General features: G+C 35.5%; 9 protein-coding genes, 1 non-coding gene and 1 pseudogene across 12 annotated transcripts; 4 read left to right on the top strand and 7 right to left on the bottom strand.

Moving 5' to 3' along the window:
• The first annotated feature begins 7,234 nt into the window (after window positions 1–7,234).
• LOC111778844 (AT-hook motif nuclear-localized protein 11) lies at window positions 7,235–11,197 on the top strand. Its single transcript, XM_023658825.2, has 5 exons — window positions 7,235–8,483; window positions 8,789–8,856; window positions 9,813–9,944; window positions 10,543–10,704; window positions 10,789–11,197. The coding sequence occupies exons 1-5, from the start codon at window positions 8,072–8,074 to the stop codon at window positions 11,029–11,031; spliced, it is 1,017 nt and encodes a 338-aa protein (XP_023514593.2). The 5' UTR covers window positions 7,235–8,071; the 3' UTR covers window positions 11,032–11,197.
• Window positions 11,198–12,402: 1,205 nt separating this feature from the next.
• On the bottom strand, window positions 12,403–12,474 carry TRNAE-UUC (transfer RNA glutamic acid (anticodon UUC)). The gene has a single exon. It is a non-coding gene; the product is annotated as a tRNA-Glu (tRNA).
• A 507-nt stretch (window positions 12,475–12,981) lies between these two features.
• Window positions 12,982–17,051, bottom strand: LOC111778330 (FT-interacting protein 3-like). 3 transcript variants are annotated; one of them, XM_023658083.2, is made up of 2 exons: window positions 16,984–17,051; window positions 12,982–16,256 (listed from the first exon to the last, which is right to left on the bottom strand). In XM_023658083.2, exon 2 carries the CDS (start codon window positions 16,190–16,192, stop codon window positions 13,142–13,144), a length of 3,051 nt encoding a protein of 1,016 aa, XP_023513851.2. In that variant the 5' UTR covers window positions 16,193–16,256; window positions 16,984–17,051; the 3' UTR covers window positions 12,982–13,141. The 3 variants fall into 3 exon arrangements, with proteins under 3 accessions (XP_023513851.2, XP_023513849.2, XP_023513850.2); XM_023658081.2 differs by having other exon boundaries at window positions 16,888–17,048; XM_023658082.2 differs by lacking the exon at window positions 16,984–17,051 and adding an exon at window positions 16,786–16,881.
• A 1,904-nt stretch (window positions 17,052–18,955) lies between these two features.
• Window positions 18,956–21,418, bottom strand: LOC111778238 (uncharacterized). Its single transcript, XM_023657942.2, has 5 exons — window positions 21,030–21,418; window positions 20,111–20,520; window positions 19,837–20,029; window positions 19,490–19,765; window positions 18,956–19,422 (listed from the first exon to the last, which is right to left on the bottom strand). Exons 1-5 carry the CDS (start codon window positions 21,213–21,215, stop codon window positions 19,063–19,065), a joined length of 1,425 nt encoding a protein of 474 aa, XP_023513710.2. The 5' UTR covers window positions 21,216–21,418; the 3' UTR covers window positions 18,956–19,062.
• Window positions 21,419–22,376: 958 nt separating this feature from the next.
• LOC111778254 (uncharacterized) lies at window positions 22,377–26,002 on the bottom strand. The gene is made up of 6 exons (XM_023657962.2): window positions 25,720–26,002; window positions 25,130–25,596; window positions 24,653–24,845; window positions 24,412–24,476; window positions 22,976–23,186; window positions 22,377–22,852 (listed from the first exon to the last, which is right to left on the bottom strand). Exons 1-6 carry the CDS (start codon window positions 25,900–25,902, stop codon window positions 22,481–22,483), a joined length of 1,491 nt encoding a protein of 496 aa, XP_023513730.2. The 5' UTR covers window positions 25,903–26,002; the 3' UTR covers window positions 22,377–22,480.
• A 2,232-nt stretch (window positions 26,003–28,234) lies between these two features.
• LOC111778320 (uncharacterized) lies at window positions 28,235–30,183 on the bottom strand. Its single transcript, XM_023658063.2, has 5 exons — window positions 30,017–30,183; window positions 29,400–29,845; window positions 29,087–29,279; window positions 28,740–29,015; window positions 28,235–28,672 (listed from the first exon to the last, which is right to left on the bottom strand). Exons 1-5 carry the CDS (start codon window positions 30,158–30,160, stop codon window positions 28,328–28,330), a joined length of 1,404 nt encoding a protein of 467 aa, XP_023513831.2. The 5' UTR covers window positions 30,161–30,183; the 3' UTR covers window positions 28,235–28,327.
• A 1,518-nt stretch (window positions 30,184–31,701) lies between these two features.
• LOC111778309 (uncharacterized) lies at window positions 31,702–34,303 on the top strand. The gene is made up of 4 exons (XM_023658044.2): window positions 31,702–32,076; window positions 32,364–32,513; window positions 32,605–32,675; window positions 33,928–34,303. The coding sequence occupies exons 1-4, from the start codon at window positions 31,746–31,748 to the stop codon at window positions 34,138–34,140; spliced, it is 765 nt and encodes a 254-aa protein (XP_023513812.1). The 5' UTR covers window positions 31,702–31,745; the 3' UTR covers window positions 34,141–34,303.
• Window positions 34,304–35,072: 769 nt separating this feature from the next.
• LOC111779246 (uncharacterized) lies at window positions 35,073–36,892 on the top strand. Its single transcript, XM_023659359.2, has 4 exons — window positions 35,073–35,422; window positions 35,819–35,968; window positions 36,041–36,129; window positions 36,461–36,892. The coding sequence occupies exons 1-4, from the start codon at window positions 35,104–35,106 to the stop codon at window positions 36,758–36,760; spliced, it is 858 nt and encodes a 285-aa protein (XP_023515127.1). The 5' UTR covers window positions 35,073–35,103; the 3' UTR covers window positions 36,761–36,892.
• A 1,830-nt stretch (window positions 36,893–38,722) lies between these two features.
• LOC111778745 (uncharacterized) lies at window positions 38,723–40,160 on the bottom strand. Its single transcript, XM_023658717.2, has 4 exons — window positions 39,794–40,160; window positions 39,541–39,681; window positions 39,380–39,450; window positions 38,723–38,926 (listed from the first exon to the last, which is right to left on the bottom strand). The coding sequence occupies exons 1-4, from the start codon at window positions 40,158–40,160 to the stop codon at window positions 38,723–38,725; spliced, it is 783 nt and encodes a 260-aa protein (XP_023514485.2).
• A 10,157-nt stretch (window positions 40,161–50,317) lies between these two features.
• LOC111778742 (aspartic proteinase CDR1 pseudogene) lies at window positions 50,318–51,833 on the bottom strand (annotated as a pseudogene).
• A 3,006-nt stretch (window positions 51,834–54,839) lies between these two features.
• LOC111778050 (uncharacterized) lies at window positions 54,840–55,954 on the top strand. The gene is made up of 4 exons (XM_023657661.2): window positions 54,840–55,205; window positions 55,286–55,432; window positions 55,512–55,582; window positions 55,663–55,954. Exons 1-4 carry the CDS (start codon window positions 54,881–54,883, stop codon window positions 55,864–55,866), a joined length of 747 nt encoding a protein of 248 aa, XP_023513429.2. The 5' UTR covers window positions 54,840–54,880; the 3' UTR covers window positions 55,867–55,954.
• The last annotated feature ends 3,253 nt before the right edge of the window (window positions 55,955–59,207 follow it).

The following is a 59,207-nucleotide window of genomic DNA, read 5'->3' as shown; positions in this document are numbered from 1 at the left end:
TATAAAAAAGACAGAGAATGTAGGAGACTTCCAGATCTGAGTTTGAATTTTGGATACCAAGGGTTACATTAAATTTATGAAATGTGAAAAAAAAAAAAAAAAAAAAATAGAAACCTAATTTGAAGTATGAGCAAAGTGTTGGTCAAATGTTTGAAACCTTATCTATAATTAGTTAATGTGTCCACTCATGTGGTTGAAATATAGGCCCAATATTCCGCCCTATAACTTTCATTATTTAAAAAACAATATTAAATTTATTTTTTTTTAAAATACAATAATTATGAAAATATCATCATATTAGCTAATATATATATATATATATATATATATATATATATATATATGAATAGATAGCTTCAAATTAAAATTAATTAAACTAATTTTAATATTTTCTTAAAAATTGATGATGTAAAGAAAAATGTGAATAAATATGTATATATATATATATTTTTAAATAGACAATAAATAAATAAATAAATAAAATAGGGTCAAAATGATCAACATTTGTAGGCGTAATTTAAAGACTTTGATGTTTAAAAGGACAAATGTTGCAATAAATGAGGAATTTGAATTATTGATTTTTGCTTTGTAATTTAATGCGACAGTTGAAGGGAAAAATATATATATATATTTAATTTTAGTAAACATCAAGTACATTATATAAATAACCACTTACCAACTAAAGGAACAAGATTAAGTACTATTGTAAAATTTCTATTCAATTATTTGCATTACAAAAAACGGTTTTTTTTTAATTATTTATTACAATGGGATAAACGAAATCGATTACAAACAGATAAAAGAGATCAATATTTGTTAGATATAAGTCCCAAGAGCATGATTGCATGTGTTTGCATTTGCATTGCTACCTATGGTGGGGTCACTTGCTAAGTATTCTTTGAATTATTAAAGTCGTGTGCCACATCATTTTTCAAGTAAAGGTAAGGCGCACATGAACGGAGGACGGCGGCATCGTGAGCAGAGACTGTAGCACGTGCATAGGGTAGACTCATATTTAAATTTTTAGTCTTCGGTTAGAATATGTTGTTTTGCATTTGATCGTTTTAAATTATTTTGTATTTGTTTTTATTTTCTCTAAATTTCAGTATTTCGTATTTAAACACATAAAACTATGACTGTGTTTTCAGAGATGATTATGTTTTAAATGTTTTCGACATTTATATTATAGATGATGTTTTATTTTAAGAGTTATATTTCCGCATTAGAGATGAGTATGAGACGTTAATAACAATTCTGAGTATGTAGAAATTTAGGGTCGTTACATGGAACACCTTCGAACTAGTTTTAGATGAATTGTATGATGTATGAATAACACATACTATGTGACTTACTTATTATTATTATTATTTTAACTTTTTCTGATGTATGCACTTCCAGTACGTTGATCCATGTATCTTATGGTATTATATTCACGTTATATACCCTATGAGACACTTGATGAGTCATGAAAAGTATGGGAGTATGATGTGCCTCATAACCATGTTCCATGATTAAAAAATGTAGGACCATGTTAAGAACAACGACAAAAAATTTGCAGAGTCATGAACTACTCACGATACAGAGAAACCTACTCACTAATTATCTCAAGAAATCGTTTCTGTTATGCTGGATTTGACAAAGTTGCAACCATAAAATATATTAAGAATTCTAAGAGATCAGACAACGTATACCAACCTCACTATGATACCTTGTACTACGACATATTTAAATCTCCAAATATAAATTTAGATTTTATACTTTTAAGTGATAAATCTTAAGTGTAAAGATCTCATAATTTTCTTCACAACTCATACTTCTCTCCTACCGTGTCTCTCCATTTCTTGAACAATGAAGTTTATACGATAGAATTAATCATAAATTGATTCTAAACTCTTCTGGTGGTAGAGCCTCAAATATGCTCAAACGATTTTCTTTATTCTATATCCACGCCCTTAAATGCTTTCTTCAATACCTCTCAAGCTTCTTGAGAAGACTTTACAAAGACGATCCACTCAAACGTGGCGTCGTCTATCCTCTATTCATAAGTAAGTTTGCGTGTGGTTCGGTGCTAATATATATATATATTAAAATAATAAAATTTAGAGGTGGAGAATGAGTTAGGTTAAAGAGGGCATCTTCTGTCCCTACCTCGAAAGAGAAGATGTCGGGTCCCTACCCTCATTTAAATTCATACTTTCTTGTCTCAATCGAGTTTGCCCCACAAATAAATTCACACTCTATTCTAAATTAATTATGGATATTTAAATTTTACAAGTAACAAACTCTTTAATTTTATTTTTTATTCACAAAAAATGTAAAATTTACATCATAGTAATTTTTTTTATTATTTTAAAAAATGTTGATCTAACATAATTCAAAGATAAATATAAATTAAAAGTTTTATTGTTATTTTTATAAATAAATAAATAAAAAGTGATTGAAAGTTTGAATAAGTGGAAAAAGAGAGAAGAGAAGTGGAAACACCTTTTTTGTTTGTGATCAAAGGACTAATAATAGTAACAGTAATAGTAAAAGTAAAATAGTTAACTTTTGGGTATTTCTTCAATGTGTTAATAATGTCTTTGAACCATTAATTTTTTCAAAATCATACCTTTCTTTTTGTTTTAACACTATCATTTTGTCATTAATGTCCGTCTTAATCACTCCCAAACTACGACCGTATTGTTCCCATATTATCATATTTTTTTCCAATCTATTTTTTAATCCTCATCATTTTCAATTACAAAATGTATTCGTTCGTGTTTATTTTCTGCTCAATGTTCACTCTTTTATTAAAAGCTATGTTTTTGTGTTTAATTTATTGTCATAATAATATACCTGATTGTAACAGTTCAATCATACCTATATCTAAATAGAACAACGTTTGGGATGAAAAATTTAATGGAGTGCAAAGATAGATATTACGTGCTTGGTCTTCTTTTAAGATTAAATAATTCTCTAAAATTCAAAGGACAAAATAGTAATTTCACTTAAAAGATATTTTTAAAGTTATTTTTTTTATATAGTGTCTGACCATCTAGAGACTTTAGGTCTTATTCAACTTTTTGGATTTGCATATGGAAATTCAAATTGTATGGCTGACCTTTCTCTTCATCTTATAACATCTTTTTCTTTTTATTGCCTAAAAATATTAAAATAAAAATAAATAAAATTGGACGTATCCGTAACACAAATAGAACGGTTAGTATCATGTTTAATGATGAATGTTTTTTCTAATTTTTTTTTTATAAAAGTCAACTCTAAAAAGTTTATAGATTTTATAGGTATTTTTATTAATTTAGTAACTAAGGAGTTTATAAAATCTAAAATATTTTTAGTAAAATTGTGTAACAAATATATATTTTGATATGATAAAAATTTATGTATTTATTTAAGAAATAAAATAATGTGTTTTAGAAAAACAGAATATGAAAACATAATAAATAAAATAAAAGAAAGGTGTGTGTTGGGAAAGGGAAGAGCAAGTAAATTAATTAAAAAGAAAAGCGGAGGTCAACGCTTTGACTTAATTTATTTAATGAATCTCTGTTGCTTTCCAAAAGCTTAAATATGTCGTGGATCCGCTCCTTTTTGGACAATTATTTATTATTCATAATACAACCAATCTCCTACTTTTTAATTAAATATTCATACCAAAATAAAACTAAACAATTTTTTTTAATTAAAAATTCTTCAATCTCAAATTTTCTAATTAATCCTCCGAATTCTAAAAATATTATAATTTTCTCCTTTAAATTATAATCATCGACCCAATTCCTAAATTTTAGATTAGGTTATTTAAAAAATACGATGATCTGAGAGATTGAATTAATCCAACCCAATTTCGTAAATTTTGGGTTAGGTTATGAAAATTTTGTATATTGAATCAACACGAATTTATGGTTAATTTTAAAATATATATTTTTATATATTATTTTAATTATTAGAAGGTAATTTTTTAAAATATATATTAAAATTAAGTTTGTATTAAATATTTGAAAGAGCGGGTGTGAGACGGGTGATGTAAGAAGGGGTGTGTGGTGAGTGCAACAGGGGGTGAGAATATCAGTGCTGATGTTAGATACTTGTTATTTTGAAATTGAATATTGTGAGTTTTAAATTCATAAAAAGCTGTCATATACGAACAAACTAAGTTTCTCACGGTGGCTGGGCCCCACCCTCCACCGCACACTATCTCTCACGCGCTTCGATGCCGCGTGTCTTCAGACACTGATGGGGCTCTCTTCCATACTCCCATTATAAAAATCTCATTTCCTTTTTTCCGATTTTTTTTCTTTCTCCCTTTCTAAAGTATATATTTTCTTTTTTTAAAAAAAAAATTATTATTTTTCATGTTTTAATTCCATATATTTTAATATTTTTTCTTTTCTAATTTCTATTTAATGGTTGTTTTAAAAAAAATATTATTATTTTTATCCGTAAAATTAATAGAGGATCAAGATATAATATTTTACAAGTCGAAAAAATTAAGTTAGAAAAATAATTTTTAATTGCTCTTTTTTTTTTTTTTTTTTAAATGCCTATATCACATTGTGGCACGTGCATAGGGTAGATACATATTTAAATTTCTAGTCTTAAAATTAAAATAGATTCTCTTGCCTTTCATCATTTTAAATTATTTTGTATTTGTTATTTTTGAATTCCAGTATTTCATCTGAAATACGTAAAACCATGACTATGTTTCTAGAGATAGAAGATGGTTAAATGTTTTCGACATTTATAATATAAATGATATTTTCTTTTAAGAGTTATATTCTGCATTTTAGCAAAGCATGAGACATTAGTAGCAGCGCTGAGTAAGTAGAAATTTAGAGTCATTACACCCTAATAGCTCAAATCCTTGGTGTTTGGTGTATCGAAGAACCAAGTCTTGCTCTTTAAAATGTTGCATTCACACCCTTAAATGTTTTTCATTCCAAGCTTACAAAGTTTACAGAGATCGAGGCAAGGAATGGTTGGAGTGAGACCATGATCATGTCTCACTTATAAAAGCTAAAATTGTACGTTTAGACGAAAACTTTCTATTCCAAAACTTGTAAAGATCAAAGCTATGAGCGATCAAGGTTGAGACCATGATCATGCCTTACCCATAAGACGTAAGATCTTATGCTTAAATAAATAAATAAATAAATAAAATCATTCCAAAGCTTGTCGAGATCGGGACTAGAAATAACTAAGGTGGAGGTTAGGGTCATGTCGTATCCATATAAGTTAAAATCGAATGCTTAGACAAAGACTTTTCGTTGAGAGAATAAATAAGAAACTAAATAAAAAAAAGCATTGAGATGTAGAATCAATCGAAGACTCCACAAGGTCTCAGATGAAGAAGAGAATTGGGTCTGACCTAATTCCTTGTCTCGACCTATCTTTATATCATAGATGCATGCTTCTTGCATGTCCTGACCCCATAGATTCTCGATTGAGCTAATTTTCCAATTTAATGTTCAAATCGAAGAAGTAAACTAAAAACATCGATAGAAATTTCATATAAACACATTTTGAGCTAAAAAAGAGGAGAAAATAATGAAGAAACTAAGACGAATTTAAGCAATAAAGTGAATTTGAGTCAAGAAGTAACCTACGATCCCATTAGGTCTCGAGGAAGAGAGGAATTAGACCAAACCTAATTCCCACCTTGGCCCCGACACGAGGTCCAGGTCAAGGCTACTTCTTCAACTTAAGGGACATTCATCTCATGTGCCCCGGCTCATGATCCCCTCGATAACTATATTATGATCATCAAGTTAAAAGTAACAAAGAAATACCATTAGATGGTCAAATTAACTTCAAGAAATTCGTAATAATCTTTTTAAAGGAGATTCTTAAACTGATGGAAACTTAGAGTCATACCAACGGAGTTTGACTTTCGATCCTAAGGATGGTCCAAGGCCTACTTTGAAGAACTTAAGCCTAAAGAAGCCTACAACTTTGTCCAAACGTGAGATATTGTAATGTCCCACACTGGTTGGGGAGGAGAACAAAACAATGTTTATAAGGGTGATGAAACATTCCTCTAGCAGACGCGTTTTAAAGCTTTGAGGGGAAACCCAAAAAGAAAAGCCCAAAGAGAACAATATCTGCTAGCGATGGATCTAGGTCGTTACAGATATTACTAACAATCTAGAAACACCTTGGAGCAATTAAATCTAAGAAGGCTCAAAAGCCATTTTATAGGATATCTAAGGCCTATCAATTTCATTCCCGACAGATAATCCAAAATCCTCTTGGAGCATTAAATCTTAAGGAACCTCACAACTTTACTCGAATGCGAGTTACAATGAGTCATTGTAAGTTAAATTTTAAATCTTTTCCAAAATACTTAAGCCTCAAGCGAATCAACCTAATAGGAACAATGGACGACAAGTTCAAACTTAAAAAACTAATGCTCCTAAATTGGGTTCCTAAATTGACCAAACAGTGAATATCAGTGACCGGAGGTTAGTGTTAGGAGTAAATTTTGATAAAAATGGTATACTCAAGATATTAGAAAAGAAAAAAAAAAAAACAAGAAACTAGGTCGTAAGAAAAGCTCCAATGTGGAAAAAATAAAATAAAACACAGAAGACCCGAACCCCTAAACAAAGGAAAGAACAGAGAATTGAGCTTAAGCCCATATAACCCTTCCTCGACCTCAAGAGGGGGTCGAAGCTAAGACTAAGATTGGCTTCTAAATGGAACATGCACCATGCATTTCCCTAACTCTCGTTGAATCTAAGTTTAGTTCACTTTTAACTTAATTCGTAAAGGAAATAAGAAAAACCCTAAACGATATCTGAAGTTTATTTCTCTTTTAATTTAATTTATTATTTTTTTATTTTTTATAAATGAACTAAAATTTGTTGACTAAATTAACAATAAGGTGAAAATAATTAAATTTAAAAATTCAGAAAGAAAATTTGAGAAAGTGAGTCTGTTGTTTGCTCATGCGAATCTCATAATTAGCAATTCAAATACATCCCACTCGCGAGCCCACTAGCGCGTGTCTCTCAACGGCAAGAATTATTTAACAAAATTATTATTAACAAAAAAAAAAAGAAAAAAGAAAAAAAAAAAAAGAGTGTTATCCAAAAACAAAAGGCGCTTTCTCTACTCTGTTTAAGAGATTTTGTTTGCTTTCCTCAAATCTCTCTTTTCATTTTATCTCTTCAAACTCAGTCCTCTTCCTAAACCAAACCAAACCCAAACCCAAACCCAAACCCAAACCCTGTCTCTGGTAAAATTAACACACAGAAGAGAGAGAAAGAAGAGAGAGAGAAAGAAGAGAGAGAGAAAGAAGAGAGAGAGAAAGAAGAGAGAGAAGGAGGTTGTTCTTGCCCTAGAAATTTGTATTCTGATAAGGACTTTTGCTCTGTGATTCCGTATTGAATTATTACCTTCTGGGTTCTCTTACTAATTGCTCTTCTTCAATGGGCATCCACCAAAAACCCCTCTTCTGCATTTCCCCTTCTCCTTCCTTTTGAATTTCATTTCATTTCCTTTTTCCCCTGTTCTCTTGTTTCTTGCCTTTCATTTGGCTCCATGTGTTTGATTTCCCCTTCTCCTTCATCTTCTTGTTTTGCATGTTCTTGATTCAGTAATGGAAACTGGAAACTGGATTCTCTTCTTTTCTTCTCTATCCTCTTTTTACTCTTTTTCTGGGATTTGAGCGTTTTTTGTTTCTGGGTTTTTCACTTTCACCCTTTTCCCCTTTTCCTCTCACGATTTCAAGTTTGTTCCTGAAAAGATGCTTGGTGTTCAAGGTTTTTGATAACGTGCTGTTGGTCGTGGACCGGTTTACTTCCCTCTCTTCTCTTATCTTGACCCTCAAGCTTTTCTTTCTCTCTCTCTCTCTCTCTCTCTCTTTTGTTATGATTATTCCCTTTCCCTTCAATTTTTTAGCCTTTTTTTCTCTGTTTCTTTTCCCTTTGGTCTTCCCAGCTTCATTTCCAAGAAATGCATGTTAGTTTCAAACATATTCTAACCTTGTAGAACCTGTCCTTCCTGTCTATTGTCGTTGTTGTTCTTAGAACCCTGAGGCTATTTTGTTGAGATTTCAAGTCTAAGCATCTGAATGGATCGAAGGGATCCAATGGCGTTATCGGGGTCGCAATCGTTCTATATTCAGAGGGGAATGAGCAATTCTGGCTCTGGAGCACAGGGCATGCGTTGCTCTACTAACCCAAATATGTCTTTTCAGACCAACGCTGGAGGCAACAATGTTGGATCAGGCATGCCAATGGACCCTAACCCTGCTATTTCACCTTATGGTGCCAATGTAGGGGCTCAATCTGGTGGAATGGTTGCGAGCGAACCGGTGAAACGGAAGCGAGGTCGGCCTCGCAAATATGGAACTGAAGGAACTGTGTCTTTGGCACTGTCCCCCTCTCCATCTGCCCCTAATCCAGCCAGTGTTGGCTCCTCGCCGAAGCGGGGTAGGGGACGGCCTCCCGGGTCTGGAAAGAAGCAACAGTTAGCTTCTCTTGGTGAGTTTTTTAATACCCTGTTGAGAACTGATGATAGATTTCTTGTAGTCAAGTAATTGCTTGGTTTCATTAGTATTCTTGGAATGTTCTTAGTTGTTCAAAACAATATTAGAAAATTATGTTTCATGAATGATTTCCTAATCTGTTGCTGCCTTTTTAAGATCACTAAACCTCTATACTTATATTATAAGGATCTATTTTAGTTCTTCAATGCTCAAATATTTTATTTTGAGGCCCCAAACTTTGAATAAAAAATGATTGTGGCAATGGACACTAACTTCAATTAATTTTTGTGCTTTTTGTAGGTGAACCACTCTCTGGTTCAGCTGGCATGGGTTTTACTCCACATGTTATAACCATTGGAGTAGGAGAAGTATGTTGTTTCCTCATCTCTCTGTTTCATTTTTTTTTGCATAATTTTAGCCATTCATTAATCTCATGTCCAATTTATGAGTAAATTCTCCGAAAGTGTGTATTGTTTTTGTTTAAAAGCACGGTCTCATAATGTATTAAAAAGGGTCATTAGTGTACATGTGAGATCCCACATCGGTTGGAGAGGAGAATGAAGCATTGCGTGGCAACCTCTCTCCACCAGATGCGTTTTAAAACTTTGAGGGGAAAGTCTGGAATGGAAAGCTCAATGAGGACAACATCCGCTAGCGGTGGGCTTGGGCTGTTACAAATGATATTAGAGCCGGACACTGGGCGGTGTGCTAGCGAGGACGTTGGGCTCCTAAGGGGGGTGGATTGTGAGATCTCACATTGGTTGGAGAGGAAAACGAAGCATTGCTTATAAGGATGCGGAAACCTTTGCCTACCAGATGCATTTTAAAACTGGAGAGGAAGCCTAGAAGGGAAAGCCCGAAAGGGAAAGCCCAAAGAGGACAATATTTGCTAGCGGTGGGCTGGTATCAAAAGCTAGACACTGGGTGGTGTGCTAGCGAGGACGTTGGGCCCCCAAGGGGAGTGGATTGTGAGATCCCACGTTGGTTAGGGAGGAAAATAAAACATTGCTTATAAGGGTGTGGAAACCGAGAAAGCTTGAGGAGGACAATATCTGCTAGCGGTGGGCTTGAGTTGTTACAACATACACTTGTTTAATTTAGTTAATGCTTTTTGATGTTGCTTGGTAGAGAATTATATCATATGAGGCTGAACAGAACTTAAATTGTTACGAAATATTACAATGAAAATGAAGAAAATTGAAGAACTCAATTACTAAAATCTTCACCATTTTGTTGAATTAGTACTTTCATCCAATGCCATTGATTTCAAAATCTGACAAGAGTTTACCATATTGAAACTGATATGTATTCAACTTTTATGCAGGATGTCGCTGCCAAAATTATGTCATTTTCACAACAGGGACCAAGAATTGTATGCATCTTGTCAGCAAATGGTGCTGTCTCCACTGTAACTCTTCGTCAGCCTTCGACTTCAGGAGGCACAGTCACGTACGAGGTTTGTTTATTTCTGTTGTTTCGATCACCTTCGGATGTGGTTAAGGTAGTTCGTTAAGAACTGTATAGTATTTGATTCTTTATGAAGGAGATATGATGTTTTACTTCATCACCTCACAGGCATGTTATAAAAAATATGCAACTATCGGTGTTCAGGCACCTCGACATATCTATAAGTTTCTTGGTATAGTATTATCCCCCACGTGTTATCCATGATTGTTTGTGTGAGATCCCACATCGATCGGAGAAGGGAACGAGTGCGAGTGAGGACGTTGGGCCCCAAAGGAGGGTGGATTGTGAGATCCCACAACGGTTGGAGAGGAGAACGAAGCATTCTTTATAAGGGTGTGGAAACCTCTCCCTAGCATACGAGTTTTAAAAACCTTGAGGGAAAGCCTGAAATGGAAAGTCTAGACAGGACAATATCTGCTAGCGGGTGGCTTGGGTTGTTACCGTTCAGGCTATAGTTTATGCACGCATTAACTAATCCGACCTAAAGAAACTTGTAAGATTTTAATGTCTTAGATAGGTGACCTTCAATACGTTACTTTGAACTTTCCGTTCTGAAATTGAAATTTAATTCTGAATTTGTTGTGTAGGGTCGTTTTGAGATAATATGTCTGTCGGGCTCGTACTCGCTTGGGGATATATCTGGTTCGAGGAACCGCACCGGTGGTCTGAGTGTCTCCCTTGCGAGCCCTGATGGTCGTGTTATCGGTGGTGGTGTAGGAGGAGCACTTATCGCAGCAACCCCGGTTCAGGTAGCTTCTTCGTTCAAACGAAAACTGTTAGATGCTATATAACCAAACTGCTGCATATTGAAACATAAATGTGTGATTAATTAGGTGATAGTAGGGAGCTTCATGTGGGGAAGTTCAAAGTCGAAGTACAAGAAAAGAGAAGCTGTCGAAGGCGTGATAGACACGGATCATCAGGCGGTAGATCACGCAGTGGCGATTGCGAACGTGCAGCAGAATCAGAATCAGAATCAGAATATGACTCCGACCTCCCCAGTTAGTATGTGGCCATCGTCGCAGTCCCTGGACATGCGCAACGCACACATGGACATCGATCTGATGCGCGGGTGAGGTCCGGGGAGTTTAGTTGTTAATTTTCAGAGAGGAATGGATAGAGTACTTGTGAAATGTGTAGGTTGTGGGATTGAGTTTTGGATTATTTACATTATTCCTTGTTTGTAGTTTATGTTTTTATGTTAACCATTGAACAACACCAATCCAAGTCTGGCTTTCTCAACCATCGATGTTTTTTATATTACAAATCTATTTGATTTTATTAACAATTAAAAAAAATATTTAATATGAAATCGAATCACGTACCATTAATTTTCATTCATTAACTATTGGTCACTTTATTATGAACTCTTATGGACGGTTAAGATAAGATAAGCTGATGTAATCATTATAAATTAGACCATTTTTTCATAAGTTATTCATAATTATGTTACGAACATGTTTGATGTTTGTTTTATCATATGATTACATTTTTTATCTTAAGTAAAAACTAAATTCCTATGGGTTATTGGGAGGGTAGACTCTATTCAAGTTCCAAAGTCCAAGTCAACACTTAAAAAGAAGTTAATCTTATACTTTTTCCATATGGAAAAGAGAAGTGAATTTAATTTTATCTTGCAAGATTATATTCCGAGCAACCCCAGAATGATAAGCCTATTAAATTGGCTATATAAGTCATTCTCGTTAAGGAACAAATCTTCCAGAGTTCATAAGTGACTCATGATTGAGATAGTGGCATGTGATCATCTTATGGAATATTAATCTTCTTAATTAACAGATTAACAAAGAGAAATTAAATATTATTTGATATAATCTTATAGGAAAACTTGACTCATATATGTTAGATCAACTTTAGAACTTGAGACTTGATGAGAGCACCCTTGTTCTTCTACACAGATCGTGTGAGGACTTAGACGAACCAATAAGATGAGTAATCCATTGACTAAGTGCACCCAGAACCTAAATGCGTGAAATACACTCCTAGACTTGGAATAATGAGATGTTCTGGAATCGTGATGTCTCTCTCCATTTCAATGTTAGTTGCTAAGCCTCGGTTTTAAAATTAAAAAACTGAAACTAAATTAAAGAAATTAAGCCCTTAAAACTTCTTTTAACCTTAAAAAAAAAAAAAAAAAAAAAAAAAAAGGGGAAGATAAAATAAAAGCCTCCGTTTTTTTAAAAAAGAAACTAAATTAAAGAAATAAAACCCTTAAAACCAGTTAATAACCTAAAAAATAAACTAAAAAGAGGGGGGAAAAAAGAAAGTTTAACACAATCCTGTTGCGGGAATCGAACCGAAGTCTACTGGGTATTAGCCAAAATCTCCAACCGCTGGACAACAACGATATTCATAAAATCAATGATATTTTTTAATTAAAATTAAAACAAAATCGTCAATAAAAAATCCCATAAATAAGAAAGGAAAAATTCCGTTGCCGGGAATCGAACCCGGGTCTCCTGGGTGAAAGCCAGATATCCTAACCGCTGGACGACAACGGAATTTGTGATACCAATGATTGTCTAAAATGAAAGCAAAACAAATCGTGAATAAAAAATCCCATAAATAAAGAAGGAGAATTCTTTTTCCTGGAATCGAACCCGAGTCTCCTTGGTTAAAACTAAACATAGCGGACGACAACGGTCTTTTAATATATAATTATTTCGTGACTTCTTACTTCATTTTCCAAAGCTAGGCTTGGGCGAGATATGAATAAATTCCTTGTTATATTAATAAATATATAAATTACATTAAGAAAATTATTATTAAATAATTTTTTTCATTAATAACTTACTAATTTTTAATCTTTAGCAAACAAAAAGATGTTCAAATTTTTAACTTTTTTTTTTTTTAAAGAAAAAATTCTCTCCATTCTTTTTATTTCTTTTTCCTTTTATCTCTTTATATAGATACCAAATTTCATGAAATATCTTAAAAAAGAAATAAATTACACATATTCTCTAGAATTCTTTCCAAATAAATATTAGAATTCATTGAACTCCTGCAAATCCACGTGCCAACTTCTTGTTGATTGAATCCTAATATGCATTTTTTAAGTCAAACCATAAGTCATTATTTACCATCAAAACTCCATACAGAACGTAGCACAACCCAAATGAAGAACACAACATAATGATTATCAAGACATCATCACTGCAGCAGCTCAGATTACAACATACTATCCGTCCTAGCAGGCAGCCTGCGGAAGAAGTTCATTGGCGCCGATGGCATTCTGTTCCTGAACCTGGGATGCCTCATCACATAGAAACCGGTCACAAGGGATAGCATCTGAAAAGGCGTTACATAAAACACTAGAGCAGCAATGAAGCAGAATGTTATGTATATGGTTGTTGCACGAGGATCTCGCCAGTTTAACAGCGCCTGAATTCGCTCCCCTTGAGTAGCTACGTCCCCGACCACCGACTGGATTCTGCCTGCTAAACTTCTCATCCGATCATACCTCATTCGGACTATGTCTGCGTTTTTACTCGTTGGAAATGAGTCGAATTCTTCGTCGAGCTCATCGGGGCTCACTGCCTCTGCATAAGAGATTTTTGTGTCCATGTGTGGAGGGTTCCGAGCGCGGTACCGCCAGTTCCAAATTCCTACAAGACACATGTAGAGGAAAATTGTGGGGAAGATCAGCTCTGGATAACAAACTAGCATCACAAACAGAAGATGAACAAGTCCTGTAGTAATGGGGTTTTTCCACATGCACACTTCTCCAAACCATTTTCCGATCATGAATAGTCCCGAAAAAACCGATACGATCCTGAAGAAGTTAGCCTTGCTTCTCCTCATGCTCCAAAGATGGGAGTTTACATCAGACATGTACTCAACTACCTCTTTTCCAAGGGCAGGTTCTGCTCGGCTAAGTCGAGCTGCTATTATGTTAACTGCGTGATGTCGCAGCGCTTCCTGCTGAACCACAGACAATGGCCTTATGTAATGCATTTTTGGCAATGGGGGTTTTGAGTACATAAACATCAAATTTGCTACCGATGGACATATAAATCGCAGGGCAAGGTGCAGTTCACCCATCTTCTTGACACCAGAAGGCTGAAGAACAAGTAATGGATACACATGTGTGTATATGCGACCAGTTTCAAGAGTCGAAATACGGATTCGAATCTTCCCAATTTTCATGTCTTTGTTATTGTTGGATTCACCAATGTGACCATTATCAAAAAGACACACGGTTAGGACTGTGGCAGGATCAAAAACCTCCCAATGGTACTGCTCATTGTACTTTGGACTCAAGTTGTTGATTATTGTTCGAGTTCGGACCCATTTCTGGCCATACTTTGCTACACAAAATGCATCAGTTGTACCCTTTCCGTTCCTAGTTTTCATTGGGTGAAGCCCATCAGCGCCCAGTATGCCAAGCTCCAATATCCCAATTGGTGGCTTCCAAAGTGGCTTCAATGAGGGTCTAAGGTCACTACTATATTGAGTTGACTCATCCAGCACATGATATCCACCCTCCAGGCAAATGCGAAGATGGATTCTACTATGGAACCTATCCTTTTCTTTCTTTCCCTCCCCTTCTTCCACGGCATCTGACTCAGACTTCATAAGATTGTACCATCGGCTGTGGATTGGTCGAGCATCAGCACGCTTTTCGACAGAAATCAGTGGAATAACAACCCTCCCTAGCGTTTCATCTTTGTTGGGGCCAACACGGTCTTCAACCGAAAGGATCAAATGATCATCAAAGGGTTCAGCTGCAACAAACATAAGATCTTCATTCCACAAGGCATTCATTGTTCGAGTTTGCACGGCTTTTGTTCTTAAAATTTGGCTGCCAATTTGAACCCTCACATAGGCATCAGGGAAACGTGAATTTTCTTGTAAAACCAAATCTTGAGCTTCAACAACATTGACTCGGACATACCACAATCTCGGTGATTGATAAACTTTTGAGCGAGTATGCACTGGGATAACCGAAGTGCCATCGGGAGAGAGAGCATCTGAATGCCAGGCATCTGGAAAAGCCTCGTCAGCTTGTGTGCCATACCATACAGCAAGCATTAATTCTCCCTTTTTCTTTGATCTATTCTTGTCTTCGAGACGATACCATTCTGGAGCCAATGGACTATCCGGTGGAACTCGAGTAGGAACTTCATGAAGATCAATGTACAAACGTCCAACACAATCATCTTTTAACGTATCTTTGTCTTTAAGAGAAACTTCCAGCACTGTTGATTGCACATCCATCCTTGCGAAGGCAAATACCTCATTCCATTCAGGACTTGAATTTTTCTCATAATGCTTAGTTGTTCCCTTGAAGTTCCCTAGTTTCACTTGAACATAAGGATCCAAGCCTCCCGTTAAATCCTTGGTAGGAAGATCACGGGCTTTCACAACTCGAACAAAAAGATAATGAATCTTTTCTACAAGGTCATAGGTGCTTGTAGGTCTGTCTCCAAGAGCAAAACGACCAATCATCCCACCGCCGAGGTAAGGACTCGTCTCTCTAACTGAATAATCATCATATGGAAATGATGATCCAGGGTACATGTGACCAGCATTTGCAGCCATTAGCTCAGAAGTCATACCATATTTTCCATCAATCACAGATGGCGCACTAACTGGTGATACAGTATGATGCTGGTGCTCCTGCTGAGGCTGCTTCGCATTCGGAAGGTGATGGAATGTCTGTCTCGATTCGGTTTTGTCAGTAGAAAATAGACTCGCTATAAACTTTGGAACTCTTCTTACTGTTGATTGGTGTTCAGATGTGATTGGAACAGGAGGAGGATCCTTTTCCACAGAAGAATCAACTGCAGGAAGTAAATTCGAAAGCTTAATAGAAGGATCATCAGTTACATAGACCTTAAGGCCAAGCTCTCCTTTGATTCGTGAGAAAATGCCTCGTTTCTCCAGAGGATAGTGAAAAACAGCAGCCTCGGCGTAAGGGACAAATGAGGACCCAGTAAGACGAACTTTTCCTAGAAAGGAAGGCTTGGAGTTGATGCTGGCTTTCGGATTCGAAAAGATAAACGCCTCAAGAGCAAGGCTAGACAGACTTTTCGGATCCGATACGTTGAAGTAGAAGCTCTCGTTCCAAACAGGATTGAGGTCCTTCTCCTTAGTCGTGGTACAGACTCTTTGATTATTGAAGTGAAGCTCTACAAAAGCACTGACTGAGCCCTGCCCATCTTTTGGCATAAGATCATGAGCACCCACTACATCAACTCCTAGCTTGAGGTTACCCATTGAACTTCTACCAAACAACTATCCAAGAACTGATGAACTCCACACAGTTAAATGCAGAAATCACCTGGAAATGAAAGGATTATTTGCATCATTATTACATCAAACTTAGTGTTTATCAGCTAACCATTTCTTTTTCTATTCACTGAACTTCCAGAATTAGAAAATGATCGAAAGAAAGCAAACCCAGTTTGATCTAAAATGAGAATAAAGGCCTAAAAAAAGGAATAAAGCAATCGAATTAATTTAGATTCCAAAGCGAACTAAACAATCAAATGAAAAGGATATACAGAATCATGATAAAGAGAAATGAAAAATTCTACACAGCAAAAGATTGCTTCAAGCCTAAACGAATCAAGAATATAAGCATAGAAATTCCCCCTTCTTCAACCATAAATCCCTTAATTTCCTCAACACAAACCAAGCATTGTCTAAAAATTTCCACGAATTTTAAGAAACACATAGCCGACAGTATCCCTCCCCAACTCAAATCCAGATTCCACAGCCCAAATCAACGTCCGAATCATCCGATTCGCCCCAGAAACAAGAAGCATTTTCACAAAAAAAATCGTCAGAATCTAGACATAGAACTAAACCAGCTTCATTTCCGAGAAACTATTCCAAGCAATTAGAGAGAAAACCACAGGATCTGCCGAAAAAAGAGAAGTTACAAAATCATTGAAGACCAAACAACGTACCTGCTCTGGTGGATTTTAATGGAGGTTTCAGAAAAGATTAATGCAAAAAATTAAAGCAAAAAAGTTAAAGAAGATGAAAATGAACTTCAACTTCACCTAGAGGAGGAAAGTTTGAGAGAGAAAGAGAAAGAGAGGTATGAAAAGGAGTTGAGTGGTCAGCAGTCGCACGCAGTTGTTTTCTTCCTGAAACACGAATATTATTTTCCTTTTTAAATTTTTTTTTTATTATTTTGGAAAATAAAACAACGTGGAGATTAACCATTGGGTAAATTGCACAAAAAGTAACGCCGTTATTCTCTCTCTTCATTTTATTTCTTACCTTATAAAAATCATTTCAATTTTCTTTTTCTTTTTTCTTTTCCAATTATTTAAATTCATACTAAATGGCAGGGACATTCATCCTCTGGGACCCACCCCATTTGGGATGAAAATTAAATTTGTAGCTTAATATATTTAAATTTAGTGTTTTTTATTGTTTAATGACGTTATAAAATATCTAATAATTCCATTAATTTTTAATTTTGATATTCATGTTATTTATTAACTTTTTTCCTAATTGAATAATTGATCTTAATAAATGCCAAAAGGATAATGGAATTTCCATTATTATATATTATAGAATTATTAATTTTTTTTATTATTTTTATTATAGATGCGTTAGACAATTTTTAGAGAAAGTCAAATAGTAAGTCAAATGTAGAGCAGAGTTGACCAAGTAGAGTAATGAAGTAAGACATCCGACCACATATTAATATTTTAATGAACCAATTTTGTATAACAACAACTACCATGCAAGAGCCTAGATGAGTGTCATAATATGATCAAAGAGTAAGGTACATCATCTAACACATCACATAGAATGGGCATTCAAGAGAAGACGGGACACAAGCAAGATAAGGGCAATGAGTAGACAAGAGTGTCAAAAATAGGCTTGTTGAAGAGTCGGGTAAGGCCAAATGAAATATGAAAGCTTGCCAGATTTGGCGTCAATTGGACACCGGATGGATGCTTCATGACAGCGTATGTCCATTCTTCAAAAATCATGTATACACTCGCTACTTTAAAATGTCTCAAAATGTACTATAGGGGGAAGCATGATATAACCTCGTCACCACCCTTAGGCTCTGTGGTCTAAGCAAGCTACCGTATGGCACATGTGTGCGTCATAGTGAGGGCGAGCGTTGCGAAACGAGTGTCTTAGGTGACTTTCTTTGAAATGGATCTTTCAAGGACAATACCGAGCCACACAGGTGCGCCAGTATTGCGCCTTAGCCCGAGTGTCAAATGTTTGATTTTGCACCAGCTATTGGTATGATATTTGTAAATGACACGACATGGGTACGGGAGGGCCAATACCTCGATTAAACTCAGATAGATGGATGTTTGAGATGTCTCAAGATTATGAACGATATGTGGGCCCATTCTCGATGGCATGACCAAGTGAGATGTGATGGTCGATGACACCCCGTGACTTGGGATGACGTCAAGACATGAGCGTGTCAAGATCACGACGCCACCCCGTGACAAATCTCACCTAAGGTATAACGAACCACAAAACTAGATGAAAAATGAATATGAGGCTTGAGTTTCCCTCAAGACTTGTAATGAGCGTGTCAAGATCACGACACCACACGTTTGAAAAAGTACTATCGCAACGATAAGCTTTTAATAATACCCTCTTGATTCTTAAGTTTTGAGTCATAATTTCTATTCAGTCCTATATTTCAAAATATTACATTTTTACTTTTTTTGACTTAAAAGTTTAGTTTTAGGATTTATAAAGGTTATATTTTTACCCTTAAATTTTATGGTTTTACATTTTTACTAAGGATTGAAAAATAGAAAAATATTGGAACCTTATGCATTATTATGTGTTCATGCATTCGGTGATTTCCATCCGTAACGAAAGCATTATGATAAACATAAGAGTGAAAGCCGTAAAATCCTCATATATATATATATATATATATATATATATATATATATATATATATATATATATATATATATATATATATATATAAAAGAATCAAATAAAATATTTTGAAACTTAAAATAAAGTGAAAAATAACTCAAAATTTATGTATGGATTTAATAGAAACGTCTTATATAAAACTATTTCTTTTTTCAAAAAAATAAAACGTCTTTTCATAATTATCAAAATTAATTCTAATTCTAATTTCCCTTCCTCTCATTTTCCCAATAATCCTTTTCCCAAGCTTCAACTTGCTTTAGGGCATTTAATTTCTTATTCTCAAACTCCCTAAGAGCCGTTGGATCATGAGGCGGCAAATCGCACGGTTCTGCCTTGTTGGGAGACTTCTCCAGTGAATCTTCCATAAATTTCTTATGCAACCCTTCGGCGGCGCCGATCATCGTCTCAGGCCTAAGCTCCACCGCACCGGCAGGAACCAACGGCCGAAATTTGAGAAGCTTGCTGTATTCGTTGAGTAAGTGGAACATGTAATCATACACTAATTCCATCTTAACATTCTCTTGCAAGTACTTGCTTCCCTCCCCTCCTATTGCTTGTGCCTGCAATTAAATTTTGATATACCTCATTTCCATTTAGGCCGTAAATTAAAATTCTACGTTCGAATACCTGATTTGTATGATTGTTACCCCATTCGACAGCAAATTTGAGAGAAGAACATTTGGATCGATCATTAATAGGCCAAAAGTGCTGCAAAGGAAGCATTCCCCTAATGAAGAAATCAAAGAACCTTGGCTTCACGTACAACGTCATTGAGTCGCATGACATTATGTACTTCTCACTCACCGACCACGCCCATCCTTCTATGTAAATCTTGTACCTGTGCGTACATTGATCTTCTAAATTTGATTGCTTGTACCCTTCTTTCGACTCTTTATCCCAATCCTTCGAACAAAATCAGGGGATAAAGTAAATGAAATTGGTTATATAAAATGAAAATAGAAATAGGAAATTACCTGAGCGTATAAAAGAGTGTCCCAATTTTGGTGTTGGGTGAGATTGCATTTGAGAAGGTCTCCCCTAGAGGGGTCAACATGTGGGTTACCCTTCCAATAAGCAAAGGCCACCCTCTCCTTCCATTTGGTTCTTTTGTTCCCTTCCTTTATGTCCTCCAATACCTTTCTCCATGGCTTTATGTTTATTTCACCCCTTTAAAAATAGTTGAATATGGTCTCGAATCATTCATTTACCTTTTGTTTACTCGTGTATCAAAAAGTAGAAAATAATTACCATCCCCAAAAGGACCAATCGGGGAAAACAATGTCCAAGCTGGAGTCATCGGAGCAGTATCGGAACAACGGAGGTGGGCCCGCCTTTGGATCTAGAAAGTCTTTAGATTGGACGACTGGGCGATCATCACAGTCAAACATTAGTTCAAGATCTGGCAGTTTACCAGGGTACCATCTCACAAGCTGCAAAAGCCCCCACATTGTGAACAGATCTCTGGTCTGGATTGAGCCTCTATATTTCTCCACGTACACTCGTCCGTCCATGATTACTACCCGGAAATGGGCCGTCCTCCGGGCCCCCTCCACCATTTCTCTTGTTATCCCCGTCTCTCTCCATGGCCGTAGATCTTCGTGAATCCAACGGAAGTGCTGTGGGCATGTGGCGTCCCGTGGACGGTCCGCATGTATTGCCTATGAAAATAATTAATAAATATTATATTAATTATTTATTCCGAAGACAGTTGATAGTATAACCGAACTCGTCAATTTAAATCGTTGGGTTAAATATTTTTGAGTTAAGTTAAGTTATGAACTGTGTTTGAGTTGTTCGAGACACTAACCCAACCAACTAAACATAAGTTCAAAAAATTCTTTCGATCGAATCCAACCAAACGTGTATAAGCTTCATTTCTTTTCGGTTGCAAGTCATTATCTTTATATTTTAATACTAATTTCAAAAACCCAAATAATTCCATTTCTGGCAGATTTTTCAATTTAAGAAAAATACAAACCAATATAATTTGTGAATTTCTATGTCTTATCCTTTTAATTTATTGATTTTAATAAATTTGATATATGGTACGAGCATTATAGAGAATTGACATATACATAGAATTAACCCAAGATATTTAGAAAATGTGAATTTAAAATTAAAATGATATTTTACGAAATGATATGTTGATGATTGTAAGAAGACATACCAATTTAGTTGACCATTTGAGACGAACGGAGATGCCGATGAAGAAGAAGAAGAAGAAGAGAGATGCCACAATTTTGAAGGTGGGTTTCTTCTTAGACGAACGCCATCGCCATCTCGAGGCTTGAAGGGCAGAAGAAGAATCATAGCAAAGTATATCGGAGAGACTCTTATCGGGGCAACGCTTCATATGTTCTAGCTTTGGATTCAGCTCAAGTAAGAATTGTAGAAAGAGATGATGGGGTTTATATAGTGATTTAAAGCCAAAATCAGGTTCTAATGGCTATCAGCGGCTAAGTGTTTGGTTAAGAGTTGACTAAAATATGTATTTAATTTAGGGTTTAATTTGTAGTTTTTTTACCAAACTATTTTAATGCATTGGTAGGGTCGTAGACCTTTTCTTTTTTCTCACGCCAACTACTCACACCATTCTCCAATGCTTAAACATATTCTTTTTCTCCCGACCCGACAACAATGTGAGATTACGATGTTTGGTAGGATGGTTTGTGGGTCGAGTTTGAAACTTTTTTTAAAACCTAATTCAATTGTTCGAGTTGTAAGTTTGTCAACTCAAACAATTCTAGTTAAATAATGAACGTAACCCAACTCAACTCAATCTTAAATTTGTTGAGTTGGATTGATTCGAGTTAATTTAATAAAATAAAGAATGAACCAACATGGAAGCTGGTGAGCATGTGACACACGAGTAAATGAGACGTATATAAATAAATTGAGGTCATGTATGAATGAGAGCGATTCTAATGATAGGATTATTAAGACAGACTTAAAAGAATTAAAAGTTGCTATTTTAATTCATGAATGACACAGTTTTTATTTGATCCCCTTACGTTTCAAGGCCTATCTAACCCCTCGAGTTGACTTTAAAACCGATCCAATCCTTTGAGGGTTGACCTTAAGGTTGATCCAACCACTTGGGAGTAGTTTCCAGGTGTGCCAACTCCTTCGAGGTTGGCCTTATGGCTTACTAGAGCCCTTAGGGTCAACCTTATGGTCGAGTTGACCTCTCTCGAGATTGGTCTTATGTTCAAGTAGACCATTTACATCTTTGCCCTTTTTTTATGTCTCTTTCGGAATCATGTTGGTTTTGTGTATTTTTTTTTGTTAGCCACTTTCTTAGTTTGAGGTCAAGGGTTCATTCATGTGAAACTTTGAGCGACACGTTAGGGTTTTGGCACGACATATTGCTACCTCCTTGCATCCTACAAATACAAACCTCATAAACATATATATGCACAAGGTATCATAGACACGTAACCGTGACGGATCTCAAAAGCAACATATTACATCATTATTTGATCGAAATTAATTAAGAAAAAATTTATAATAGATAGAATTGAATTATATTAGATGATTTTATAAATATTTACCTTTCCTTTAAGAAATAAAAACAACTTTTCATCAAATAAATTAGGGTTTTATTTAACCAAAAACAAATTAATCCCAAATCCATTTCCCCTTCCTTTGAGTTTTCCAATATTCCTTTTCCCAAATATCTACTTGCTTTAGAGCATTCAACGTCTTATTCTGAAACTCCCTCTGGACCGTTGGATCATGAGGCGGCAAATCGCACGGTCCTGATTTGCTCGGAGACTTCTCCATTGAATCCTCCATAAATTTCTTCGTCAACCCGGCGGCGCTGCCGATCATCGTCTCCAGCTTCAGCTCCACCGCGCCGGCTGGCACCGTCGGCCGGAATGTTAAAAGCTTGCTGTATTCGTTGAGTAAGTGGAACATGTAATCATAGACAAATTCCATCTTTAGATTCTCTTGAAAGTACTTGCTCCCTTCTTCTCCTATTGCTTGTGCCTGAAATTAAATTAAATTTGGTTAACTTAATTTGGGTAATGTGTTCGTTTTGATTTCATTAATGAACCACTTCCGTGTCACAATTTTATTCGATCTCGGACTTAATAGAAAAATAGGGAGTACCTTATTTGTGTGATTGTTACCCCATTCGACCGCAAATTTGAGAGAATGACATTTGGATTGGTCGTTGATAGGCCAAAAGTGTTCCAAAGGAACCATTCCTCTTATGAAGAAATCAAAATACTTTGGCTTCACATACAGCGTCATTGAGTCGCATGATATTATGTACTTTTCACTTACCGACCACGCTCGTCCTTCTATGTATATCTTGTACCTGTTTATTCATAGTTACTATTTTATTTCAATACCAATAATGCGATCTGTTCAAATATAGACCAATCGTTAAACAAATCACAACTATAAAGGATTGGACAATAAATTCTCCATCGGTCAACAAGAGGGATTGTTCTCCTTTGTCAACGCTACTAAAGACAGGGCAAATGTAATTCGGGTAGAAAATTCCATTACGTATACGATCATAATACTATTTCTTGTATTCCAATTTTTTGTTTTAACAAGTGGTAATATGAACCATACTCTAAACCTAGTTGCACAAGATAAGGCATGATCAAACGAAAGTGCTCGAGGAGGCAAGCAAGTATAACTCTATCACTCATGACTCTCTAGATTAAATAAAATGGCTAAACGAGAACAGTAAGTATGACTTTATCTATGATTTTCCTAATAGACGAGTATACCTTTGATCGAAAGGAGGAGGTGAAGAATGTGATAATTATCGTCACCACCAAGAAATATCACATAATGTGATATGTGCTCGTACTAAAATCATGAGACTGATGACGATACATAATTGGCCAAAACAAACAATATCTACTAGTGGTGATCTTGGGTTGTTACTGATGGTATTAGAGCCAGACACCGAGCGGTGTGCTAGCCAGAACGATGGTTCCCAAAGGGGTGGATTGTGAGATCGCAAATCGGTTGAAGAGGGGAACGAAACATTCCTTATAAAAGATATGGAAACCTCTCCTTAGTAGACACATTTTAAAACAGTGAGGTTGATGACAATACGTAACGAGTCACAACATACAATATTTACTAGCAATGACCTCGAGCTTGTTTGAAGGAAAGATCATTAGGATTGGTAACAAGTCCCAAATGCTAATAACTTTATTTATATAATATCTTTTCAATGAAACCAAAAATAAATAAATTATATAGTTAAAATTTGACATCTAACATGCTTTTTATTTCTTTTTTTTTTTTTAATTCAATAATAAATAGATTGAACATGGGCTAATGCTTGAAAGCACATGGGATTTTTTTTTCTTTACACTAAAAAAAAAAAAAATGAAAACATGCATTTGTATTAATATTTAAAAAAAAAAATATATATATATATATAAGAATTAAAAATGGTTTTGATTTATGAAATTAAGGCCTAATCAAGAAGAAAATAAAATAAAAGATGTTGAACTATAATAGAATTTATTTAATTATTTAATTAATTATTTTTGAAAAGAGAATGAATGAGCCACCTGTGTGTACATTGGTCTTCTAGTTTTGATTGCTTGAACCCTTGTCTAGATTCTTTACTCCAATCCTTCAAACAAAATTATTTTTTCAATAACAATTTACATCCAAATTTAGTTCATTTCAAATTTTAAATTATTTTAATTATACCCTAAACTTTCATTTAATTATTTATAGATAATGTAAAAAATAATAATAATAATAATAATAATAATAATAATAATAATAAAAGAGGGAGGGAGTGACCTGAGCATACACGAGAGTGCCCCAGTTGTGGTGCTGTGTGAGATTGCATTTGAGAAGGTCTTTCCTGGAGCGGTGCACCTCTGGGTTCCCTTTCCAGTATGCAAACGGCACCCTGTCCTCCCATTTTGTTCTTTTGTTCCCTTCTCTTATGTCCTCCAATATCTTTCTCCATGGCTTTATGTTTAGTTCCACCCTTTAACACACGTCGATCAAATAAGAAACGCTCGTACTCTAATTTTTTGAAAAAGTGAGATTCATAAATCAAATATCCTTTCCGAGATTTCATAATCTATGAAATTTGTTGGATGATGGAAGTCCCACATCGGCTAATTTAAGGAATGATCATGGGTTTATAAGTGAGGAATACTAACTTCGTTGGTACTAGAGCTTAGGGTCAAAGTGAATAAAATTAATAAAATGAAAGAAAAATTAATAAAATGAAAGATAAATAAATAAAGTGGGAAAAAGAATAATTACCATCCCCAAAAGGACCAATCAGGAAAAGCAATATCCAAACTGGACTCATCGGAGCAATAACCGAAGAGGGGAGGTAGGACCGACCATTGACCCCAAAAGTCATTTAATCGGACGACTGGGAGATCATCACAATTAAACATGAGTTCAAGATCCGGCAATTTCCCAGGATGCCATCTAACAAGCTGCAAAATCCCCCATAATGTGAACACATCTCTGGTCTGAAATGCATTCATATATTTCTCAACATACACCCGTCCGTCCAGGATTACTACTCTGAAATGAGCCGTTTTCCGGGCCCGCTCCAACATTTCTCTTGTAATACCCGTCTCACTCCAATGCCGTAGATCTTCATGAATCCAACGGAAGTAAGGCGGACACGTAGCATCCGATGGACGGTATAGATTTACGCCGCTCAAATTTGACTTATAGTCTTCATTTCCAATCCCTTTCTCCCACCAGTATGTTGGCTGCCAAACAAATAAATATTAAATTAATACAAAATTAATTAATTAATTAATTAATTAAAAAAAGTCGAAAGAAAAGGCAACGTTGATATCGATGAAGAAAAGGGCAGAAGGATTAGAACATACCGCTTTGATCCATTGCAGCCGGAGGTAGAAGCCGACGAGGAAGACGCAGAAGACGAAGGCGAGGGTCTTGAAGGTGGGCTTGTGGGCGAGCGAGCAGCATCGCCATCTGGGGGGCTGAGCGTCGGAGGAATAGGAATCACAGCACAAGATTTGGTGCACGAATCTATCCACACAGCGCTTCATCGCTTACACACCGAGAGAGGAAATGAATGGGATGGGGGCTTTAAATTTCGCAATGTAATGAGGGGACGACATCACGTTTTGATGGCTATACTTTTGTTTCATTAACAAATTCTTTTTTTAAAAAAAAATACCCTCAATTAATCCCTATTGGCTCCCCCAAAAGTCTGCTTTTATTTTTTTATTTTTTTATTTATTTATTTCTTTCTTTATATACTGGACATGTCAAGTGGGGATAAATTATTTTATAAAGCAGGCTTATTTTTGGATCGATACTATCAATATTTATTTTTGGATAATTATTTTTTTAATTAAATTATTGGGCTTTCTATTAAATAATCTTCAAGCTAGTCTTTGGTACTTATAAATAATGATGGAGAGAATTTTAAAATAAATATTTATGATTTTCGTGTATTTATGAGGGATTAAAATTCTAGAATTGAAGTTGTTGAAAGTTATATTAATTTGGGTATTCTCAATAATACTTAAGGATAGGAATTTGGAAAATGTCTTTTAACACTGCAAATGGTCGAATTTAGCCTTCAAGACATGTGGTGGACAATACAGATTGTATGACAATTTAGGGGTAATATTGTCATTTTCATTTTTATTTCCCTATCAAGCTTAAGAAATTAATAAAATGTGATTTCACCAAAATAAATTAAAATAAAATAAAATAATAATAATAATAATAAGAGTCCGTCTACCAACGTTGACTTCAATGGTCCTTTTGTTCATGCCCCTCTTAACACATATGGAGATTTTTTTTTTCTTTTGTAATGTTAAAGTTCTAAACTTTTTAATAAGCGACTCGGTCGGTCTTTAAATTATCTATTTGCTGGTAAGAATGTTGCATGAACTTCAAATAGTCTTGATAATCCAATTCTGTTACACGTGAAAATAAAAATAATTAATATATGTCTTATTTAAAAATAATTTGATTTTTCGCGTTTTGTTTACGCTATTACGTTTGTTATTTAAGTAAACTAATTCAAATTTTGAAAATAAAAAATAAATAATTTTCAAAAGTTTTTTTTTAAAGAAAAAATGTTTTAATATTTCAAAAAAAAAAAGTTATATATATATATATATATATGAAGGGTAAAACACGGGAAGAAGAAATAATTAGCTTTTTGTACGTAGAAATAAATAAATAAATAATAATAATCGGAAACTTGTCTTTGAGACTATTCTTCCTCAATAATTTTGTTTCGTAGTAAGTTAGGTTGTCAGTCCTGACTTATTTTACGTCTACTTTTTGTTTTTGGCAACGGTCTACTAGGTATGATTGTCACTATCGCTCCAAGAGAATGGGTCTGTTACTTGTTGGTTTATGGCAACGACGATTATAGTCGTTGGAAATGAGTGTACATGCTTTGAGAAAAAAGAGAGACATTATGTGCATTCAATAAGTTCAAAAAACTTGGATGAAAACGGGTGGATCACAAGATGAAATTCTTGCATATCGATCGAGGTGGCGAGTTCTTATCCCAAAATTTCTCAAAATTTTGCAAAGAGGAAGGTATCAAGCGTCAACTCACCGCATCGTACACTCTACAACAAAACGGCTTGGTTAAGCGAAGAAACTGCATCATAATGAACATTACCAGAAGTTTACTCATGAACATTACCAGAAGTTTACTCAACATGCGGGTTTATCTTCTAAATTGTTTATCGACAAAAGCTATGGATACGCATACCCCCTACGAAACATGGTTCAGTACGACACTTCACTTCGAGCATTTAAGAGTCTTCGGTGTACAAAACATGCTAAGATAGCAAAATCATATATCGAAAAGCGTGATGACAGAAGCCAAAAGATGGTATATTTTAACGTAGAATATGGGACCAAGGCACACGGACTATATGATCTATAACATGAGAAAATTCACATAATTAGAGATGTCATATTCGAATAGAAGTCAAATGAATTATGTGATTGTAGACTTCTTGTGTGGTCTCATTTTCTCTGATATCTACATCTGCAGTCGCACATAGACTATCTATCAACCATACACAAACTTTTCGTCTGTCCTTCCACATGCCAAGAAATTTCTCCATATTCATAGGAATTTTCTTCATTATGCAATAGGCTGCTATCACTCATTTTCTTAACAGAGTTCCATCGTAAGTTGTTGAAAGTATGTGATTCTTCTCAAAATACATCCACACGGTCTGCCTATGTTAAAAAGGCTTAATCCATGTAGTAGTTTTGACACTTTTTGGAGTCGGCTTCATATTCAGTGGAATAACTTTTTCATAATAATTATCTCGATATATGATACCGCTTGATGATGGATAATTTTCTAATTAAAGTGTTATATGTTATGGTATCGAATTCAAAACCATCATGTTTGTATATATATGGTCACAAGTAGTATCCAATTTACATCCTCACCTCTAGTAATGTAAATACATATTATTTATTTTAATTTCCCTTCCTCTCATTTTCCCAAATTTCAACTTTCTTTAGTGCATTTAATTTCTTGTCTTCAAACTCCCTCAGGACCGTTGGATCATTAGGCGCCAAATTGCACGGCTCAAACTTGCTCCGAGACTTCTCCAACGAATCTTCCATAAATTTCTTATGCAACCCATTGGCGGCGGCGATCATCGTCTCAGGCCTAAGCTCCACCGCACCGGCAGGAACCGACGGCCGAAATTTGAGAAGCTTGCTGTATTCGTTGAGTAAGTGGAACATGTAATCATACACTAATTCCATCTTAACATTCTCTTGCAAGTACTTGCTTCCCTCCCCTCCTATTGCTTGTGCCTGCAATTAAATTTTGATATACCTCATTTCCATTTAGGCCGTAAATTAAAATTCTACGTTCGAATACCTGATTTGTATGATTGTTACCCCATTCGACAGCAAATTTGAGAGAAGAACATTTGGATCGATCATTAATAGGCCAAAAGTGCTGCAAAGGAAGCATTCCCCTAATGAAGAAATCAAAGAATCTTGGCTTCACGTACAACGTGATTGAGTCGCATGACATTATGTACTTCTCGCTCACTGACCACGCCCATCCTTCTATGTAAATCTTGTACCTGTGCGTGCATTGATCTTCCAAATTTGATTGCTTGTACCCTTCTTTCGACTCTTTATCCCAATCCTTCGAACAAAATCAGGGGATAAAGTAAATGAAATTGGTTATATAAAATGAAAATAGAAATAGGAAATTACCTGATCGTATAAAAGAGTGTCCCAATTTTGGTGTTGGGTGAGATTGCATTTGAGAAGGTCTCCCCTAGAGGGGTCAACATGTGGGTTACCCTTCCAATAAGCAAAGGGCACCCTCTCCTTCCATTTGGTTCTTTTGTTCCCTTCCTTTATGTCCTCCAATACCTTCCTCCATGGCTTTATGTTTATCTCCGCCCTTCAAAAATAGTCAAACATTTTAACCTCAGTTAAAAAATGAATAGTAACTATTTTTTAACCTAATTTGGGAAGAAATTAAATTAAAAGAAAAAAGATAGTGGAAAAAAGAAATAATTACCAACCCCAGAAGGACCAATCAGGGAAAACAATATCCAAGCTGGAGTCATCGGAGCAGTAGCGGAACAATGGAGGTGGGTCCGCCAATGGACCACTAAAGTCTTTAGATCGGACGACTGGGCGATCATCACAGTCAAACATGAGTTCAAGATCTGGCAATTTCCCAGGGTACCATCTCGCAAGTTGCAAAATCCCCCACATGGTGAACAGATCTCTGGTCTGGATTGAGCCTTTATATTTCTCCACATACACCCGCCCGTCCACGATTATCACCTTGAAATTGGCCGTTTTGCGGGCCCCTTCCACCATTTTCTTAGTGATCCCCTTGTTTCTCCATGGCCGTAGATCTTCATGGATCCAACGGAAGTGCGGTGGGCAAGTGGCATTAGATGGACGGTACAGATTTGACCTGTGCTCTGCCATCGCTTTCCCCCTCCAATATATGGGCTGCGGACAGAAATAACAATAACAATAATAATAATAATAATAATAATAATAACAAAATTTAATAAAATAGTAAGTCCATTTTGGTTAGATTTAGAATAGAATAGGTATAAAAATATTTGAATTATTCGAATAAATCAACAAAGTTAGAGCATAGTTTAATTGAGTACAAACCGGTTTAACCCATCCGATGCGCACGAATAAGCCGAGGAGGAGGAGGAAGGAGAAGATAAGAACCACGGTGGTTCTGAAGGTAGGATGGTTGTTGTCGGAGGAACACCATGATCTTGAGCAGAAGATTTGTGGCGGAGTTTTCATTGGTATAAACTAAGAATTGTAGAGAGGGAGAGAGAAAAATGGTTTGAAATGAATAGAAGGGAGAGTTGAAACGGAAGAGAACAAAAAGGGTGGGATTTAAATTGTGATTTAAACCCAAAAAATCACGTTAAAATGCTTCTACTTTCCTTTTATAAAAATTCAACCACAATAAAGTTTTTTTTTATTTTTTTTATTATTTTTTTTTCTTTAGTGGTAAATGACAAAAGCAAATGGTATATTTATTTATTTATTTATTTATGCCATAAATTATATTTTTTAAATTTTATATGCTTGAATTTTAAGAGTTTTAATTATATTCTGTACCAATAATAATAATAATAATAATAAAAAGCTTTAAAATATTCTTGCCCTAATATTGAAAATGTAATATTCTTAATTTTTTTAAAAAGTATTTAAAAAAAATTATTAATATTTTTAATATTTTTAATTTTTTTTTTTAAATTTTTTAGAATGAGCCTCCTTAAGGCTAGGAAAGATGACAATAAATTGTAAAGATATATTTTAGGTGGGGAGTAGTGAAATAAATTAATTATATTTAATATATCAATTCGATTATCATATTAATTATTTGTATTTAAAATTTGTATAATTTTATTAAAATAATTATCTAATAAATAAACTCAACCACCTCAAATTTAAGGCATTGAAAATTAAATCAAAGTTTAATGCGTTACAATTATTTTAGTAATTTGACTTCATAAAAATAAATAATTAATTATTTAAAGTTAATTAATTCATAAATAATTACGAGAACTAAAAAAAAATGATTTATTTATATAAACTTATGATAATATTCTCTTAATTTATTTTATTTTGAATAAATTATATTATTAATTGATCTTAAGTATTAAAAGTTTAATGGGTTAATTTTATTTTGGACTAAAAAAATTACGATATGAAACTTAATATTTAAAATATTTTTAATATTTAAAAATTTAAAAAATAAAACTAATTTTTGACAAGACATCAATTTTTGCATTCTCAATAATACTTAGAAGGGATAGGATTGGAATCTAGAAAAGTCAAACACTGTAAATAGTCAAAAGTAGCCTTCAAAACATATGGAAGACTAAGGGGCAAAGTTGTCATTTCACTTGAGCTTTCCCTGTCAAGTCCAAGGAAATAACAAACTAAGGACTAGAAAAGTCAAGCCAACCAAGGTAGATATCAGTGGTCCCCTCTTTTCATGCCCCCACTAATATACGTGTTCTAAGAAACAGAGGATATTCCTTTAAATCGACGGTGAAGATTCTTTCTTAAATCGTTTGGCAGATCGAAATAAAAAATATAAATTCTTGGACTTAATATCGGTCGTTCACTCTAATTACATTAATAAAAATTATTAAATATGTATATATAATTATTTATTAAAAATAAAATAACAATCAATTAAATTGTATACCATATATATTATATTTGATATTTTATTATAAGTAAATATATGTATTTTTAATATTTTTTTTATTTATTATTCTTTTCATATCTTTATAATTATTTTATTATAAATAAGATAATTTTGATAAATTTTCTCCTTCCCCGCCATTTTCCCTCTCTCTGTATCACCATGCTTACGATTCAGGTTGCAGAGGTGGAAGTGTTGAAGAACAATCTTCTTCCACTTCTCCAAATTTCACACCACGCCGATTTCAGATTCTCCCGTTCAACCGTCTCCTTCACTGTCGCCGGCTCCCACAACTCCTCTCTCATTTTCGCACGCCTTGAGGTATTTCACCCTTTCTTCATCCTCTTGTCCTCCAATCACCCTCGAGAGTTCCATTCCTGTATTCAGATCGACAGTTTATTCCTAGCCACCTTCATTACCGGCACCGACGATCGCCTCTTGACCATTTTCATGCCCGATGATCATACCTTCTCTAATCTCGTTTTCACCACATGTACGGTTCTCATTCTTTTATTTTTTCTTGATGAATCTGCGATTTCTTGTTTGTAATTTTTAGATTCAGGGGAAATTTCAATCGCGTTTATTTTTAGGGTTTTGTTTTTCTTCGATTGTGCTTGGGAATGGATCTCGTGTAGGAATTGGATTGATTGTAAACAAAAGCCCTAAAGTTCCGATTCGATTAGATTAGATTTGGTTAAACCTGTCAATTACAAGATTGTGTTGATTTCCGTTTCTTCGTCTTTCTTGAATCTAGGTCGTAATTGTTGGTATTGATTTCAGGCGTTGGGCATTTGGAATATTGCTCTCCGATGCAGATGGGACCTCCCCTAAATATTCAAGTGGCCTCAATGGCCGGCGGACTATTTGTGGCCGTTAACGCAGAATGGTTCAGAGACGTTGCAACAAGATTATCTGCCTTCAGTACTAAAAGTAAATCAATTTCTTCTCCCCTTATGGAGTTTTACGTTTATTTGCTTATCTTCCTTCTTGTAAGTTTATGAAAGCTTGTCTTCTGGAACAGTCTCGGTTACTGCAAAGGATTCAGAAGTGAAATTCTATGCTGCACAGATGGATTTTGTGATTCCTGTTGAGGTACACTATATTTATCCCTTGGTAGTTGAGGATACTTTTCAAGTGTCTGAATTGAAACCATTCCTTTCATGGGCTTTTCTTAAGAATAAAAAGAAACGATTATATGAGAGATCACTATTAGGAATCACGACTTTCTACAATGATATGATATTGTACACTTCGAGCATAAGCTCTCATGGCTTTGTTTTGGGCTTCCCAAAAGGCCACGTACCGTACCAATAGAGATATATTCCTTATTATTCGCTAAATTAGCCCATGTGGGGACTCACTCCCGACAATCCTCAACAATCCTCCCCTCGAACAAAGTACACTATAGAGCCTCCACTTAATCGAGGCCCAACTCCTTCCCTGGAGTCCTAGAACAAAGTACACCCTTTGTTCGACACCGGAGGATTCTATTGATATGGCTAAACTAAGGGCATGACTCTGATACTATGTTAGGAATTACAACTTTCCGCAATGATATGATATTGTACACTTTGAGCATGAGCTCTCATGTCTTTGCTTTGGGCTTTCCCAAAAGGTCACATACCAATAAAGCCCCAAAAGGTCACGTACCAATGAAGATGTATTCCTTATTATTCCCTAAATTAGCCCATGTAGGGACTCCCTCTCGACAATTCTCAACAGTAGAGCCTCCCCTTAATCGAGGCCCGACTCCTTCCCTGGAGTCCTCGAACAAAGTACACCCTTTGTTCAACATTTGAGGATAATATTAACATGGCTAAGTTAAGGACATGACTCCGATGCCATGTTAGGAATCACGACTCTCTACAATGATATGGTATTGTCCACTTTGAGCATAACCTCTCATGGATTTGCTTTGGGTTTCTCCAAAAAGCCTCGTACCAATGGAGATATATTCTTTACTTATAAACCCATGATTATTCCCTAAATTAGGCAACGTGGGACTTCCTCCCGACAATTCTCAACAATCATGTGTTCAAATTTTTATTGCATACTTTCTTTCCTCGATATTGATAATCACTTGTTACATTTTAGGCCAAATGGACTCATGTTCTATGTTTGAACTTTTCGTATGTTATTTCTTTCTTGATTAACATCGATAGGCTCTTGTTCAACTGTATCATGATTTCCAAGCTCATAAATTGAGTGTTTACAATGCAAATAAATGATCTAATATATGAAGATCTATAGACTTAATCTTTTAGGAACTAATTTAGGAGCCTAGAAATGAAGATTTGGTCAAGAATACCGAAAAATGATCAAATATATCATACTTGTATGCCAGGGGAACCGGTGCAGAGTTGAAGGAACATTGGGCGGTGGAGTTCGATTTGAAGTGAGTGTGATACCGTTGCAATTTTTCATCCGAGCATCACAGCTTGACAAGATGGTGTATTTCTATGGGTCAACTGAGAAGAACACTTTAGTGGTATTCGAGACTGGGTATTGGACCAACATTGTGGCCAGTAACCCACAAGATCGCTGGGAACAACTTTAGAAGAAGTCTTTTACTTTCCTTCTCTCCCCCAAATAGAATTGGACGAAGCTATTAGAATGGCAGTCAAATGTGCATATAAGTATATTACCAATATGTTCATTCTTTCATTCTCCATATTTTTTCTCTTGTATCATTTGTTCATTCATTCATGATTAAAACTTCATCATCTCAATTTTTTAACTTTTTAGATTTTCTGTTCATTTTATTTGAGGGAACTCACTCCAAATTAGAAGAGAATGGAAAAGGAAGCGGATAACATTTTTTTCTTGTTAAATAAATGGAGTTGGTGACAGGATTATATTTTTCGTCCTAGCCCAATTCTCCGCTCTACCCGTTCTCGTTTTCGTCCATGCTTAATATAAATATATTTTTAACCCATTAAAATACATATAGAGATACAGAGATAATAATGTTAGCTTTGTAGATTTGGTGGACTAAAATTGAAATTGATAATTTCAAAATTATAAATTTGAATTTAAAATAAGATAGTTAATGCAACACATGTAAATATCTATGACGTAAATTAAGATGAGTAATTTCTAATTTTTAAACCTTAGTTGTAAATGAATTTCCTTCATTTATTGGATACACATTTCTTCTAATAATAAATAATTTTCTTACATAATAAAATGCCAAATAATTAGTGTTCTTTATTTTATAAAATTTCTTCTAAGTAATCCTTATGTCAATTTTTATTTGGTTAGACTTATTTTACATTATTTAAAATTAACTATTATTATTTTATTTTTTAATTTGATTAATAATTCAAATATTTCGGAGGAATAAGGAAAAATAAATACAATTTTCATAAATATTGCTTTAAAAAAAAATGAAACTATTTTAGGTGTAAATTAAACTTACAAGATTCCGCGCAACGCACGTGTTTGTTTGTACATATAAAAGGAGATGAAACGTGGTTGAAGTTTGAACCTCCCCGCCATTTCTGGTTCAGTCTCTCCCACCATGTTTACGCTTCAGATTCTTGGATTGGGTGAACTGAGGAGCTCCATCGTCCAACTTCTTCCCCTTTCTAACATTGCCAATCTCCGATGCTCCAAATTCTCGGTGTCCCTCACTGTCTCATATTCCGATGAATCCCATTTCTTGGTTGCAGCCTTCCAAATGTTCGATCCATTCTTCACCATCTTCTCCGCTCGCGATGGCAATTACAATCTCAACATCGATCTTCAAGAACTCTCTCAGATTATCTTGGAAGACGATCTTTTCTTGACCATTCTTGTTCCGAGTGTCGTCTCATCCGCCAGCCTTATTTCTTTAACTAGTACGTTCTGTTTCCTTTCACATTTTCATTTCCTAATAAGAATCTTGATTCTCATTGTATTGTGTTGTAGTTCTTCTTATGATCCATAATTTGTTTGGTTTGATTTGATTTCTTCAATTTGAGCGAAGACGATTAATCGAACTGTTATGAATTGAATGAGAAAAAAAGCCCTAAATTAGCATTTCGATGAGAGTATCAAACTCATCAATTCGAGATTGTTTTACCTGATTCGAGTTCTTAATTGTTATAATTTGATTTCTTCAATTTAAGCGAATATCACGTATGAGTTGAATGAGAAAAAAGCCCTAAATTAGCATTTCGATTAGAGTATCAAACTAATCAATTTGAGATTGTTTTACCTGATTCGAGTTCTTAATTGCTATAATTTGATTTCAGGGGATGGAGAGTTTCGCTCTCTCGCTTTATTGGGGGCGATGCCTCCCCAAGATATGACAGTGAGCAAATTCGATCTGAATTTGTTTGTGGCAGTTGATGCAGCAAAGCTGAGAGAGATAGCAACACGATTATCTGACCAAAATGGAACAAGTAACTCGACTTCTCTTCCTCATATGTGCACTTAACATATACATAGATTAATGAATCCATCCTCTGCAACAGTTTTTGCTACTGCATCGACTTCACAAGTCATCTTTTATGAAAAAACACGTACAGGGGAGATTACTGGGGTGACTGTTCTTACTGCACAGGTACTATAAATTACAACATTCATGAATTGCATATGTTCCTAAATACATATATAGTCATTACGGTGAATTGCATATGTTCCTAAATACACGGATCTCCACAGTGGTATGATATTATCTGGTTAGAGTATAAGCTCTTATATGGTTTTACTTTTGGTTTTTCCAAAAAGCCTCGTATCAATAGAAATGTATTCTTTACTTATAAACTTGTGATCCCATCTCCTTAATTAGTCAATGTGTGACTTTCTCCTAACCATCCTTTACCGGTTCTATCTATACTTAGATAATCTAATATCTAAAGTTGTGATTGATACTAAAGCTATTGTTGGTGCAGAGAAGGGAGTGCTTGGGGGGAGGTTTTGATGACAGAGTAGATGAAATAAACTTTTCATTTGCTCTGAAACCAAAGGCTTTTTTCCATGGTGCATTGGGTGTGACCAAGTTGGTTTGGTTCTTTAAGTCGACACGTTGGAACACAACAATGGTTTGCTTTACCAGAGAATGGAGCAACATTGTGGCCTGTTATCCTAGATACAATTACGTAAGTTCTCTGTTAAATTCCTTTACTCTTGATAGAATTAGGAGAAGGTCATCCAAATTGAAGTCTTTAATGCCTGGATATCTATGGAAATAGCCTATGATGAATTTTATGTATATGCTTTATGTACCCCATTTGAAGAGATTCTCATAGTAAATTTTTCTTTTTTTTTTTCTTTTGTGATTTTTGAACATATTTGCGAGAACATAACTATCATATTGATATCTAGATCTTACCATTTTTGGTTATATGAATTTTTGCCATATTAATATCAAGATGGGCTGTATAGATATTTTAAACTATGGTTTTTGGCTATATCGACTTAGAACTGAGCTAAAGTTATGTCAAGATGGGCAAAATTGATATTTTAAATCTTGATTTTTGGTTATATCGATACTGAGATGGGCGAAATTAATATTTTAATATTTGATTTTTAAAAAATCATTTTGGGTTCTATATGCCTTAGGTCTATACACTTTTATATGTTATTTTTTTGTTGAATCAAATAATCTTATTTTCATAAAAGTCTATAGACCAAGTTAGCATATTTGCAAAAACGAGAATAAAGATCAAGTTAGCAAGATGGTTGATAGTTATGTCACTCATGATTAATAATTTAATTTCTAAAAAATTCAGAGTTATTACTATAATATATAAATATACGAGAGGATCATATTTAAATAATAATTTAAAAAATTTATAGTATATGAATCAAGTTTGTTGTCTTTTACTAATAATTGTTACAAACGATTTAACGATTTGATCAAAACGGTTCATATTAGAAATGTGAGTAATCACATCCTATATAATAAATTTACATAAACATAAACCATGAAATATTTTACTTCTATTTATAAATTCAATAATTAAAAAAATTAATATTTCAAGAAGTAATCTAATTGGAAAACAAGATAGCTTTTTTTAATTTATTGCAATAATTTTAGGAGTTGTGTAGTTGATGAATTGAAAGTTTTAAGTGATAATTACAACCAAAGCAAAGCATGGTTGTATTACATTTTTATTTGAGATTAAACTATTAATGTAGCAAGCCTTAGTGTTATAAAAATTATGTATATTTTTCTTATATGGTGTGACAAAGCTTAAACTATGAGAATATTTGTTTATAAAAATAATATGAAACTGTTCTATGAATAATTGAAATCAACTGGATTATATAAAATGAATTTTACATAACCTAACCACTAATCAATTTTTTTTTTTTACAATATGGTTTAATTACATGACTTTCTCTAAAATCGTAGGAAGGCTTTAGGTTTGACCATGGTTGTAAATTATACAAAAATGTGTTATGACATGTAAGGACAAAACATTAGATCCAAGTGAAAAAATTGAGAAATCTATAATGGAGATATGATATTGTCCCGCATAAACTTTTGTAGCTTTGTTTTGGGCTTTCTTGAAAGACCTCATGCCAATGTAAATGTATTCCTTACTTGTAAACTCATGATCATTCGTTAAATTAGCAACGTGGGACTCCCTCCCAACAATCCTCCCACATTGCTGGCCAAGAAACCTGAAGTTGTGCGAGTGTAAGGTAAAAAGGCGTGCTATTATGATGTTGATGAGGCATAGATCACACTATCGCCTAAGGTGTTGTCAAGAGAGAGAGAGAGAGAGATCGTAGAAGAATGTGAGCTCATTAGATCTAATGGCACCATAATGAGATGATGTTGAAGAAGACTCGTCACTATTAGGAATTACAAACCTCCACAATAGTATGATATTATCCCCTTTGAGCATAAACTTCTCATATTTTTGTTTTTAGTTCCCCCAAAAGGTCTCGTATCAATAGAGATAGTATCATTTGCTTATAAACTTATGAAAAACCCTTAATTAGCCAACCTGAGATTCCTCTCAACAATCTTTTAATAGTCACATCATTACTTCTCTTAAGGTCGAGCTGTCATTGCTTGTCAATTGGTTCACATGTTATCCCTATAATCATATTCATCGTCTATTTAACCAAAAAATTTTATTGTTGTTCTTAAGTTGGATCCTTGATATAAAAAAAAAAACCCAAAATTTAATTTCCATACATCACCCTCTTGGGGAAAAATAGACACAAAATTGTGCATACAATCCAATTGGAGCAATGATTATACTATAGGCCTTAGCTGACTTGAACAACCATATCCTTTTCGATTGACGTGCCAAATCCCGAAAAAAAATTATGGGACTGAGAGAAACAAAGAATCGAGTTTCTTGGCTTCTTGAAAGGCCTCCAATCATGCACTCTCTTCTCTGCACAAATGCATACCGAATCAAGAAATATATTAACAACAATGGTTCCATGAAGGTTAATGAGAAAGAAGTTCCACATTAGCTAATTTAGAGAATGATCACGACAATTATAAGTAATACATCTCCATTGGTATGTGGCCTTTAAGGGAACCTCAAAGCAAAGCTACGAGAGTTTATACTCAAAGTAGACAATATCATACCATTGTGGAGATCAGTAATTCCTAACATTGTATTAGAGTCATGCTCCTAACAATGTCGAACAAAGATATTGTGAGTTTCGAAGATGTAGTCAAAAGTGACTCAAGTATCGAACAAAGAGTGTACTTTGTTCGAGAGCTCCATAGGCCTCATGATAGTGTACTTTGTTCGAGGGGAGGATTGTTGAGAATTAATAGGAGGAGTCCCACAGTGGCTAATTTAGGGCCCTCATTCCAAATAGATTCTACAATATACCTCTTTTACGAGACTAATCTCCTTAGCTTCCATAGTGAACTTGACTTGTGAATTCGTTAGAGTAACGAGAGCTGATGAGACAAAAACAACCATACACTTCCAATAAATTATTTGTTTGAAGTAATATGATAGAAGGAAGAAGAATTGATGTTATATGTCACCAGTGGAATCATTTAAATCGGTTGCAATGCGTTCAAACACTTCCGAATCAATTGAGACAAAGATTCCATAATCAATTTCGCCCACATCCTTCTCTCTTGAAGGTAGCAATGACAATTGACGAACCTGTTCTTCCCCAATCCCTTGAAGTTAAATGGGTATCAGCTTTAAAGAATTTGCAAGAAAGATGAACAAGGGTGTTCTTGAAATCAAAAGAAATTATGAAAATTGTAACAAAGATTCAATTTTGCTTACTTGAATTGTGGAATTGAAGGAGCATTTGATTTAGGGAATTCCGAAGAGAGAGAGTGATTGAAGTGTATAAGATGCGTTTCATAGCCTTCATTGTGTCGTGAAAGAATTTGATGGGAATTTGGAATTGGTAAATTTGGTTGCATTGAAAATGGTTGAAGAATGGAGGCATAATTTGGAGAGATGTAATGATGTAAGGGAAATGGCGAGAGGTTATTAAAGAGAACATCCTTGGCGTGCACTTCATATCGGCTGTCTCATGCCATCGAACCAAGATGAAGGTTGCATTCAAAAGAGTAGCGGTGTCGTCCAGCCTCAAGTCTAGCATGCTGATGCCTTTCAGTTTCAAGTTTCTTATGTTTTCAACCATTGATGCGATGGTTAGCCCATTTTTATACTGCCACCCGTCTCCTGTTTCCTGAATCATAAACTGCGCTTAGTTATAAAAATTCAAGAGAAAAAAAGGGATGTTTGGTTGGTATATCAAAATATTATAACATGATGTTGCCGTGTGGTATCCACATTGATTGTAAAGGGAAACGAAACATTCTTTATAACGGTGTGAAAACTTTTTCCTAACCGACGCGTTCTAAGAATCTTGAAAGGAAGCTCGAAAGTGAAAGTCCAAAGAGGTTCTAAGAATTTTGAGAGGAAGCTCGAAAGTGAAAGTTCAAAGAGGACAATGTTTGCCCGCGGTGGGCTTGGACGGTTACAAATGATATTAGAGCTAGACACTGGGCGGTGGGCCCGTGAGGAGGTGAATTTTGAGATCCTATATCGGCTGGAGAGGAGAACGAAACATTTCTTATAAGGATGTGGAAATCTCTCCTTAGTAACTGTTAGTGAAATAGGGATTGATTGAATGATTGATGAGAAGATTGAATTTTGGAGAGCAAGAATGCTCCATATTTATACAGAGAATACAAAAGATATTCAGAAAATCTACCTAAAATATCGGGAGAAAATCTGGTAACAAACCAGTAAACAAATCAAAATCAAATCAAATCAAATCAAAACTAAATCTAACTTCTAACGAGATTTAATTAGATACTAACTGACAGCAATCTAAACAAATACATGATCTTTAACACTCCTCCTTGTTTAGATGCTGTGAACTCCAAGCTTTTTTCTGAACACTCATCTTACTCTAATTATCTTTCTGTTTAGAGGTCGATCAACCAACTCCCAAGTTTTGTTTTTCTTGATCACTGAAAGCTCCTCCTCTGACAGGTGCATCATCAACCGAAGCATCTTGTCGTTCATCTTCAGACTCTTCTAGTCGTTTATCTTCAGACTCTTCTAACATGCTACCAAAGAAATTGTTTGGTGCATTAGAAATCTGATTCACCTTCGTAAGTTCTTCCCAATTCCATTGCTCATTTCCAGCAAAATGAACATCTCGGCTCACAATAACATGACTAGTGTGTGGTTGAAAAACTTTATAAGCTTTGGATATAGTGCTATACCCAACAAAGATGCCAACTTCTGACTTTTTGTCAAGCTTATCACGCTTGACCTGTGGAATGTGAGTGAAGCAAAGACACCTAAATACTCTAAGGAAGTTTAAAGAACGTTTGTAATCATACCAAACTTCAAATGGTGTTAGATCCTTCACAGCTTTTGTTGAAATTCGATTTTGCAAGCACACAACAGTGTTTGCTGCTTTTCCCCAAAAACGTTTTGGAAGATCCTTCTCATGAAGCATGCATCTCATCATCTCCATTATGAATTTATTCCTCCTTTCAGTGACGTCATTCTGTTGAGGAGTGTATGGTATTGTCAATTGATGTTCAATTTCAGCCTCTTCATAAAACCGGTTAAAAGTTTCTGAAGTGTACTCCTTGCTATTATCTGATCTTATAGTCTGAATCAAGCATGCATTTTCACTCTCAACTTTGGCTTTGAATTTCCAAAATACACTCGCAACTTCTGACTTTTGCTTCAGCAAGAATATCCAACACATTCTTGTTAGATCATTAATAAAAGCAATGTAATAAAGATTACCATTTAATGATGGTGTTCGCTGAGGACTACAAAGCTTAGTATGAACCAGTTGCAGCTTTTTCGAGCCTTTCCATGTCTGTTTAGGAAAGGGTTGCCTATGTTGCTTCCCAAAATTACAAGTACGACAAGGAGACATGTCCTCATCAATGTCAGTGAGTTCTTCTACCAGCTTCTTTGATTGAATCTGAAGCAAACCTCGATGATGAAAGTGTCTAAGTCTTTTGTGCCAAATCTCAATGGCACTAACTCTGGATATAAAGGCCGTCGGATTTAGAGCAAAGCTTTTTCCTTCCATTTTGACATTGAACAAGTCTTTGCCACTAGCATCTTTGATCAAGCACTGCTTATTCTCAAACAACACTTTATAGCCTTTATCAAGTAACTGACCAACACTTAAGATATTTTGATCAATTTTAGGCACAAATAAAACATCTGGAATAAATTTTGTACCTTCATAACTTGTTATAGCTACTGTGCCTTTACCCTTGACTTCCAAGTGTTCACCATTGCCAATCCTCACTCTCTTATCTTCTTCGGTGTCTCTTAATTCCTCAAAAGACTCCTTGTCATATGTCATGTGATTTGTGCACCCACTGTCAATCAACCAGCTCTCGCTTGATTCTTTGCTTGAGGAAGAAGTGACCATACACAATTGATCTTCTTCTTCTTCTTCTTCTTCTTGATCAACTACCTGTGCATCTACTTCTTTCACCAGATCTTTGGCTTTGCAGATCACAGCTTCATGTCCAAGTTGATTGCATTTGGAGCAGAAGGCGTCAGGTCTTCTCCAACACTTGTATGGTGGATGACCTTTCTTCTCACAATGGCGGCAAGGTGGATAGGATTTTTTGAAACCTCCTCCTTTTGTCTTCTGATAATTGGCAGATGAATCTCCATATGTCAATTGATTTTTGAAATTTTTATTGTTTTTATACCTGCTGCTGTCTTGATGCTTAACACGTAAGGCACCTTCAATCACCCCTTCTTGCCTCATAGACCTCCTTTGCTCTTGTGCTTGTAAAGCATTCAAGAGCTCTGTAAGAGAAATCTTTGACAAGTCTTTGGTGTTCTCCAGAGTAGTAATGGTGGCTTCAAACTTCTCTGGAACAGTGACTAGCAGCTTTTCAACGATCCTTGAATCATTTAAAACAGAACCAAGCAATCTCACCTTGTTGGCAATGCTGAGAAGTCTGTCAGAGTACTCTTTCACCGACTCTGACTCCTTCATCTTCTGCAACTCGAAATCCCTAATCAAATTTAGGGCTTTCATTCCACGAATCCTCTCATCTCCTTCATATTCGGCCTTGAGATAATCCCAGATTTCCTTTGCTGTTTTGAGGGACATTATTCGCATGAAGATCATTTGTGATACAGCGGCAAATAGGCAAGCTTTCGCCTTTGATTTCCTTGTCTTCTTTTCCTTCTGTAATTTGATTTGTGCTACAGTAGGATTTGCTGGAAGCAGAGGAACCTCGTAATCCTCTTCTATTGCTTCCCAAAGATCCAAGGCCTCAAAATAGGTCTCCATACGAACTGCCCACATTTGATAATTGTCTCCATCGAAAATTGGTGGTGCAACAGCGGAAAAACTGGATTCTCCTCTCATTTTGATCTCACAGATCCCTTAAGAAGATAGCTCTGATACCAATTGTTAGTGAAATAGGGATTGATTGAATGATTGATGAGAAGATTGAATTTTGGAGAGCAAGAATGCTCCATATTTATACAGAGAATACAAAAGATATTCAGAAAATCTACCTAAAATATCGGGAGAAAATCTGGTAACAAACCAGTAAACAAATCAAAATCAAATCAAATCAAATCAAAACTAAATCTAACTTCTAACGAGATTTAATTAGATACTAACTGACAGCAATCTAAACAAATACATGATCTTTAACAGTAACGTTTAGAGGAAAGCTTTCATATAAGGGGTTCGAAGCCGTTTGAAAGAAACTATGCTCAATTTGGGCTGCACCCACCTCTTGTGTGGGCATAAATGTAGCCAATTTCCCTCCGGAGTATCTATCAAATTGATAGTCCGCGGCCACAGACTGTTCTTTCTCAGAAGAGGATGCATTTTGATGGTACATCGCTTACGATGGGAGATTAACAAATTAAGACGGTTGGTTTTGACTCTTAATCGAAATACACTGAAATGAAAGAAGAACGAGATTAACGTAGAGGGAAGAGAGAATTTCTCTATATTAAAAAACTTGTTAGATATTTAGTAGAATTCTGCTACACTTACATCCTAGAGTCTCCTAAATTTGCTTGTAACACTCGAGCTCCAACAGAAATTCATTTTTTCGATTTTTTCCATTAAATGATTAAGCTTCTAAGATTTTATTGAAAGTTTTGGAGGTCTAACTGAGAATACGGTAGAAGAAAGAAATGTTCGGAATGACCTCGAGAACCTCAAAAAGTGAGAAAGAGAAAAGAAAAAGGAAAAAGAAAGGGCTAAGGGTTTGAGAGGAAGAAGAAGGAAGAAGGGAAAAACGTTCCAATCGGGTGAGAGGAAACTAAATTCGATCACTTTCAATACGTAGAGGAGCTTCATTTTGAGCATTGGATTCGTTCGATTTCGTCAAGTGCAAAAAAAGAACAAAGGTGAGTTCTATAGATTTTTAGGTCTCAGTTCTACTCAAGATTCGTAAACATTTTAAGAAATTGGTCTTTGTAACTTTAGTATGGTCGATCTTAGAGTAATTTTAGAAGCTTGTGCATTTTAAGGAATTGGGTTCTTAACCCAATGGCGCATCTTCTCCTCTCTTGCAAGCGCGTGACAACTTATCTTGGCGAGTGAGGCGTGTGAGTGGCAAGTGCAAAGTTATTTTTTGTACCATTCAACCTCCATTTGATTATTTTCCATCTCCGTTTCGAAACAGACTCTAATTTACCTTAATTCAAGACCTAACAAGCATGAAAGTATAGAATTGAAAGAGAAAAATAGTATGTAAACTAGAGTTCATCATCATTTTGGTTCATGAAATTTTCTTGAGAGCAAAAGAATGCAAGAGAAAACTAGAAGCAGATATAGGATAACAAGCCAGAAGATTGGTCCATTGTGTGGTAAAGCAAATCACCGTGGTTGGCCAGTCTGTGGATCCAAAGAACCAAACAAACTTGGCTGATTCCGATGCTCCCATGAAAAATTCCTTCGGAGTTGGTGTAAATGAAAACCTTATTTCATCAACTCTATCATTGAACCCTCCCGCCAAGCACTCTCTTCTCTTTGCACTTACAACTAACTCACTACTCTTCCCCGTTCTTCTTCTTCTTGCACAAAATCGAACACTCGATGTCGATGCCGTCCCTAAAACTGTTGCAGATCACAAATTTAAAAAAGTAAACCCACGAGAGCTTATGCTTAAAGTGGACAATATCATACCATTATGGAGAGCCGTGATTCTTAACATTTGGATGTATAGAATTTATTTACCTGGATCGCCGTCTTCAGCTAGTGTTGTAACGATCTTTCTAAACTTTTCTGCCTCAATTGCCACGAACAATTTGAGGTCAAATTGGCCGACTTCCTCATTTTCGGAAGGTGTTGCTACCAACGAAGCCAAGGATCGGAAGTTTCCGGACCCTAAAACTCAATATCAACAATTAGAATCACGAAATTGGGAAATTTGAAAGAAATCAATATTGTTCTTGAAGAAGAAAAAAAAAAAAAAAAAAAAAACCCTCTTCAATTCTTGAATTTTGTGTTCTTCTATAAGAATTTTATTGAGAATTATTGGGAGGAGTCCCCGTTGACTAATTTAAGGAATGATTAGAGTTTATAAGTAAACAATATCATACCATTGTGGAGAGTCTCTTCGATTCTTGAATTTTATGTTCTTCAATAATGAATAATCAAGATTCTTAGGGAATAAGAAAAGGTGAACATACTCGTTGCGGAGAGGACGTTGAGGGATGTGCAGGATTTGGGAATAAGAACGACCAAGTGGGAATCTTCGTCGGGGATGTGGCGAAAGAAATCGGAAAGCTGAATCTCGAAAGCGTAATCGGCATCGATATCGGCATTGGGACCGAAGGAGAAAATGGTGAAGAAGCGGTCGAAAATTCGGAGGACTGATATGAAATTATAGAATTTGTGAGTGTAGGAAACAGTGAGGGACATGGATTGCGGAGAGCATTTGAATTCAGCGGAGTTAGAAAGGGTGAGAAGTGAGGATATGGAGTTCCTGAGAAGACCTAATCCAAGAACCTGGAACGTGAACATCTTGAAACAGCCTTGGGGGAGATACAAGAAATGAATTATAACCTCATTCTATACTTGCTTATAGGATCTATTGAATTATAAATTCATTTTCGAGTTGGTTACCATTAAAAAAAAATGTTGTCGTACAAATAGACTCGAATTTTATGGTTTTTTAAAATTTAATTCAATTGAAACCGAAAAAAATTCTAACCCAATCCAATTCGAGTTGATTGAGTTTTCGGCTCATATGAACGCTTCTAATGCTATTGCAAAATAATTGGGCAAGACCGATGGCTGAAATCGAAGAGCTGTTACTCTGCATGAGTGAAGTTCCTGACAGAATGGAGCTTTTGGAGTCTCATGAATGAGATTGCCCCTAAAGCTGTCATGATCAATGAGATAACAAACCACTTTGAGGCAATGTCTGTTCATGAATTAATAATTATGGTCAAGGCCCTCGAAGACAAGGCCACAATTGCTAGTAGCTTTGAGTGCAAGAATAACTCAACGAACTTTATTCCTCAGATGGGAGAGTGCGTTGAATACTTAAACAATATCCAACAAGCTATCGTACAGATGGTCTTATAATTGTCTAAAGACTTGAGAGTAGCCTTCGACATGATCAAAACAACAAGTGGTGGATCTAAACGCCAAATTAAACTTCACTATCACAACCGAAGATGCAGTACAATTTAACAAGTCCACAAGTCCAAGCCCTTTGAACCACAACTGAGTGATATTAGCCTATTGCTTAGCTTGAGGTAAGGTGTTTTCTCCCTTGATCATACTCTATGGAGATGCTACTCTTTTCAATACTTTTCAATTGTTAGATATGTATGCATATGTACGTTGATGTTGATATGTTTAATGTTGTGCATACATGTAAACGAAATTTTTAATTTTGGGAACTTTTTATAAGCATGTAACTCTGTGACAATTACTTTTCCATAGACATGGGTACTTTAGTATTACCTATCCATGTACATGAGAATTATATTTAATCGTAAGACAAATACTTATTCGTGTATATGAAAATTGTAATAATTGTTTATTTATGTGCATGAAAATTAAATTGGAGAGTGTGATGTGGCCATGAGAGAAATACGAATCTATGGACATAAGAATTGTATCACTCCTTTATGATATGTTATTGTAGCAATCAAACAAAATATTCCTTATAAAAGTGTGAAAACCTCTCTCCAGTAGACGCGTTTTAAAACCGTGAGGCTAACGACGATATGTAACGAGCTAAAGCAAAAAATATCTGCTAGCAGTGGACTTTAACGGTTACAAATGGTATCAAAGCTAGATACTGAGTAGTATATGCCAGTGAGGACGTTGACCCCCCAAAAGAGGTGGATTGTGAGATCCCACATTGATTGGAACCGCGAGGTTAATGGCAAACCTTTCCCTAATAGTAATAGACGTAGACATTCCTTATAAGGGTATGGAAATCTCTCCCTAATAGATGCATTTTAAAATCTTAAGGATGACAGCAATATGTAATGGGCCAAAACGGACAATACTACTAGCGGTAGGCTTGAGCTGTTACATAACTATTGAACGATTGTGTGCATGAGATTTAACTAGTTTTGAACGATTTATATATCCATTAATTTTGGTATATAGATATATTTATTTGGTAGGTATTTGAGTTTAAATCCTTAGCCCATTGAATATGATTGAGAAAAAGAAAAAGAATATGAACAATTTGGGTCACCAAAGTTTGGCACATGTCACATTCGGGGAAAATAGATGACATATTGAGCAAAAATTTCAAAAACTGGAAAAATCATGACATCATGAGTATTGGTTATTGTCTTATGAAACCATACTGTCTGTACATCATACGTCAAATTAAGGAAAAACAGCATAGGATACAGAACGATTCGAAATTCAGTCACAGCATCTCCATCATGACCCAGAATTTCACATCGCCCTTTCTGTTCAACACAATCAAACATAACAACTTTACCCCCATCAATCAAATATTAACTTTCAAACCTTCTAATTTCATACCTCTTTCTTAAAAATTAACTCTCTTGATGCAATAGAGAACCTCACTCGTGAACTCGTTACCGTAACACAAACTGTCACAAACACACAAAATTTAGCACATATTGTAACGTCCCATCTCTTTGGTCTTTCCCTTAAGGTTTTTAAAACTCGTTTTATTGGAAACTGTTTCAAGGGTGTGGAATCTCACAATCCACCTCAGAACCCAGCGTCCTCCCGGGCATCAATCAATGTGGGACCCAACCAAATTCACCCTTCAAAGCCTAGCATCCATATTGGCGAGGAAACAGCCTCCTGTTTGGCTTTGATACCATCGGTAGCTGCCCAAACCCACCGCTAACAAATATTGTCCTCTTTGGAATTTCTCTTTCTAGCTTCTCCTCAACGTTTTTAAAATGCATCTACTAGTGAAAGGGTGTCTCGTTCTCCTCCTCAACCAATGTGGGATTGTGGGATCTCACACATATTGTCCTCTTTGAGCTTTTATTTTCGAGCTTCCCTCAAGATTTTTAAAACACGTCTGGTAAATAGGGTGTTTTCCTTTCGGGATTCCCCTCAGGGTTTTTAAAACTCATATGCTAGGGAAAGGTTTCTACCTCCTTGAACTTTTACTTTCGAAGATTTTTAAAACAAATAGAGTGGTTCGTTCTACTCTCCAACAAATATGGAATCAGACAAAAAGTAAATATAAAATTGAAAAGAAAAGAGACATGACCTGAATCACCGCTGAAGAGCGGTAGTTCTTTTATAACTTGTCGTAAATCTCGCGAATCAAGTGCTAAAGATTTTGAATATTCAATTTCTTCTATAGACTGTTCTTGAGGTGGTAACAATACAACATCATGACGGAGTTGTGGCTCATGATCTAACAAGGAGGAAGGGAAAAGATCAAGAACACGACATAAAAAAAAAAAAAAAAGATTGATGTTTGTTATGATATACTAACTTGGAGTTTCAAATCTAAGGACCATTAGGTTTGTGTTTTCAAGAAGATGAATGGTCATTGAAGAAGAAGATCCGCAATCCAACAAAGCATCGTGTAATGATTCGAGGGAAATCCTGGAACGGTGATCGATATTGACGGAGTAGACGGTGAAGCACTGGTGGAATATTTGCAGCATTGCAATGAAGCGAGGGGAAGGCCCGGAGGTTGTTAACATGAGAGACAATGGTGTGAATATAATGTCGGATTCCCTTCCAATTTGAGCGAGCCGGGAGGTTCCGTCCACAAGAGGGCGAAAGTTCTTGACCCTCACCAAGAACATGCTAGTCATGGCGTTTATAACAACTCTTTTTTTTCCAATTCAATTGCCTTCCTTCTTAATCTCATTGCTCTATATAAACTTTTTAAATTTTAACTATCTAAAACTTCAACAATTTCATTAAACATAGTATTACGTTTGTGCTTTCTGTTCCCGGGGAGGTAAAAGTTTCCACACCCTTATAAAAAGTATTTCTTTCTCCTCCCTAACCAACGTGGGATTCTAACAATCTACTTGAGGCCCAACGTCTTCGCTGGCACAGCCCCCACTCGTTTCTAGCATTGACGATGGAGAGTTTGCAATGTCCATCTCCAATCGGAACCCCACCGATGAATTTCATCGCCATTGTAGACACCGGAACCGACTAACGTGGACTCAATGCATGTCATGTATCAAATGCTTCAACCAATCAAGTCCTCTTTTCAATCCACGTTTTAGGTAGAATAAAGTCGTTGTTTTAGGGCATAAAGTCAGTGTCAAAATCTCCTTCTACCTTCTATTTCTTGACACTTGAAGCAATCTCCATTGCAAACAAGCGACTCGTTTTCGGTGACGTCTGTCCAATTAGGTCTCCTTTTTTGTTGCCTTTATACGTGTGACGGCGGTGTTGAGAGTCTTTGGATGTGGAAGGAAACCATCTGTGAGTACGAGTCTTAGGTTGTATTGATTATATTTTAATAAATTCTCGAATTCGTTAAGAACTTGATAAAAAAAACAAATTTGAGAAATGCATTTTCATTTGTTATCATACTCAATTAAGAGCATATAAATCGTATAGCCTAATCAAAAGATTTTGATTCAATGGAATGTAATATTTGATGAAGATGTAAGTAGGAATTAGGGTAAAGAATAAGGGCAGCAAAGAGGTAACTCAAGTGCATTCTCTAGTGTTCTTACTACCACACAAAATTTGTCAAATTCGAACACTTCAGCATCACCAAACAACAAATCTACCCTTAAAAAGTCATCAAATGAGACACAAATCATCATTATCTGCAGCAATTATGTTAATGATATCATGTATACCAACTCTTTTAACTCTTTTGTGGATAAATTTAAGTTGGAGTGAATTTGAGAGGTAAGATATAGATTTATTGGCACCTTTATTTTGAAACAAATTTTACCAGGGAAAATATAGTTTTGAAAAGAAATTTGTTAGGATATGTGAAAGATAATTTAGAGCAAATCATTTGTTCTTGCCCATTGGTAGCGCCCTTAATTCTTCGATGACATGTCGTCTTTAAGCACAGACTTTATGTTTGAACGACAATCTCTTTCGCTCTAGATCATATCGAATCAAAAAGTTGACTTGTGCTAAGTTCCCAAAAATGCTCAAATCATCATCAGACGATGACTTAAAACTCAAACAAGTCACATTATCAGCCACGGTCACAAACGTGTTGAACGGTAACAACTTCACAGCAGCAGCACCAGAAAAATGTGTCGTAATAATTGGAATATCCAAATCATCAACTTTGGCCGCAACGTAGCACAATTCAAGAATCCCCGATGGATCTTCCACTCGTTTCGCTCGAACAACACTAGCCAAAGTCGAAATGACGGCATTGTACAAATTTCGAGGCAAAAACGTCAATGTTGTACCCGAATCAATAATAATATTTCCTCGTTCTAAAGCACTCGACACGTTAACGGCTTCCAATCGCTTGTTTGCAATAGAGATTGCTTCAAGTGTCAAGAAATAGAAGGGAGAAGGAAATTTCAACACTAGAGGGGTAGAAACGACTTTACGCCCTGAAACGACCGCGTTTCGACCGAAGTTTATTCTACCGGTAACATTTGAATCACTGAAGAAGGTGGGTAAGCAATATGAGAAGCGTCTTTTGAGATTGGCAATCTTTCTCATTTGAGAGACTAAAGAGATAGAACCCGTGCCGAGTCCGATGATTCCTGAGGTACGTCCTTTAAAGATGCCACCGTTCTTGTGGCCGCATCCAATGATTGTGTTGTGGAGTTTGAAGGACCCAATGGTGAGTTTTTCAAATGCAAGGTCACCGTTAGTGAAGGATTGGTCTGCGTAGTTGTAGTTGTAAGTGCAAGATGGATGGTGGGGCATGCAAGGGGAAATGCTGATGGAGCGGCATGTAGTGGACGTGCATGGTACGGGGCGGTAGGAAGTGGAATTACGTGGATTGAAAAGAGGAGTTGATTGGTTGAAGCAATTGATGCATGGCATGCATTGGGTCCACGTTAGGTCGCTTCCCGTGTCCGCAATGGCAAAGAATTTGATTGGTGGGGTTCCCATGGAGATGGACATTACATACTCTCCATCTTCATTGTTGGGAATGAGTGGGGTGTGGATGCCTGTGGTGGAGACGGTGGTGAAATGGTGGAGGAGGGTGGCGTAACGAGAGAAGGAGCGGCGGAAGGCATTAGTGAGGCGATCGTAGCGGGAGGGAGATGGAAGGTGGAGAGTAGGGAAAAGGGTATCGCGGTGGAAGAGAGAGGTGGTGAAACCATCTCCACCGCCACCATTGGTGGTTGCTAGAGAGGAGAAGAGGAAAAGGTAGAAGAACATAGAAATGAGAGGCATGTTTGGTTGTTCGAAGGGTTTGGAGAGATGATGATTTTGAATCATCCACCTTCTCCTTTTAATATAGAGTAATTTAGAAAAGAGAGAGTTGGCATGACATGAAATGATTTGGAGGGTATTACTATTTATATGGTGTTGTTTGTTTTTAAATGGTACAAAATTAGGGTATTACTCTTCTTCTTTCATTCATTTTCTTAAGTTCATTCATTAACCATAAATTGGTTTTTCTAATTAATTTAGTCTAATTAATTCATTAACCAAAATTAGGGTATTACTACGACAATGGCATCGCAATTAAAGACCAGAACACGTGTATAAGATAATCGCATTTAGTTTCTCATATCTTAGGTTAGTATAGGGTATTGTTGTTTTAATTTTTCTTTTGTATTGTTGTAAGACATTTTTCTTAAACATATAAGTGCATGGTATTTATAACAATATAAACCTTGAAATAACAGCAACATGAAATGCAATGTCGGGTCGTTTGTGTGTTAAATAGTTTCTACTACTAAGTAAATCCCTTACATTATTTTGGGCATTGTTTTCCTTCTTCTATCCATTTCCTTCTAATTTTTTTACCAATTTTTTTTTAACATATTTGTTAATCAGAATCTTACTTTACAGTGACTTTTTAAAATTCATAGATATTTTAGATTTAAAGGTGTTATTTTTCAATAATACTGTTCAACCAAATTCACCGGAATTACAATCATTTGGGATGAAACCATACACAAATTTAAAAACATGAAATAAGATGGTGGATCCCAAGAGTATGAGGGTTGTAGTATAAAAATTATCCATATCAGCCATGTCTGCATGATAGCGCTCCAATTCTTGCCTCAATTCGTTACTATAATTTTTTATGTCAAACAAAAAGGGTATGGATAGTCGGGACGCAAGGTTGCAACAAAGGTGTAATCAGTGCTCCCATAGGGTTGGATGCTACATATTTAGTCTATCTTCCTTCCTTATGACATGGGAATCTAGTTTGGATTTTGTGCTATAATTGCAACTTTCATAAGTCCAAACTAGATTATTGGGAACTATCAACAACTTTTCCCATTTCTATTCAACTATTTGCAATCATTTCAATAATGTTCAAGGCTTAATTGCAACTTTCTTTTTAAGTTTATTGAGAATTACAAATATGCTATCATTTTACAACATAATAATTCTTAACAAAAATTTATAATATCTTAACCTAATTTATGCATTTTAATGTAACATTTCAGTTTCGATAAAAATTAATTAAAAAACAATTAATTTCTCATTTAATTATATCTCCTCATTGATTATAAATTACAAAAAAAAATATATATATATATATATATATTTGTAATGACGGATTAAAGAACTATAACTAAATTGGTTTGAGTTCTTAATGAAAAACTATGAAAATACAATTTGAATTAGAAAGAATTAGTAAATCTAATAAGATTATGGAAATGGTCCGTGCATGTGATGAGCCAAATCATAGAGGGCATGTGGAGCAACGCATGTAATGTCCAATGGCTATGCGTGCGTCTGGATTCGACTCGAGAAACATGCCATGCAGTTGGTGGAGCAACGCATCTAATGTCTGATGGCAAAGTTGCATGCCCACAGTGCAACAGCAAGAATGAGGGTGAGTGCTTGGCAGGAATAAAGGCATGTTTCAAATGTGGAAAGTCGAGTGCACTCACAAGAAGAAGAATCAGGATATTAACATGCTTGCATGCCAAAACCATGGAGGACGTAGTTTACCACAACACGACCGTCGGGGAGGCCGATGAGATCGATGCAGTGGTGACAAGTACTCTACTTATCCTTAATTATTTAACATTTATGTTGATGGGTCCTAATTATATGCATTCATGTATGTTAGAAAGGATAGATGAACATGTCATTAGGACTAGAGCCTTTAGAATCCACATGAATGTTAACATGCCTTGACAACGATATCATTTGCGTATCGACCTTTAAACCTGAGCATAGAGAAATTTCATGTATGAGAGCAAGAGGTAACTCTAGGAGCATCCTAAGAGTTAGAAACACGTATAGTCAAGAGATTCGAGGGAGTGTCTCTAGAGGTCAGCAAGGTTTAGGATGACCTCTTTGTCCACATGAGGATGCACGGTAGGCAATGTCCATGAGGAGCAACCGTCAAGATGACGTTGTACCTTAAAAAGGAGAAATGGACAAAAGGACGTCCTACCTTGAGATTTAGCAATAAGCAACTTTTGGGGAGGAAAGTTTTTAAGGATGTGAGAATTTGTAACATTCAAGTCCGGACCAGCATTAATTTTTCAATTTTTCAAGTTTATACTGTCAAGATTTTGGTAAATATATGTTTTTGACTAACTTTGGACTTGATTTTATGTTCACGTGACGTGCCAACAGTAAACCAATCCAAAAACTCAACTCGACCCAACTCTACGTGTTAGTGTAGGAAAAATGGAAGGAAAACTGGCACGACTCGACCCAACTCTATGTGTGCCATGTGTCAGTGTAGGAAAAATGGAAGGAAAAAGAGCGCACACTTTACCCAAATACTATAATATATTCATGTCGTAGTCCTTTACCAACTCCAACTATCTATATTGTCTCATATTAAATTAAATTTCTTATACGTGAAAAGATACTATAATCTGGAAAAAAAAAATCTCCCGATATACATAATGCATACATATCATTATTGTAAAGATCATTATTACTAAATCATTCATTAGGTAATTACACTCATTATTTTAACTATTTGTACATGACCATGATCATGATTAATAATGCATCCAAAAACAAACAAAAAAAAAATGAAATATTACAATTCTTTTTTTTTTTAGTATCTTTGAAACAAAAAAGAAAAATTAGTTAAATTTATTCAAGATTTGACATTATTTCTTTCTTTTTTTAGTTCAAGAATGAGAAAACTAAATCTTGGACCTTTTAGCGTGATATTTTCATGTAACTAAACCAACATAAAATGAGCAAATTCTGTTGAGAAAAAAGTATTGAAACGCCACTACATTTTAATCCTCCATCCAAACTCCAAGATCATCCCATCAACCAAGATGATGTTCAAGCTTGATCGCTTCGCTCCTCTCCTCAAGGCAACCTCCACACTTGCTCTAATCGGTGAGAAAGCCGACCTGAAAATCACACCGATTATGTTATCGTTAGAGGTCAAACATCCTTCTCCCGCCTTCAATGCAGGCCTCCTCTTATCCCCTGGATTCTTCACCTTCTATTACACCAATAAAAATCACCATTATTCCATAATCTCCCTTGAATTGTTCTACATCACCATGAACATCATGAACGCCCGTGGCTTCTCTTCAATGCTCTTCTTCCTTATCGAACGCTCAAATCGCCTTTACTTAAGATTTGATCATTCAAGTTAGTATTATTTCTTCTATGCACAACAATTCTTGCTTAATCTTGCTTTTCTTTTCCTTAATTTTGTTTTAATTTTATAGAGATTGAGCCCAAAGTCACGTCGTTTCGTGAGTTGACATTGAATCCTCCAGAGATGAATCACCTAGCACGACTTGATTATGCAACCTTTGTCTCAATTGATTCACCAACATTCAGAAACATCGTGACAGAATTGCATGCTGATTATGGTCGTGTTTTTTATTCTTATTGATTTTCTTATATTTCTTGAAACGTTTTGCCTCTAATTTCTATCCACAATTGTTGCAGCTCATGTTACTTTAACGGACTCACAAGTCAAATTCTCCAATGCAGATAAGGAGATTGTTCTTACCAAAAGGGTATGTCGTGTTTTTATGTTTGAGAAATTTGTGAGTGTTTTTTTTTTTTTTTTTCACCGAATTTGATTGATGTTTTGCAGAAAAAACAATGCATAATTGGAGATGTTTCAGAAAAGGATGAAATTAAATTTGTAATCACTCTTCAACCCACGATGTTTTTTCATGATTTGAGCCATCAATCAGCGCGGGTGTGGTTGTTCAGGTCGAGTAATTCGTCTAGTGCGATGATTGTTCCTGTTGGAATGTATACTCAATTTTGGGTCTATTTCCCTCCTAAAGAGTGATATGTGAAACAAATTTCTTTGTTTGCAAATAAGACACTCGTTCTTGAGTATGCAAGTTCTTTAATAAAAGATTTTCAATTTTCAATTACTTGTTAGCTCTAATCGCATTCGCATTCTTATCCGATTAAGTTATTATGGGTTTTTCTTTACACTCTAGGGCAGTGCATGCCTAATTCTACAACTATCTAAGCTTCTAGGAGGCTTTAAAGTTTCGAGCAGATCTCATGTCCATCACAAATCTACACTGGGTTTGGAGGTGGTTCACCCAATTTTATTTTGCTTGAAGTATGCTACTTTACTGTTCTTTTGATTTAGTCAACTTGGATAGCTACAATAGTAAATGATTGTATCCTAAGTTGAGGCACTACCACATAAATTTTACTTTATCTTTTGATTTAGTCAACTTGCATAGCTACCATAGTAAATGATTGTATCCTAAGTTGAGGCACTACCACATAAATTTTAGTAGGACACTATGACATCTAGCTGGTCTGAACATCATTTGTATAAGGTTAATGGCAGACTCTTCCAAAAGACTATAAAGTCACTCTAAGTATGGGGTGTGAATTTGTGTACTTGCGAATTTGTGTACTTGCCAGCTACTAGTTTACCTGTGTGGTCTTACACCTCCTTAAGGACCGGTTTACAATGTAGAGACTTTGTTCATGAGACCCGTGACCATTTCCACCAAATAACATCTGTTTGCCTCAATGCGCTACACTATTTCATCTAAGGTATGTATACTCCTATTACTTGGCAAGGTGCTACTAGCGCTAAGGGTGCTACTAGCGCTAAGTCGTACCCGAGGAGGAGACTTTGGTGACACCATTAAGCTTTTTGCTTTTTTTAGTATTTTTAGTAGTTTTGCTTGTAACTAAAAAAAATAAAATAATAATAAACAAATGAAAGCAAAAATACAAAACAAGTGCTATTCAAAGTTATTTACCAAAAACAAGTGCTATTTACAAATGGGGAATCTAATACAAAATATGAAAATAAAAACTACGACCAGTGAACACTTGAAAAAAAAATGTACAAAGGTAAATAATCTGAACACTTTGAAAAAAAAATGTACAAAAATACTCGATAAATAACCTACTACTATCATCGCATCCTTAAACTAGTATGTTACTATGAGTTTTTCTTAAGCTTTAAGAAGTTCATGTCTAGTTCAAAGAATCCTCTGGCTGTTACTATGCATGAGGCACCTATCATGAGCTAAATTATCATAAACACAATAGTAGGGCCCCAATTAACTACTTATGTAGTCTCTCGTCCTCTCTCAATGCAGGTTTATTCAAACCTCGTCCTCTTTCAACGCAGGTTTATTGCAGGTTTATTCCATAGTAGTTATTCCTCATGTCTTCTATTTGTATAGTTCCTCATCTCCTCTCATGGTTGGTTTACTCTACGCACAGTAGTAACTCTTCTTGTCAACTATTTATGTTGTTTCACATCCCTTCTCTAGGCTAGTTTATTCTACACACAATAGTGACTTCCTAAATTAATCATGTCCACGGGTAGAGCTTTCATAACTTCTCTTAAAATCCTTGGGCGTGGTGGTGGTTACTAGATTTTTAGGGTGTCTAGGTGTTTAGATCGCATCTTGCATTTCAAGTCGCTTGAGGTTAGCTCTCTAGGGATAAACCAATCTATAGGTTCACTCAAATCTTGTTCTCTGATCACCACTCGTGATCCTTCGGTGCTCGGTCTACTGGAAACATATTGACTTCAGTGAACACGTGAAAATCGCTCTATTTTTAACTTGGTTCAGTCATGCATACTTGGTTAAGGAGATACTCATATTGATCACCTAAAGTACGAGAAATATAATCTATTCCTTCATGCATACTTATTAGGTATATATTCCTTCAATCACCTAAAGCACAAAAATCATAATCTGAACATTCATGCAAACTCAATGGGGCAATAGCATCCATCAAAAACATTAAAATAGGTATGCAACTTAAATTCTCATTCTAGGGGCATTTTCGATAGTTTTCTACGATTGCCCATTCTTGTCCCAATCATGAATATTCTAACTATCTAAGGTAACATATGTTTGTATGCTAGCACGTCTTAGTGATCCTTACAAGTATTACTTGAGAAAAGTATGAATGGCTACTTACTTGGATGGCGCATGCCATTTCTAAGCTTGCTTTTTCGCTTACCGGAAACTCTAAATTTCTTGAAAAGTTCACTCATATGTCTTAATTTAAGTGAAATTAAGGTCAATATTGAAATTGGGATAAAAAATAGGTTCAACGAGACAAAAGGAGGCTCATAACGCATGTTCACACTCCTAGAGGAACTCCCATGCGCGCAACCATCCGCGAGTATAGACATATGTCTGGGAGGGGTAGTCGCACCTTGGTCTATCGCACGTTGATTTGTTGCTTCAAGTCTGAGAGCGTGCATTCCATTTTAGAAGCGCATGCGGATTTTCCTTCGATTTTTCTTATGCTAACGCGCAGCACATGTAGAGTCGGTTCGAGTCGGATGCAGAGCGGTTCAAACACGGGCACAGATCTTGGATCGGGCTATAGGTTCTTAAACATTTAATTTGACGTTTAATAAGTTTTTGACTTATTTGGCATTTTTTTAAAATCCTCAATTTATTACGACATAAAATTTGAATTTTATTTTAGCATGATCGTGAACGGTTAATTACGTATCTTAACTTTTACAAATATTTAATAGGTGGAAGACTAAATATAATCCTTTTAAGTCTAAACTTCAAAAGTTTCATCCTCTTGCCTTTTGATCAATGTAACTATTAACTTGAAATTACATGCCTCATGTCATGTCAAGTTAGTCCAAATGTTTCTGATAGACATTCAAATGTCAAGATTCCAAAACTCATTGGGCATCTCGAAATTTTGAAATTCATCGGGCATGTTGTTGGCTTTTGCGTTTTGGGCCCAAAACTATTCTTTATGCTACCATTGAGCCTCTCCTTAAATAGTCATCTATCTATCAACCAGTATCTGGACCTCTCCTTGAATAGTCATCTATCCATCTACGAGTATTTGGACAACTCCACTCCTTTAAAGCACATGGCTAGTTCAATGGAGCTCTACTATGGTTCTTCACTATGATCTTACACCTTCGATATCACAAATTCTTGGATCTTCATTATGATCACACCTTTGAGACTCGTACCTACTTTGTTCGATACTTGAATCGTTATGACTAAATTTTTTAGGATTATATTGAAATAGTTAAGTTAAGATAAGGGCACAGCTCTAATACCATTGATATATAATATCTTCTCTTTAATTAGTCAGTTTGAGCCTCCAATACTAATAGCTCAATAGCAAGAGTCGTTCATGCCTTATTTG

Source organism: Cucurbita pepo, chromosome 17 (genome assembly GCF_057944985.1).
Source record: "Cucurbita pepo subsp. pepo isolate OVF chromosome 17, ASM5794498v1, whole genome shotgun sequence".
Classification (NCBI taxonomy): Eukaryota; Viridiplantae; Streptophyta; class Magnoliopsida; order Cucurbitales; family Cucurbitaceae; genus Cucurbita; species Cucurbita pepo.
Note: the sequence above shows the minus strand (reverse complement) of the source record. Positions and strands in the feature narration are given on the sequence as shown.

Coding starts and splice junctions, on each gene's coding strand:
- LOC111778745 (XM_023658717.2), bottom strand. CDS start 40,160: ATGGTTGAAAACATAAGAAACTTGAAACTGAAAGGCATCAGCATGCTA. Junction 39,451..39,540: donor CGATTTAAATGATTCCACTG/GTGACATATAAC, acceptor TTGTCTCATCAG/CTCTCGTTACTCTAACGAAT. Junction 38,927..39,379: donor AGATTAGTCTCGTAAAAGAG/GTATATTGTAGA, acceptor GCATTTGTGCAG/AGAAGAGAGTGCATGATTGG.
- LOC111778050 (XM_023657661.2), top strand. CDS start 54,881: ATGATGTTCAAGCTTGATCGCTTCGCTCCTCTCCTCAAGGCAACCTCC. Junction 55,206..55,285: donor CTTAAGATTTGATCATTCAA/GTTAGTATTATT, acceptor TTAATTTTATAG/AGATTGAGCCCAAAGTCACG. Junction 55,583..55,662: donor AGATTGTTCTTACCAAAAGG/GTATGTCGTGTT, acceptor GATGTTTTGCAG/AAAAAACAATGCATAATTGG.
- LOC111778320 (XM_023658063.2), bottom strand. CDS start 30,160: ATGAAAACTCCGCCACAAATCTTCTGCTCAAGATCATGGTGTTCCTCC. Junction 29,846..30,016: donor GCATCGGATGGGTTAAACCG/GTTTGTACTCAA, acceptor TTCTGTCCGCAG/CCCATATATTGGAGGGGGAA. Junction 29,280..29,399: donor GATTGGTCCTTCTGGGGTTG/GTAATTATTTCT, acceptor CTATTTTTGAAG/GGCGGAGATAAACATAAAGC.
- LOC111778844 (XM_023658825.2), top strand. CDS start 8,072: ATGGATCGAAGGGATCCAATGGCGTTATCGGGGTCGCAATCGTTCTAT. Junction 8,857..9,812: donor TAACCATTGGAGTAGGAGAA/GTATGTTGTTTC, acceptor ACTTTTATGCAG/GATGTCGCTGCCAAAATTAT. Junction 10,705..10,788: donor TCGCAGCAACCCCGGTTCAG/GTAGCTTCTTCG, acceptor GTGATTAATTAG/GTGATAGTAGGGAGCTTCAT.
- LOC111778254 (XM_023657962.2), bottom strand. CDS start 25,902: ATGAAGCGCTGTGTGGATAGATTCGTGCACCAAATCTTGTGCTGTGAT. Junction 24,846..25,129: donor GATTGGTCCTTTTGGGGATG/GTAATTATTCTT, acceptor CGTGTGTTAAAG/GGTGGAACTAAACATAAAGC. Junction 24,477..24,652: donor GCACTCTCGTGTATGCTCAG/GTCACTCCCTCC, acceptor TTTTGTTTGAAG/GATTGGAGTAAAGAATCTAG.
- LOC111779246 (XM_023659359.2), top strand. CDS start 35,104: ATGTTTACGCTTCAGATTCTTGGATTGGGTGAACTGAGGAGCTCCATC. Junction 35,423..35,818: donor CAGCCTTATTTCTTTAACTA/GTACGTTCTGTT, acceptor ATTTGATTTCAG/GGGATGGAGAGTTTCGCTCT. Junction 36,130..36,460: donor TGACTGTTCTTACTGCACAG/GTACTATAAATT, acceptor TTGTTGGTGCAG/AGAAGGGAGTGCTTGGGGGG.
- LOC111778330 (XM_023658083.2), bottom strand. CDS start 16,192: ATGGGTAACCTCAAGCTAGGAGTTGATGTAGTGGGTGCTCATGATCTT.
- LOC111778238 (XM_023657942.2), bottom strand. CDS start 21,215: ATGAAGCGTTGCCCCGATAAGAGTCTCTCCGATATACTTTGCTATGAT. Junction 20,030..20,110: donor GATTGGTCCTTTTGGGGATG/GTAATTATTTTC, acceptor CTATTTTTAAAG/GGGTGAAATAAACATAAAGC. Junction 19,423..19,489: donor GTAACAATCATACAAATCAG/GTATTCGAACGT, acceptor ATTTAATTGCAG/GCACAAGCAATAGGAGGGGA.
- LOC111778309 (XM_023658044.2), top strand. CDS start 31,746: ATGCTTACGATTCAGGTTGCAGAGGTGGAAGTGTTGAAGAACAATCTT. Junction 32,077..32,363: donor TAATCTCGTTTTCACCACAT/GTACGGTTCTCA, acceptor TATTGATTTCAG/GCGTTGGGCATTTGGAATAT. Junction 32,514..32,604: donor ATCTGCCTTCAGTACTAAAA/GTAAATCAATTT, acceptor CTTCTGGAACAG/TCTCGGTTACTGCAAAGGAT.